At 36.6% G+C, this 70,254-nt stretch overlaps 2 protein-coding genes across 3 annotated transcripts; both read left to right on the top strand.

Annotated features, from left to right (window-relative positions):
* Positions 1 to 9,095: 9,095 nt before the first annotated feature.
* Positions 9,096 to 27,091, top strand: LOC129282494 (C-Jun-amino-terminal kinase-interacting protein 1-like). 2 transcript variants are annotated; one of them, XM_064113791.1, is made up of 11 exons: positions 9,096 to 9,235; positions 13,287 to 13,408; positions 14,126 to 14,409; positions 15,563 to 15,659; positions 16,747 to 16,884; positions 19,300 to 19,590; positions 20,049 to 20,303; positions 21,468 to 21,694; positions 23,312 to 23,430; positions 24,728 to 24,832; positions 25,225 to 27,091. In XM_064113791.1, the coding sequence occupies exons 1-11, from the start codon at positions 9,099 to 9,101 to the stop codon at positions 25,295 to 25,297; spliced, it is 1,848 nt and encodes a 615-aa protein (XP_063969861.1). In that variant the 5' UTR covers positions 9,096 to 9,098; the 3' UTR covers positions 25,298 to 27,091. The 2 variants fall into 2 exon arrangements, with proteins under 2 accessions (XP_063969861.1, XP_063969862.1); XM_064113792.1 differs by lacking the exon at positions 19,300 to 19,590 and having other exon boundaries at positions 25,225 to 25,396.
* Positions 27,092 to 35,513: 8,422 nt separating this feature from the next.
* On the top strand, positions 35,514 to 60,009 carry LOC129283107 (transportin-3-like). Its single transcript, XM_054918945.2, has 15 exons — positions 35,514 to 35,844; positions 38,270 to 38,359; positions 39,518 to 39,705; positions 39,982 to 40,141; positions 41,384 to 41,527; positions 42,446 to 42,621; positions 43,059 to 43,134; positions 43,589 to 43,798; positions 44,986 to 45,093; positions 46,872 to 46,966; positions 47,366 to 47,505; positions 48,202 to 48,393; positions 49,239 to 49,330; positions 52,254 to 52,336; positions 58,925 to 60,009. The coding sequence occupies exons 1-15, from the start codon at positions 35,728 to 35,730 to the stop codon at positions 59,139 to 59,141; spliced, it is 2,088 nt and encodes a 695-aa protein (XP_054774920.2). The 5' UTR covers positions 35,514 to 35,727; the 3' UTR covers positions 59,142 to 60,009.
* The last annotated feature ends 10,245 nt before the right edge of the window (positions 60,010 to 70,254 follow it).

The following is a 70,254-nucleotide window of genomic DNA, read 5'->3' on the forward strand; positions in this document are numbered from 1 at the left end:
TAAGAGTCATTAACATTATGTTCAAGATAAATATCTTGCCAAGATTCTTCAGCCAAATCTGCCTTCAATGACTCAATATTACGATGGGTTTCTTTCCTTCGCATTATAGTGTATGATTTGTCAGTAGCCTTGAGTTGGCGTTTATCGTTTGGATACATTGCAAAAATAGGCAGATGGTCTGAAATGTCATAGTAAATTATTCCATTATTGTTATTATCAAGTGCGTTAGAAAAAATATTATCAAGTATTGTATTGGATACGTTTGTAATTCTAGTAGGTTTATTTATAAGATGTTGAAGTCCAAAAGATGATAATAGATTTGTAAAATGTTGAGCGATTGCATTGTAGGGAAATGATAGATCAATGTTAAAGTCACCCATGATATAAATATCTTTGTTTTCACGCGAAATTGAATCAAGACTGGCTTCCAATTCATTTAAAAATGTTTCAGCTAAACTGATTGGGGGTCTATAAATAACACCGATTATTTTATTTTTATTTTTAGCATTAGTAATTTCTATGAATAAGGATTCTATATTTTTCAGCTCAATATCATGTCTTAATTTGAAATTCAAATCATTATGAATATAGAAAGCGACACCGCCCCCCTTACCAATTTTACGATCAATGTGGAGAAATTTGTAGTTATCGATATTGAGAATGGGAGGTGACGTTGAATGCAACCAAGTCTCTGTGAGACCAATGATAGAAAATGGAAATGTATCAAGAATGGATAAAAGTTCGCAAAGCGTATCAAAATTTTTCTGTAAGCTTCTTATATTTACGTGCATTAAACTAAAGTAATCTGGAATAGAATTTGGAACTGTTTTGTTGAAAGCATTATTGAATTCGTTAGCTGTATAATATTTACTTTGGGGTGAAAAGATTCCAGCATTCAGTAAATCTGTTGAGTCAAACATGAAAGAACAATGTATGGCATATGGCGAGTTAAAGAAGTAAGCGAAATAGTGCTCGGTGTGTGCAAGTGCAAGAGGTGTAGGCTAAAAGCAATGAATAAAGAGTCCGTATACATGTTCACCTTTGCGTGACGATCTGACAGACTCGGGGCCGGTGCATAAATTAATCATTGTCATAAAAAAAGGTTTTAAAAGTCTATGAATCTATTGATATAGTTTTAATTTCCTAATTTTCGTGTAAAACTATGAGGTTGAAAAGATAACTAAAAATATCTTTGAATTGATAGAAAACAGTAATTAGATTAGAAGTATACTTTTCTATCGTTTCATGACATCATTATACCTTGAATAACAGAAGATATATCATGGAGAAAAGGTAGTGTTAAAGCAAAATATACACACATATATTTATATACATATTACAGCTTACTGGAGCCTCGGAAGAACATTTTGGGAGGCAAAATAGATATATAAGGAATTATGTGGAAGAAATTTATAGACGCTGATGGAACTAATACTAGTACATAAAAAAAACCCATACAATAGATGCACATGATGTAATCAGATTCATGCTGACGAATAAGGGAATATAATAATCCTGTGCATTCGTAAACTGGCGTCAAACAGCATTTTGGAATGGAAAAAAAAAATCCTGCCCTCTTAGAAAAAAAAAGAAGAAAAAGATGTCATTGACAAATGAATGTGGTTGGAATGTAAAGCAATAGATGATAGAGAATGTCAAGAGCAATATAAGTTAACATTGATGTACAAAAAGTAGGGGCGAATGAACGGTAAAACAAGGTTTCTATTAAGCATAGTAGTGTATAGGTACGAGCATTAAAGATCCTCATTTGCATAGGAATTCGACATATTCACGTGCTGTAAATTGTAACCTATTCATAAAAAACAGAACCTATGATAATGTCATCTGAGTGCAATTAAGATTTTTTTGCAATACATCTGACAATAAACAATGCCAAAATGGTTTGATTTCAAATGGGAAGAAATAAAGAGAAAAATGCATAGCAAGCAGACGTGAGGAAACGTATCGGAGACGCAATTATATGAGATCCCTGTCATGCAGGAATTTATGTTAAAATAGGGCAAATAGAAATGGACCCTGTACCAAATGAGGAATTTTGACTCTGAAAAGGGCAAGTCGCTTTTGAAATGTAACAGCTGAATAATCTCATTCGCATTGGTATAATGTAGAAATGCGCATGTAAACCAATGATGATAGAAATATTTTCCTTTTACATAATAACAGCAGGGGAACAACGTATATAACAAGGTCTCCTTCGTGTTGGAATTCATAAGACATGTAAGATGGATCACATTTGCATAGGAATCCGACACATTCACGTGCTGTAATTGTAGCCTATTCGTCAAAAACTGAATATGTATTATAATGAGGTCGAAAAAAAAGGTATTAAGAATTTTGCAGTGCACTTGAACAACCAAAACATTACAAATGGTTTGATTTGGAATATAAGGAGATAAAAAGCAAAATGCATAGACGTGTTTTGTATCGAAGATACAATAATGAGATCCCTATTACACTGGGTTTTCTATTTACCAAATGAGATCCAACATTAGCTCTGAAAATGGCAAGGTGAAGTTAAAAATACAATCGTATTTATAAACTCATTTGCATTGACCATAATATTTATAGCGATATTTTTATAGAAATGTGTTTGTAAGGCAACCTGTTCTAGAAAAAAGAAGAAAAAAAAATCGTAGAAAATACAGTTTTAACTTCATAAAACTTCGAAGGAGAGTATGGAAAAGATTTCGGTTAATAACAAACAAACAGACAACGGAATTATAAAGGCATCGTGTACAAGATCAGGTCATATGCAATATTATCACGTTGAGCTTCATTTTAATGAATTACTTCATTTGCATATGAGAAAATTAATGCAAGACTTACGTAAACTCAGCATTATTTTTTGGAAAAATAAAGAAAATCACGCAGTGTATGTATGTATATGCGAGAAGTTACTTTTTCGCAGAATATAAAAAGTGGATGTGTCAAGTGACAATAAAATTTGCTCAATTTCTTTATTCAAGAAAATAAGATATAAGATATCCAAACATGTTCACATGGTATACGTTGACAATAACCACAGGCAAAATAATGCCTAGATTTAGAAATTCAAACTTTTTTTGTGTAATCAAAGTATAAAGAGTGTAGTGTTTGCATGTTTGGTCATTTTATTTTCGAGATACATTTTTTTTTTATATTCGAAGACAGTGAATTGAACTCATTCTTATATGTGTTTTTTTTTTCGAAAAAGAAAATCTCAAAAATGATATCAAAATCTGTTTGTTTTGTAGAGTCACGATGACTCCAATATAGTAGTAATCATTTCAACGGTGCATCGGTTTAAATATTACATGTTTTCATGCGCGTGATAATACACTTACTGAAGGATAAAAACAGAGTTTAACAATGCCAAGTTCCCATTTGATCAGACCTTTCAGTATCAAGTTCGCATGGTTGGTTCATAATACCTCTGCTATTGACATTGGACTTGGGTTTATTCATATTGAAGTAATGGCACAGAAAAATATATCAATCAATGAGGTCCCCTGCATGCAGAGGATAAGGTCTTAAATAGACCAACTTTGGTTGTTGCTTTCAATATCATATTCAATATCATTGTAAACGACTTATATGCGCATATATGTCGTATCGGTCAAACTCAGACATCGCTGATTCCCCAGGGAGGGGTGGGGGGGAGGGGTGGGCACAAGCACAATATTTTTTTTCTCAATAAACTGCAAAGGGAGCGAAGTGACCAAGCTTGTCATAGGAGACACTTTAATTTTGCACTTTCTCAAGTTAGATTAAAGGATTTTCGAGGATACTTCAGTGGTTAATTTTGTGAAATTTTTTCAACTGAAAGATAATTTTTTCTCTCCAAATTTCGGGGGGGGGGGGGGACAACTTCCCCTGCTTAAGGGACCGTTTCATGAAAGTTGTCTGCACTGAAAAAGGGGTTGTCATTCTCCAACTATTACCATAACAGTCAGACTCCTCGTGATTTTCAGCCAATCAAAACCAAAGGTATAGTTATTAATATGTTCAGATCTGACAATTTAAACGACATGCAGATTATGATGAAACGCCCGAAGTTAAGTGAATCAAGGAGAAATTACACCCCCATAAAAAGAGTAGGCCCATACTTATCATATGAAAAGAAATTAATAGCTAGGTAATAGTAATGAACTCTAATACCCTTCTATACGTGCCTATCTATTATCAACAAAACGTAAAAAAATACATTTAAGCCGTCAAATCCACTAACTCTTATAAGTCTACTATTAATCGCGTAAAATTCCGTTATTGTAATCCTTCTCCGGCATTTTGGTATTTTTATGCTATTTTTTACTTTGTATTTTCTTTGTCATATAATACCAGGGACGACCGACCCCTTTGATTTTTTTAAGTAGTAGTGAAAAGAAAGAAGAAAGAATGTGAAGAAAAAGGGAGGAACTAGGAAGAAGAGTAAAAACAAAAAAAAAACAAAAAAAAGCGGTCTTGGTCATCATTATACACACTAAGAAATATGGATTTTAATTTGAACCCTATAGGAGTTGATACAACAGCAGCATCCCAAGTGCAATTATGCTCATTTAAGTAATAAATAATAACAATTTTATATACCGCAAATTCGCAAATTGCCTCTAATTCTACATTAAGGGTGCAGTGAGCTATATTTAGCACCCTGTAGGGAGCAGAAATGAAACATATGTATACAGGAGCAAATTACAACTTTTTAAATGTAAAGTATTATGCACTTTAAACGGTTCAAATTTGCACCTATCAGGGTGCAAACAAGAATTTCTTTGTACAAATAATGATAAAAAGGTGCATTTTGCAATGGCACTTAGGGGCACTTAAGGTGCAAGATTATACCCCAAAGGTTGGTACAAGTTTTTCATTCAGGGTTCAAAAATTTCTTAGCCTGTATCAATTGAGAAAAAAAAATATGCCGCCATCTTTTGGTTGCCTTGCCGGCTACATCAAAATATCATGCCCGCGGCAACCCGTCCGTATCATGTAATTTATTATATTCATGCCATTTCTGCGTTGATTTGTTTTAGCGGTCTACTTTGTTCTGTGACGTCATAAACACTGGCGTGCAAATGGAGGGGGGGGGGGAGCTTGGGGTATGAACGGTCACCCCCAAAAAAAATTTACGACAAAGAAAGAGACAAAGAAAGACAAGGAAAGGAAATGTCAGTTTATCTTAATTGTGATATACGTCGTGTATATGATCCTAGCTGTACCAGCCACCTCCAAGGCACAAGGTAATTTGCCAAAATTTTATTGTATTTCATTTCATCCAACATCAAGCCGGGCTAAGAAGGAGAAGAAAAGCTAGAAGAAGAAGAAGAAGGGGAAGAAGGAGAAGAAGAAGAAGAAGAAGAGGAAGAGGAAGAAGGAGAAGAAGAAGAAGAGGAGGAAGAAGAAGAAGAGGAGGAGGAGGAGGAAGAAGAAGAAAAACAAAGAAGAAGAAGAGGAAGAAGAAGAAGAAGAAGAGGAGGAGGAAGAAGAAGAAGAAGAAGAAGAAGAAGAAGAGGAGGAGGAGGAAGAAGAAGAAAAAAAAACAAAGAAGAAGAAGAGGAGGAGGAGGAAGAAGAAAAACAAAGAAGAAGAAGAGGAAGAAGAAGAGGAAGAAGAAGAAGAAGGAGAAAAAGGAGAAGAAAAAGAAGAAGAAGAATGAGGGGGAGGAGGAGGAGGGGGAGAAGGAGGAGGGGGGGGGGGAGAAAATTGAAAACGGTAAGATGTGATATCATTTTCAGAACGTCATAATCAATCCAAAGAAAAAAAATCATCGTAAAGAAATCAAGTTTATGGACACACTCGCTTCGTTCGCTCGGGACTGTTACTTTTTTTTTAATCACCGACACCATAGTGTTCACTCGATATATATATATATATATATATATGTATATATATATATATATATATATATATATTTTTTTTTTTTTTTTTTTTTTTTGGGGGGGGTCATTTCGCCAACGCACTTATAAATTAATCGTGGAATACATTGTGTATGCTAAATGCCATCAACCTTATATAAGGGAAGAGCGACGGAGGGGGGGGGGGGAATCCCAAGAATTTATAGGCGTTTCGATTAACAGGCGTTTATTTATTTTCTTCACAATTATTGAAATACATTCGTTTTGTCCCCGCAAGACTAGTCTGGGTGTCCTAATGATCTGCCAACGAATGATCTGCACAGTGGCGTAACTACGGGGGGCATGGGGGGCACGTGCCCCCCCCCCAATCGGCTGGCCAAAAAGAAAACGGGGAAAAGGAGAAAAAAGGAGAAAGGAAAAGAAACGTAGTGGAAAAGAAGAAATTATTGTTCATTATAATGTTATATTATATTATGATCATGTTATGTTAATGTATATTACATAAAGAAACATTTTTTTCATAACTTTATGAAACATTTGCTCAGGGCCTATGTCTTCATTGTTCCTGGTGCTCGCATTGTCTGTTTAACTAGATATAATAGATCAAATAATTTTTTTTTGGAATACTATAGTTTTCAAGTATATTTGAGAGACGTGACGTTGTCAAATCAAATCAATATTCACCAAATATATTTCCTCGCACTTCGAGCTATTATTATTATTATTATTATATAGTGATATATGCTTCTTTTTCATGACTACTGAAAGTGATCGCCCCATTTTAAGGTCTTGATATAAAACATTTCCTGTCCGTGCTTACGTTCGCATTGAAGGATTTGTGAGATATGTCTGCTCTTCATGAATTCCTAAAATCAGTCCTTAAAATGTCCCTTTTCCTGATCTGAATATTAAAAAAATTTCAGCTCGCGCTTCGCGCTCGCATCATTTGGTTAGTGAAATACGTATGGTCTTAGCAAATTATGCCCCTCTTCAGGTCTGAATTTCCTATATTTTCAGCTCGCGCTTCGCGCTCGCAATATTTGATTAGTGAGATGTGTATGATTATCATGATTACAATGACTACAAAAAGTGCTTTATGTGTATATATGTAATTCTAACCAAATCAGCAAGCGCTTGGCACTCGCATTAGATGACTATGGTGTTGTATTCTCCTCATGGATTCCTAAATATAGCCCTTAAAATGTCCCTGTTTGGGGTCAATTTATACAAAAATTTCCATATGGAAAACTAGCGGACAGAAGGTCCTCGCTGCACGCGCGCACCCTTATAACACGCAGAATTCCCTTGCATTATACCCGTTTTTCACAAACAAATGTGTATCAAGGACAAGCGTTGATTCAGATAGAATTTCCGCCCCCCTGAAATGAATGGTAACAACTTCTTCTATCAGATGACCATAATTTTTTTTTACATTCAATTGGTGGGAAATATGGCACTTTATTACATTAAAATCACTAGAAACCATCCATAGTCAGGAATATGTATTGGGATATTGGGTTTGGGGGACATTTTTATAGTACCCGGGTGGATTATATCCGTCGTCACATCGGTGGGTGGTGGTATCATGAATTTCCGCCCAGATTTAATAAAGGGCACATTGTAAGGCAAATACTCATGAAAGAACCATGGAGATTTGTTAATAAGGAAATAGGGCACTTTTATCATCAAATCAGATGAGATTTTCTTTGTGATAGTGATGTCCGAAGAGCAAACCTACACTCGTGACGGGTCCATTATGTATACGAGGGGTGCATCCTAGCTTACCACTGCATAGCTAAATCTGAAAATTAAGTTTTGCTTATTTCTTTCATTTTATAATGATGTTTAAATGTTCAAACAACGATAATTCATGAAAATTGACTCAAAATATTGCGAATCAACGCTGAAACATTATTTGTGTATACATTTTATCCCTCTGTAATGCTATTTCCCCCATAAAGCCGCAATGGAACATTCCGCACCACTAGTCAAACGTCGTCTGCTATGTTTTTACATGTCCGGTACACTGCATACAAGTTTTCGATATGGCTTGCGCTTCGCGCTCGTATTGTTTATTTAGCGAGACCGGTACGTAACATGATAACAAGAAGTTGCTTATAATGTCGCTTTCTAGGTCTGAATATCAAAAATTTTCAGCTCGCGCTTCGCACTCCCATTATTTGATCAGTGAGATACATATCCGTTTTATGGCACTGTCGTTAAATTGTCTCTATTATGTCATTGTCAGTATAGCTGGCAAATGAGCGCGCTTCGCGCGGTCATTTAGTGACTCAAATGTTTGCTGGTGCCCCCCAATGCCGTGACCCACGGTACGCCACTGGATCTGCACGACTCACTATTTTTCACTGGCTGCACTAGATTTTATGTTCTTATTTATTTATTTATTCATTTATTTATTTATTTGTTTATTTATTTGTTTACTTATTAATTGATTATTTATTTATTTATTACTATGATTTTTTTGGGGGTATTACCTAATTATGACGTCATATTTTTTATAATTCTTGATAACATTATATAGGGTATTGTTATACGGTGGACCAGACCTCTATTTTTTTAGAAGGCCTATATACTTTTTGAAATTCATAATCATTCCTTTCAGTATAATTTTATACTCCTTTTACTCCCCCTCTGATAGTTTTCCTTTATTAATATGTACTTGAAAAAGGGGAAAATCATAAGGGGTGGTCGCCCTTCTATCTCTCAACAATAGTCCTTATAAGGCTTAGACGATGGCTGAAAAAAAAACCCATAAAAGTAGCGTGGAAAAGTGCCAAATTCCCGCCAAATTACCACATTAGTCCGGCCAACGGTGCTGCGTGTGTCATTCAATTTCCCGCCCCAAGGAGTAATTCAGGTTATTTGGGTTATATATGCATATAATTATACTATACTAAGTTATATATAAACAACTACAAAGAATATTATCATATCACCACTTTTATCATATTTTGTAATGTCTCCGTGTAAAATAGAAAATGAAGAGGCACTATCAAAATTTATCGTCTATGTTGAAATTGATTGGCTAAGAAACATAGATGTCTAAATGTTGCTATGCTAACTGCTAGATAAAACAGACTTTGTCGGATAAAATATCTGACGAGTCATTTCATGAGACGATTCCCAGATGATGCAGATCATAAAGATGAGATGATGTCATAAGAAATAATAAGATGCTTTTACGCACTCGCCATTTACCTCCTCATTACCGTATCTTTTATGACGTCAATGGGATGTATGGCAGGCCGTCGACGTCCGCTGCGAGAGACAACAGCCTGTGAGATGGGAGACCCGGATTTCGCCGATAATGACTGGGAAACTTCACAAAAATGTTCGGTTTTTCGATCGACAATGGATTCATATAGGTTTGTCCTACATTTTACCTTTTTATTTTGCAAATCATACTGCGTAATGCTGAATGAATATAACAATTGTATTGAAAATAATTACTGTAGTCCCGCCTGCTTACATCGATGTAGTGTAGTTGAGCGTCAATCATCTTGATTTGCATGCATTTACATGTAGGGCCTATGGTTAAAAAAAGAATAATAAAAATACACATCTATTTTAAATGTGTTTCGTTATCATAGTTATTTGTTGATTCAGCTAATCTGAGTTCCTGACATTCATCTGTTATTGGAATGAAAGTATGGCTCTCCCAAAATAAATCATAAAAATTTGGCTGCCTTAATTTAATTATTAAATTTGCAAAAAAGTAATCAATCATCATTCTCGTTCATTGTTTAACATTTTTTGTCTAGTTAGTGATGTTGACTATTTTTTCAGTTTTAAATCAATCGATAATGATACTATTGATAGCATTTATTGCATTGAAATTAGACCAAACAATAGTTAATTTCATCTGTAAAAGCAAGAAACTTGACTTATCATTTAATTGGTCTCACTCACACAACATGCGAGGTTAGTATACCGTACTAACCTCGCACAACACATGTGATTTCATAGTGCATTTTGACGTTTTCATTCATCACACGAATGTGAGGGACTAAACTACGCCAAACCTTTCAATATTTGTCCGCTATGTTAATCTTGATCGTATGATCAAGTTTATTTGAAAAAGCAATTATAAATTATTTATTAAAGTGTTTTTATCGCTTACCTCCAAATCTCAACCAGGATACTTCGCTCGGTCCGTCCTTAGTCATCCTTCGTACTGCGGTGGAAATTACGCAAACAACAATCGAAATGCGAAATTTTCCTATCGAACATTCTCGATTCAAGTCGTCGGCGCATAATAGGAAATTGTACCAAAAATCAACATAGTTCTCTATTTATTCAAACAATTTTTTCTGGGGTGCACTTGACCTTTAAGAGATTTTCCAATGAAAATATTACATGGAACTTGGAAATACAAATCATAATTTGGTTGAACAAAATGTTTTCTGTTAAAGTATAAAACAGAAGAGGAACATATCCTTCATGTATTTTTATATCCAAAATATGTTGCCTTAGTATGGAATAATCACAATGACATAAAATGAAAATGGGTAAAGTACCTTTCTAATGATCATTGAGATTTCGCCTGTGGAATCATTGTTTGATAATTTTCAAAGCTTTAAATAGATGAAAATGTTCATTGAGAAAATATACATATATATGTATGAACAAAATGATAATGTCCCGATTGTTTCGCATTACGTGTGTTAGATTGCGGGCGTTTGTGTGTGTGTGTAGGAAGCAAGATGTTCGTGTTAATGTTTGCACAAAAAAGGAGAGGGAAAGGGAAAGGAAAAGGGAGGGGGAAAGGTAGAGGAGAGAGAGGGAAAAGGAGACCATAAAATAGAAAGAAAACAAAGGAAAGGAAGAGGGGAAGGGAGAGGGAAAGAAAAATGGAAAGAGCGAGAAAAGAGTAGGGGAGGGAGAAAGGAAAGAAAAGAAGGGAAAGGAAAAGCGAAAAAGGGAAGGGAAAGGGAGAGAAGAAAAGAAGGGAGAACGAAAATGGGGAAAGGGAGAAGGAGAGGGGATAATGAAGGGGATAGGAAAATGTCAAGTTTGAAGATCTGAATATTAACACTAAAACAGAATTAGACTCCCATGTTTTATTTATAAAAATACCATCTTTTTCATGATTATAAAGGTTCAACGTCCCTGTTCTAGGTCTAAACTTCAACATAAATCTACTGGCGCTTCGCGCTTGAATTCTGGAGGTCATTCCTCTTTTAAAAGTATAGGTAATCTGTCGGACTTTTCAAATCCCAAATTTAAATCTTAAGCGCAAATGCCCTCGCATTATTTTTCATTTAGATACAGTCCTGTCATCAATATCAAAAACTCTAAGCGCGAGCTTCGCGCTGGCATCATTTTTGTAAGCGACATTTATGATGTTGTTCATATTTAAAAAATGTCCATTTGTTGAGGTTTAAATGTCCAAAAGTTCAGCGCTCGCATAATTTGTAAGGTAAATAGACCTACCCTTTTAATTGTTATACAAAGGCGCTTATACAACGTCCAGAATGCAGTTCGGAATATTGAAAATAACTATTGGTCCCGCTATTTCTGCCCGTGCGACAAGCATTTATCATTTTGAATCATGAGATTCACCTTTAAAATATGATGAAAAAGTATCGTTAAGACTGAATTAAGAAAAAAAGAAGCTCACGTTTCACGCTCGCATTTTAATTGATCCGTTAGCTTGTGATAATAATGGTGACTTCGTTAATATATCTTAGCGGACATGTCCACCTTTTGGTGCTTCAAGAAAAATAAACACAACACACAAATAATAATAGAAAACGAACAAGAATAGAATAGATAGTTACCTATCCCACTCATGAATTCTTATTTAACAGTCCCCAAAACGTATTTTTTTCGTGTTAGCTTATTTCATATACATATATATATATATAAATATATATATATATATATATATATAGGCGTAAATAAATCAAGCATTTTATATATATATATATATATATATATATATATATATATATATCTTTCACACAATATTTAAATAAAAGAGTTGCCAAAGCTGTAGTACATGTATAACTTCACACACATATATATATATATATATATATATATATATAGGTCTCCTCATCATGGTTATAAAAAGTGCTCAGAATGTTTTATTTTCAAGTCCTTGTATCAGAATTTTCAGCTCGGGCAGCTCTATCGCATTTTGATTACTATCCTGTTGATTTATTTACTTGAACAAAATATTTAAAATGTCCAGCTTTTAGAACAGATATCAAAAAAAGGTATTCACCTTTGATCATAGATGAGGAAGAAGAAAAAAGTGAGAAAAAAATAGGAAACAAACTAACGAATTAATGTGACATAATTTTTCTTCATTTCAAGGCGACTCTTTACATTTCATCATCGCTGATGGCGCTACAATAGAAAATACCGCTTGACAGCAAAAAAAAAAACAGAAAGAGGAAAATAATGCTGAGCGTCTAAAATGCAGCTAGCAGTACAAGCTGCAGAACCGTCGTAAACAAACATCTTGTGAATAATATCGCGCGCCCTCTTTAAGCAAAAGTTTACAACCACAATTACCCTGCGGTATCTACGTGAAGATCACGAGAAAATGCATTTTTTTTCTTAAAAACACACCAAAGAGAAGACAAGAAACGATCCATATGGTTCGGTAAGTGTCATAGCACAATTAGAAACATTATTTTAAAAGGAATGGCTTAGTTATTTTAGTAAAAAGGGTGTGAAAAATTCGCGTGCACCATGTGCATATGAATCCTTCGCACGCGAGATGCATTGATCCCATTTTTGGTCTGGCAGATTTAGCGACTTAGCGAGGCAGGGTACATGTAGCTCAGTCGGTTAGACTTAGAGCGCATGTTTCAGATAAGATCGAAGATCTCAATGTGAGGGGTTCGAGTCCCGCTAATGCCGAAACGCGTCTATCAAAAAGTCTGATGCTATAGCGTTGTGTGTTAGCGTGCCTCACCACTATATTCAGTGCAGGTGTGAATACAGTTTGGAAAACACTCCGTCCATCGGAAAGAACGCAAATGTTGGTCCCGTGTATAGAAGAGGTACAACCTATGCACGTTAAAACCAATACACTATTCGTCAAAGAGTAGGCTAGGGTGTTCACCCGGTGTATTGCACCTGCCGGTCCCGCCAAAATCCAGGTCAAGTACCCGATGCGTTTATGCCCAGGAGGGCCCTGCATCGTATACATCCAGATCCAGATTTAATACTTTTTAGCGGCTGAATCGATCAACACACAAATTTGGCCATGCTGTAATAAAGAAAAGTTTATGGCAGAAAAGAGACCTTAACTCTTTAAATAATGACTTAAGGTTTGCACGCGAGTGACGCAACTTACAAGTTAAGTAAATTTCATTTTACATTATGACAGATGGTATGGATGTTTTTATAAATATTTTATTATGAATCTCATAATTTTGATTGTGCTCCTTTTCTTTGCAGTTACAGACTGACACATGATCTTAGTCTGGACAGTTTTCAAAGTGAGGATATATTCAGTTACGAGAAATCAGCAAGGTCCCCTACTGGCTCAGTATTCAGTAACGACTCATTCACTTTATATAGTAAGTCCATCCCCTTCATACTGTACATGTACTCCAATTTCGCATTTAAAGCATTTAGATATCATCTTACATAAAGTATTATAATAGGATAAAATAGAAATTAAGCTTAGAGATATCCCAATCTTTATTAGACTGCATTTTATACAAAGTAAATTGGAGTCATGATAGGATTGGTTATTCCATTTGGTTGGGTCCATGTTTTTGACATACCAAAACTATAATCAGGTGTTTCATTTTAATATATACTAGGCAAATATTTTCCAATGATCATTTCAGCAAAAAATGGCGTCCAATAAGGTTTTCTAAGCAAACATGCTGTATTGCAATTGCGGGAATGACCGATGGAATGATTATCGGGGTTATAATAAATCTGTAAAACTTTTGCGTGTACACTGTACATGTAGGTATGGCAATTTATTATTTATTATCTTAATTACATAATAAATTTTTAACCAGATACTGGTAATGATAATAATGTTATTATTATTATTTGTATTATTATCTTTAGCATTATTATTTTAATTAATAATAATACTATTATTGTTATTATTATTATTGTTGTTGTTGTTTTTGTTGTTGCTGTTGTGGTTGTTCTTCATCATCATCATCACCATCATCGTCATCATCATCATCATCATCATCACCACCACGATCATCATCCTCATCATCATCATCATTGCTCAATATTGTTATTACCTGTTGTATTATCTGTTGTAGATACACCAAGGCGGATAGGTTCGACGTCCAGCTCCAAAGATGGCTCCCAAACGGAGAAGGTCCGGGAGGACATGATCGAGCTGGAGCTCTCCGAGGGAAGGAGACCGTACCATCCTGACGACGACCCGGGAGACGAGGCAAAAAAACTCCTCACTATACTGGACGATGAGAGGAAGGGGAGGACGAATGAGAAGGAGACGGGAGAGAGTAGAGATAGGGAGAAAGGAAGGGGATCACCCAGTAAGACGAAGGAAAGTTCTCGGAGAAGGAGGGCAAGTTCCAAGGTATGAAACTCATAATTGATGATGATATTTTCTATTTCTTTTAATAACTTGTAAACCTTTCTTTTTCAAATACACTTGTGATATAGGCCTACAGTTAAACCTGTTGATAGTTGATGATAGTGGCTGCTATTTGATCAAATGTAAAGTATGATGATTAGTAATCTGCTTTTATGAAGCTCTCGATAAATTTAAACATTTTTACTAAGTGTTTTATAGTTACATGTTATTATTCTACTTATCAGATTTTTTGCTTGCCCAAGCACAATCTCCATGTCCTGGGAAGTATAACAGCAATTTTGATTCCTAAATCAATATGGGTGGAGATTCCATATAGCTCTTATTGGGACAGTGTCACTACGTAATTTTCAGATATACATAATAAATCCTTATCATTTGATTCTTGCTTGCCCGCACACATTCTTCACTCCCTGGGGAGTATTAAAATAATTCAGGTCAATCCACTTCATAATCTAACATTGGTGGACATTGTGTAGAGATTCATATTATAAAGATAGTCATCAGATTCTCGCTTGTTCCCACACAATCCACTCCCTGAGGAGTATTATAGTAATTAAAGTCTAGTCATTACAAGTCCTAAGCAAGCATGGATTGAGGTATTTATGAATGACATTTCCCTTGCCTATAACAATATCCACTCCCTGGGGAGTATTTAGTAATTCAAGTCTAGTCACTCCAAGTGCTAAGCAAGCATGGATTGAGGTTTTTGTGAATTATATTTCCCTTGCCTACAATATCCACTCCCTGGGGTTTATTTTAATTCAAGTCTAGTCACCCCAAGTGCAAAGCAAGCTTGGATTGAGGTTTTTATGAATGACATTTTCCTTGCCTACACACAATATGCACTCACTGGGGAATATTATAGTAATTCAAGTCTAGCCACTCCAAGTGCTAAGCAAGCACAGATTTAGGTTTTTATGAATGACATTTTCCTTGCCTACAATATCCACTTCATGGGGAGTATTATAGTAATTCAAGTCTAGTCACTCCAAGTGCTAAGCAAGCACGGATTGAGGTTTTATGAATGACATTTTCCTTGCTTACACCAATATCCACTCCTTGGGGAGTCTTGCAGCAAGTGATTGGTAGTGAATGAACCTCTAAAAAGCTATTGTCTTTTCCTTTGCTTGGGCAGGAAAACGAACACAATTCAGGTCAAAGATCGGGAGAGCGAAGAAGAAAGTCAAGAAGAAAAGGACGGAAGCTACCACAGATGCCAACTCAAGTTCCAGGTTAGTTGATTAAAGTCTTGTAAATCACTGGATTTTTCTTTAAGTCAAGAGGCACTGGCATAAATTTGGGCTACCATATTTGATTTATGCATATTTGTGTTATTTATTGATACATTTGCAAGTATGGATGGTTCAAGTATGAAAGCATTGGTCGGGTTATTAAGCATCTTGCACTATATGTAGAGTGTTACTTATGTTATACATGTATTAATCAAGGTCATCATATTAAAAAAAAAAATTGTTGTTGTTGACTGTTTTAAAGTACATTTTTTTATTGAATACATTTTTTTATGTATATATATATATAAATCTATATTTATTTTGTAAATTGGAAAACATATTTTTTAATATTTGTATATGCATTTTTATGCGAATAAAGAAGACTTTGAATTGAATTGAATTGAATAATATTGATATTACACAATTAAGTTTAAAGGAAAGTCATCAATTGATACTAATGTTAATATTACACCACAAAGTTTGAAAGTATCATTATGTGGAATGACATCTTGGATTGATATTCATGTTGGTGTTGCAAAGTGAAGTGTACTAAGTTTTAGTTGTAAAGCAAATCATTGTATTGATAGTGATAGTACATAGCTAAATTTTAAATTATTAGTATAGAGAGAAAAATATTGGTGTGACTTCATTGAGATGTGTATTGATATCACACGATAGTGGAGCGTTGTGGCCCAGTGGATTAGTCTCCGGACTTTGAAACAAAGGGTCGTGGGTTCAAATCCCAGCCATGGCGTAATTTCCTTCAGCAAGGAATTCATCCACAGTGTGCTGCACTCGACCCAGGAGAGGTAAATGGGTACTGGCAGGAAGTGGTTCCTCACAAAGCTGTGTGCACCTGAATAGGTAGACTAGCTTAGCCGGGTAATAATAATAGCAGGGCCCGCTGGGAGAACATTTTTCGGAACTGAAGTGGTTACCCTGGGTAAATATACCATTATTATTAATGTTATTATGATAAGTTTTATAAAGTGTTATAAGGAAAGTCATCGATTTGATTTTAATATTGTCATTACACTGTGAGGTTTTACACTTAATATAATAATGAGCTGATATCGATATCACACAGCCAACCTCCAAGCCGAACTACTTGCCGCCGAACAGAGGCCTCTTGCCTCACCGACCGACGATTCTCAGTCACCAACGGACAACTGTCAACCCCAGTCATCGCCCTCACCAGTAACATCCCCAGACACACCAGGAAAAGGTAATCTATGCATTTGCAGCAAACAATTATTTCATGAGAAAGTCTTTGAAAATCAAGGTTAATTGTTTACCCTATTATCCTAGATCTAGGTCTTGTACATTATTCCATAAACTTATTGAAAATCCATATTTTATTGTTTGAAAGAAATCAGAAACAGAAATCTTCCAAAAATTGGTTTTGCCCAATTGATCGTGGACCTGGCAGCCACTGTGCAGCGCCAGATTGACGTAACTCTATCCCTTGTATTGTTGAATGCCAAACAGGGTAGCAGCAACTCCCATCTTTTAACGACTTTTGGTCTGACACGGCCTGGGTTTGAACTCCCAACCTCCCTGTTGTACGCTCTACCAATTGAGCCAACACACCGGTAAAAAAAAAATTATGAAATCTTCGTTCAAAACTGCCAGCACATGTGATCACTAACAAAAAAAAAGCATATGTGGGACTTTGTATTAAAATGTTGCTTGGAAAAATACCTAACATTTGATGAAATTACTTGTTTCATTTGCTCATTCCTCAGCAATTACACATTCTCTTCCAGAGCCATTTGTCACATTATGACATATACATAAAAAACACTTGGGTGGTCATTTTATTGGATTCTCTTGGAACTCATTTTGAGATTGTTACCAAAGCTGGCATTTCTCTATGCAATGCGATTCCACAAAGATCCAATTGCAACAAGTTGCCAATCGCAGCACGGTGCAGTCGCATCGCAGGCCAGCGCACACATTGCAACAGCTCTGCATCTCCATGGCTCCTCCTCTGAGGCATATGCTGTCTGCGCTGCAGCAGGAAAGCAAATTGGTTATGAAATCATTGTGTTAGACAAATCTGATCGTCTCAAATAAAAAAAAAGGTAAAAAAATGGCAGAAAGATTTGACATGTCAAATGTCTGAGATTTGGTCTGATTCTTCTGCATTATATCTGACCACAGTTGCTGTGCATTGCAGGTCAGCGCACACTCTGTGATTTTGTTGCAATCAGTAAAAACACTATAAATCCAGCTAATTTTATCATGATTATTGTCTCGCCTGCGTAGCGGAGCGAGACATAGGTATCACTATTTGTTTCCGGCGGCGTCGGCGTTGCCGTCGTCGTCAACAATTGTGTTGTACACCCAATTACTTTCTATAGCTTCGAGGTGGGATCACCAAATTCATACTAGAGGTCCATCTCTTGAAGGCACAGGTCAAGTTCGAATATGAGTCGAATGTGAATAAGGTCAAAGGTCAAAGGTCAATGAACTTTCCATGACTGGCACTGTGCTGTGTTGTACACACAATAACTTTCTATATCTTTGAGTTGGGATCACCAAATTCATACCAGAGGTCCATCTCCTGAAGGCACAGGTCAAGTTCGAATATGAGTCGAATGTGAATAAGGTCAAAGGTCAATGAACTTTCCATGACTGGCACTGTGCTGTGTTGTACACACAATAACTTTCTATAGCTTCGAGGTGAGATCGCCAAATTCATACAAGAGGTTCATCTCTTGAAGGTGCAGGTCAAGTTCGAATGTGAGTTGAATTTGATTAAGGTCAAAGGTCAATGAACTTTCCATGACTGGCACTGTGCTGTGTTGTACACACAATAACTTTCTATAGCTTCGAGGTGGGATCACCAAATTCATACGAGGGGTCCATCTCTTGAAGGCACAGGTCAAGTTTGAATATGAGTCAAATGTGAATAAGGTCAAAGGTCAATGAACTTTCCATGACTGGCACTGTGCTGTGTTGTACACACAATAACTTTCTATATCTTCGAGGTAGGAATGCCAAATTCATACAAGAGGTCCATCTTTTGAAGGTGCAGGTCAAGTTCGAATGTGAGTTGAATTTGATTAAGGTCAAAGGTCAATGAACTTTCCATGACTGGCACTGTACTGTGTTGTACACACAATAACTTTCTATAGCTTCGAGGTGGGATCGCCAAACGTGTATTGAAGGTGCAGGTCAGGTTGGTTCGAATGTGAGTTGAATTCAATTAAGGTCAAAGGTCAATGAACTTTCACACTACTTTGTTCATCTAATGACATGAACTTTATAATTTTATACTTTTTAACACTAACATTTTACTTCAGAACTCAGTACTCTCTATACCTGAACCAGATTTTGTATTTTACTTGTTTATTCTTTAAAAACTGTTGTTATTTATTTAATGAGCTATAGTTCTTGGCACCATTTATAATATTCACACAAAATTGCCAATTGTACAATAGAAAAGCTGTCAAAGTTTCTTAAATGTTACCCTTCAGATTTGACATGCAGTCTCTTCATGACTGCAATATGCAGGTGAGACAACGCTTGGCGTTTGCCTTGTAATTATTTGTGAGAGCGACGTAAAGTGTAACGAGTTTGATGAAAATAAAGTCTGGACTTACATGTACATGTACCTTCATATCTATGCTTACAGTACCACAGGCCTCGTCTCAGCCCACCCGGCCAAACCAACTACCCCTCCCAGCCGCCACCCTCCCCCACACCTCTGCCCCCGTCCCGGACCCTGTCCTTCCCCCAGAGGAGGTGCCACGCCCGATTGTAGAATCAATCACGCCCCACTTCACCCCCTTCCTCTCTAACACCAACCTCCTCCTACAAGAGGACTCCAGTCCGGAGAGCCTCCGGAAGAAGAAGACGTTCTCCATCAAACGGGCTGCGCCTCAATTCCGGAGACCACCGCCTCCAAAGGAGAACGACCCTTCAGGTGAAATATCAGTGTTAAAGATTTTAACCGAGTGAAAACAGTTGCAGTAAACAATAATTTTACAAGAAAATTTGTCATTTATAACCAAGTTTGATTGTCACTATATCATAATGGGTCTAGATCTGGTACAGTTGCATAAACTAAACTTTGCAAAACCATGAAATATAAGCTGAAATCTGATCACACTTTACTGTAGATCGCCAACACAGGTAAGCACATGTGGGACAGTGTATTATTATTGCTTGGAAAAATACCCAACATTTGACTTTGAATAAACCCATGCTTATTTGATTTATCAGCAATTGCACAATATTTTCCAGAATCCACTGGCACTTAATTTGTTATTCATACATACAGACACTTGTGTGGTTATTTTACATGATTCTGTATATTTCTCATTTTGGAATTGTTACCACAACTGGCATTTATCTTTAATCTTTATATTATCATCATTTCAGATGATGAACAACCGTGCTTCCAGCCCGTAACCTTGGTGATCGACGGAGAACTCAAGGTGCAATCCCACAAGGCCCTCTACCGCTTCTTCCCTCGCCACGACGACGAGATACTCCTGGACAAGGATGACCCCGTTTATGTAGAGGTCAAAGGTGATGACCTCTGGTACGAGGGTATCAACCTGAGGACCGGAGATGAGGGCTGTTTCCCAAGCAGATATGTGAGAGATTATACTATGGAAGTCGATGGTCAGCCTGGTATGTCAAAGCTTAATCAATTTAGTTCAATCCAATTCAATTCAATTTTATTCAACCATAAAAATATGTATATACAAATCATACAGTGTACATAATTATGTAATAAATGGTACAAAATATGGCTAGGACCATAAAAAAGCAAACTGCTTGTAGAGAATGGCCCCCAAAACAATAACATTGACAAAATTTACAATTAGAAACATAAAACTAACAAAACTAAAAAAACACAAACTTAATTCAATTCCATTCCGTTCAATTCTATTCAATTCAGTACAATTCAATATCACTTTGTAAGTCTATGATCGGTGTATCTCATTACCAGCTTTTGCTTTCAGGGAACTACGACTTCTTCTGTTACTTAACAAATTTGTTATATATTCAGATTTTTATGACAAATGGTCTCTGCATAATTCGTATTAAAAATGATGTTTTATTGAATATGGAAGAAAATGAATTTTTATTAGAAATTAGCATAAAAATGAACATATAACTTTTTAGTAAATTATCAACATTGCACCTGTCAATATGATAAATAGTAAGGGGTTATGACCATTATGTACATATGACTAAAGCAAAGATTGCATAAATACATAGTGCGGAAGAGGCCTATGACACCGTGTGGTCAATCCCGAAAAGAGATGCTGGATGGCGGAATGACAAGAGACGGAAACCAAAGGCAAGAATAAAACGATAATGAGAAGCATCCCCTATGATGCAATGTGAAGTCTCTAAAAGGGACAGTAAGCACTCAGGGACCCCACCCCACATCAGTATTACCCCTCATCCCCATCTCCTTTACATTCATAATCAATCAGTCACCCTTGAGATTGTATTTATTTTTATAACACATACCTGTATATTATCCATATCTGTGCGTTTTTTTTCTTTAAGCTTCCGGTGTAGGGGTAAAATGCCACTTTGAGAATTGAAAGTAGATAAATTCCCTTTTCCCCTTCAATTTTATCATAGAAGTGCCAATTGAAGACTGGAAGCAGATTTGATAATCAACAATTTTTATTCCGTTTGTTTTATTTTGTGAAAGTGGCTAATTTGAGAATTGAAACAAGATGAATCAATTCATCTTCCCTTTTGTTTCATTGATGCCAATTTTAGGAATAAAATCAGTTTGATTAATTCTTATTTTTCATTTATTTCATCATGCAGGTGCGCCGATCAAGAGGGTTCATATAAGCAGATTCCGACTGCAATTTCTTGGTTCAGTGGAAACTCCCTTTCACAGAGGCAATGAAGTTTTATGCAGGGCCATGCAGAAGGTCGTTATGGCCAGGAGGATGACCCCTGACCTTCGACCCCCGACAAAGTGCATTCTAGAAATCAGCGACAACGGGGTCAGAATGATTGACCAGTCGAAATCTCCAAAACCGGAGGAGGTACGTCATAGATTTTTGTTAGAGGGGAAGTTAACCCTGTGTAAAATGCAAATAGACCATTTCATAGTTACATGTGTACTTCATGGGCAATTTTGGTCAGATGACCGTTCATTTCTTTCATTATGAAAGGCAGATTTCAGAGCAAGATATTACGTAAGCATGCCTTACATAGCAGGATGAAGAAATTGAATAGACCAGGTGACTAGAATAGCACACTAATGAACACTCTGCGAAGTTATTTATTGCATTTCTACTTTGAATGCATTAGCATGTTATAGCAATGTATTTGGCCAACTGTGAAATACCAGTCGCTAGTGGACGTATTGTTGTTTTTTGCGGATCTAATGAAAACCACAATTCAAAAGAATATATGAATAATCAAGACATCAAAGTTGGTGCTTATCTCGCCTATGTCACTTTAGTACCAATAACCTTTTTCTGATCATGCACAGAATCTTCTGATCATGCGCAGAATGGAACTACGAAATGGCTTATTGGCATGGGATAATTGGTGAAGGTCTGGTAGAAATCCGTGAAAGCATGAAAGATTTGTGATTTGAAAAAAAAAATATTGTGACGTCACCTGCCCCATGTGGCATTTTATTAAAATTGGCATAAATCCTGATTTTTCAATGGTTCATGATGACTGAAGCAGACCTGCCAACCAGTACGATTTAGCCAGATTTAGTACGTTTTTTGCAAACAAAATACGGCATTACGTTTTTTCTTTAAAAAATACGTTTTTTTTTACAAAATCGTTATTTATTGAGAAAAATCATCTCTATATGTCTCTATTTCATAAAACGTACACAAATATGGTTATTAGATCAATGTAATTTCAGGTAACTTGTTTTTTTTTTTCAATCATTTTGTAAAAACCAGGGTGAGATATACACAAGTTTCAATGGTTTTTTTTTTCATCTGCAAGAGCAGTGCGCATTTTAGCTTGCATGCAGCTTGAGCACCGTGATGGGCGAGTGCGCCAAGCATTTTATTATGAAATACACTTTTTTGGGGAAAAATACAAAATATTTATCTCACATGGTAAAAGTACTGATTTTTTTGTCAAAATAGTGATTTTGGGGGATAAGAATACTGAAAATGGAAAAACAACTTGGCAGCTCTGCTGAAGATATTTTTCTCTGAGAAGCAGGTATGAAATGATTGGATGGGATTGATCTATTATTTCTATATTATATTTCTACTTAATAGTGGTAATGATGTTTTGACTTCCACATTTTGTTGTTGTTGAATTCCATTATCCTGTAATTATTTCTTTATTATATTTCTAATTAATTTCTGTAAAGATGTTTGGAATTCCGTATTCTCTTTTTGTTCATATCCCTAAATATCTGGTATATTCTTACTTCCATACTTTTCTTTTCTTGGTGCTTTGAAATATCTGTTTAATAACGTTCTTTTAAAATTTTGTGTATTATTATTGTTATAGTTAAGTACTAATATGACTTGGGTTTAGTTTCCATGTTTGATAATTATGACAAACAGAAGTGGAATTTTGGACACATGAAATGAGAAAAAAAAGATCACAATGATATTGTCAGCATAATATACAGCAAATAATTTTATATGATTATGATCCATTTTATTTATTTACAGCAAAAGGATTCGGTAAGGAAGAAGGTGGAGAAATTCCTGAGCGGGAAACCAAAAGGACACAACTACTACTTTTCCCTCAAGAATATATCATACTGTGGCTTCCATCCACAAAGCTCAAAGTGAGTCTAATGTACATGTGCGCGCTCATCGGAATCAAACCGTTCCTTGCGTGTGCTCTCTCTTCCCCAGTGGTGCCTCACTGGGGCCTTACCGATAGCTCACGGCTAGCTTACAGTTGGCGGATCGCGATCTTGCCTGAAAAAGAAAAACCTAGGTGAAGGATCGCGATTACACCCCAAAGGCCGTACCGATGTGCCAAAACATTTGAGCAGTAGTGTATCTCACAAAGGAGTGTGATCGATCCAATCAGTCGCAACTATGGAAAACAAGTGGCACCATAAGTTTAGAATGGATTATACCTTTTCAAATTGAGTCATCTACATGTATATATTGATTGATTGATTTGCCCATAAAGCCTTTTATTTGCATCCTAGATAAAAACATACATGTAGCATGATAAAACAATATTAATTTTGAAAATATTACAAAGAGGCATTGGATAAAAAAAGCAAAATACAATTTAAAAGATAACAATTTATTACAAATATTCATACAATGTCTCTGTTTGGGTTCATAAACGTGATCCTTCTTTTATTTACAAAATGCCATGTCCTTATGGAGAAGAGTTTATGGTACATTCATTCTCCTGAAGACGACACGAACACACTTGTTGAAACGTTGAGATTGGGTGGTCCTTTCCAGGGGTCCGTTGCAGAAAGAGTTGCGTTTAAACGCAAGTCAAAAAATCAATCGCAAGTCCAAAATGCGCGCTGTTGATTGGTAGAAAATCAAGTTACGCCTGACTTTTGGAGTTGCAATTGATTACAACCCTTTCTGCAACGGGCCCCTGGACCAACAATTGCCCAAGAAAGATACATGGTGTACCATGAGACCTACAACACTTATGGTACAGCTTTCCATAGTTGTGAATGATCCACAAAGCTCTAAGTGAGTCCATCTCTTATTTGTATCCACGTTTCTGGCAAGCAGGGGGTTTTCATTCTCAGATTGTCTAACAGTAACATCATCATGGCTAAATGAATCTGGGGAACATTCCATAAAAAAAAAATGTGTATAGCGCTTTAACATTCAAAGGTTCTAAGCAACACAAACTAGTTGTTACACTGTCTAAATTGGCAACACAAAAAAAAAATGATTGTTTAAAAATGCACCTTTTTGTCAAAATGTTGCTATTATGATGCATTTTAACTGAAGTTTTATCGTGTTGAACTTTTCTGAGTAAGATAATTAGAAAAAAAATGATTTGCCAATTATGACTAATTTTCTCTCCTCAAGTATTGTATTTGTATGTTTTTTCTGTAATTCTAAAGATATTTATACAATTTTTGCAATCAGATACTTTGGATTCATCACCAAACATCCCAACGATAGACGATTTGCTTGCCATGTATTCATAACAGAAAATGCCCAGAGTGGAAAACCGCTTGCAGAAGCCATGGGGTAAGTAGTTATCTAGCACCATCTCTTGGTAATTATTGTTTTCAATTCATCACTTAACATCCAAATGATAGACGATTTGAATGCCATGTATTCATAACAGAAAATGCTCAGGGTGGACTAGTATCTGCTTGCAGAAGCCATTGGGTAAGTAGTTATCTAGTGCCCTCTCTTGTTAAGAATGGTATTATCTTAAGTTCATCACTAGACAACCCAACGATAGATGATTTGCTTGCCATGTTATTATTACCAATTATTGTTATTACAGCAATAGCTGCAAGATATAGAGAGAAAAAAAGAATGTTTTGATTCTGAATGAAGTTGAACAATACATTTTTAAGTCTATTGCTCAATCACACTGCTATATTAAATATTTCTGTCTGTTTTATTCACAGTGCTGCTTTTAAACGCTTCTATGCTGAGTTCCTAGACTACACCAATCCTACAGAAGACATCTATTTAGAATGATAATAGGCACTCTTAGTTCTTACCCTTCCTAGCATAGACTTCACCAAGTTACAGACTGTAGTTGGGCTGCTTCCAGTGCTGTGTATACCAAGTTCCTAGACTACAAAAGTTCCAAAGAAGACAGTTCCAAGGCTGCTTGCAGTGCTGTGTTCCAAGACTACACAAGTTCCAAAGAAGACAGTTCCAAGGCTGCTTGCAGTGCTGCATAAATAAAAAGGCAGTTCTAGTCAAAGTTCTTAGACTAGACCTTTTTTTACAGGCGACACCAGGCTTTGCTGAGTTCCAGACTAGGCTGCTTCCAGTTCAGGCCTAGCTCTAGTTCCTAGACCAACCAATCCTACAGTCGACATCTATCCTATCGTAGCTTTCACAAATTTCCAGGCACTGTGCTATTACCACAGCCTTGCCGTAGTAATGTAAGTACATGTGCAGTGTGTATTCTCAAATACTGTGGTTAACAAATCTTTGCTGTGTTTTACAGAGATTCATACCATATAGAAATCTAATTATACTTTTCTTTATAGAGCATGTAACTTGTATCAGAAGTTTTTAAGCGCTCTACAATAAATGCAGTATTTATTTCACCTGGGTTGAGCGCAGCACTATGTTGATGAATTTCTTGCTGAAGGATATTACTGCCTGGGTTAGGATTTGAATCCTTGACCCTGTGATTACGACACGGGAGTCAGAACCACTTCACCATGATGACACAGTCTTTCTAGAAATATTGTCTTCTGAGGCTCACATTCATCATTTGAATTGCTCCGGCATTACGAAGAGCTTCATTTTCCGGCGCTCATTGCATTCAGGAAATTAATTCTCCTGGGTACTCATTCACCTCACCTGGGTTGAGTGCAGCATGGTGTGGATCGATGTCTTACTGAAGGATATTATCACCATAACTGGGATTTGAACCCACAACCCTCTGACTGGAAGACGAGGAGTCAGAATCATAATACCTGGGCACCATCTTAAAAAGAGTTACGATTGATCCAATCAATCTCAAGTATATGGAAATTTTTTTTAGGCTAATGTTGAACTATCTAGTACCGGTATACTGTAATATTGATTTGAAACAAAGTTATGACAAAACAGGGTCAGTGTGGAATTCATTTACATAATGTATTTTTTCATTTGTCTGAACATAGAGGCTGCTTAAATGCACATTAACACATAGTTTTGTAGGTTCATTCACACAGTAATAAGCTTTCAAACTTTTGAAAATACTATTTCTGAACAGAGAGACTTGCTCAAAGACACACCTGTACACAGTTATTGTAGCTTCATTTACACATTGTAATAAATTGCTTAATTTGTCGTATAGCTTCCTACTGATAAAAATGGTTGAGCATTGCTGTATAATAATATGCATGAAGGACCCAGGGCAGTGGGATTAAAGTACAGAAATTGACCTTTTTATGCATCTTGATAAATTCTTCCCCAAAATTATCAAATTGCTTCAATACAAGCAACCTTTTCTTCAGAGTTTAAATTACGTGCGACAATAAGGGCAGTAATTATGAAAGAGTAATAATGCAATATGACTGAACACAGTTTATCATGAGTGTTTTATTCGAGTTCATGTATTGATGTGTCTATCTAGATGGTATGCTGAACATTTAGAATTTTACCTTTCAAACTACAGTGTACATCTACATTTCCATGCGAATACATACAAATATTTATTATGACACCTTGTTTACAACTCGTAACACTTAAAAAGTGACCCAATGTACACGTAGTATGCACATGTAAATGTATGGTATATAAAATGTATCCATGTTTTTTCATCACAAAATGAAAAGAAAAATGATCTGTTGACAGTGAATTTTTTCTTCCTGTTTCTTTACTAGTGCTACAGTATGATTTGCTTAATCTAAAGGCCACCGCACACCTTACGACCCGACTGGTCTGCAACTGGCTTGCGACTGAGTGAGGGGAGATGTGACGTCACAGCTCTTGTCAGCTTGAGAGTCGCAGACCGGTCAGAGACCAGTCGCAAGGAAAATCGTAAGGATTTGACAAGTTGAATCCTTATGACTGGATTGCAAGCTCAATCCAACTTCCAGCCAATCAGACAGCAGAGTTGCACGACGCGTATATGATAAACAACGCGCATACGCAGTAGTAAGAGCATTCTCTCAGTTGCTATGGCAAAAAGCAAAAAGCGCATGCGTGAGTCGCAGACAGCATGGTAGTCGGATCGCAAGGTGTGAGGTGTCGAGGCTTATGACCACCTTGCGATTCATCTCCCCTCACTCAGTCGCAAGCCAGTCGCAGACCAGTCGGGTTGTAAGGTGTGCGGTGGCCTTTAGGCATTACTTTGATTTTTTAAATTCATGGATGTGGAGAAATAATCCACATCATCCTCACAACTCTTGCTTGAAATACTGGTGCTTTCTTGTGATATTAATTTATAAAAAATATGTTCTGTACATTTGTTGTGACTCATGGTCTTTACATTTATGTTTGCTGTGTCATTCTGCAGTGTTAATAGATATCTATTTATAAAATACATTTATTTAGCCTTTATATTCATTTGGTGCTGTCTGCTCTATGCCTGATATGTGTTTTGAGTTATATTGCAAAAGCCTCCATTTATTTGTCATTTTGCCAATAAGTATTAAATACCTGGTAACATCTTATCAAATCCTTGGCCCGTTAACACAAGATTTCTTGTTCCTACTGTATGTAAGTTAAAAAAATGTGAGATTTCATAAAGTAGCTGCTTAATTATCATTCCATGTTTTGAGGAATCATTCTTTCTTTCATAATGAATCTAAATGACAATCGACTGCTTGTTGTAGGTGTCTCTAAAGTCAACCTTCCTATTTTTACCTTGATTTATTTCAAATTTTTGTCAAAGATGACAGCTTCAGAAATGCAATTTAGAAATTGTACATATTTGTCACTTGTCAGTCAAGAGGATTGAGTTGTTTTCATCACATGAAGCGATAGACTAATAATTTGCTTTTCTATCTCAGTATTTCAATGCTGATATTAGCCGAATTTCTCTCAGTAATTTTTTTTCTTGGCAATTTGACAAGTCACGTCATGGCATTAATTTTCGTTGACAGTTTATTGCTTCATTGGAAGTAAAATTTCTCAATTTGCTGATAAAATGAAGGGAATTTAATAAAATTTTCTTGCTTTCATTAACAGTAATACTGTTCTTCGACCCACAATGTAATGTATCAGCTTTATTATTTATTTTTATTTTACTGTTTTGTCTTTGCAACTCAAGCTATTTTATCAAGTGATGTTTATTATCAAAGTACATGTATTTTTCACCTGATTTTAATGAAATTCTATTCTTGAAAAATAAAGCTACTATGTCAAAGGGAAGGTCTACATGATCATCAACTCTTAAAATTGAAAGATTTTGCAGAAAAAAATATAGTTATTTGATATCACCTTGGTTTATCTCCAGTGCAATAAATTTTGACACAAGACATCTCAGATTATTTTCAATTCATTTGAAACAATTATGGTAACAATAATATATTGGTGCTCTCGGTACTTCAAAGCATATTAATGACTATAAATACACGTACATTGCAAGTTCAAAAGTTCAACAATGAATCCACACAATGTCTGTCCAAAATTGCTCTGGACAGGTATAAAATGAACATTTCTTGTCATCCAATTTTAACGTGTTAAACTTCGAATTTGGAGAAATCATGTGAACAGGGAAAAAATTGTATAACTATATTCACAATACTTGGAAGAAAGCATATAACATGGTGGCCTGTTACAGCATATGCCATTGTACACAAGTTCAGGATACCACATTGAAAGGGAGCAGAACATTTTCTCACGTCTCAAAAAGGGCTAAAAGCTGCTTGGAATAATTTGTGAAAAATTTGCACTGTTCTGCAACATTTTAAATCTTGAAAACTGTAGATTACTTTTAGATAGATTTTTTTTGCCTTCTGTGTATCTCATAAATGAATTTATTGTGTGTGCGACTTTTAAATTCATTGTACTTATATTTTTAGTTCTTTCCACCTTTCCGTCCAATATATTTTATTTTCATTTCAAGATATAGAGAATATTGTTTTATGTGGCAGGCTATGTAATTTCAAAATAGCCTGGGCTACGTAAGTTCAATGTTTCATTAAATGGTGAAGTTTATTGTCATCAACATGTATTTGTTTACCATGCATTAAAACAGTAAGTTTAGTAAAATTAGTTTTATAGCATGAACTTACAAGATCTGGGGCCTGTTGCAGAAAGAGTTGCGTTTAAACGCAAGTCAAAATATCAAGCGCAAGTCCCGAATACGGGTGCTTCATTGGCTGAAAATCAAGTTGCGCAAGATATTTTGAGTTGCGTTTGATCGCAACTCTTTCTGCAACGGGCCCCTGAACGTTTAAAGTATTTATTACATGTATAAACATATTAATTCTTTATTGTAAATCAACATTCACATTCACATATTCAGATAGGATTAGGAAGCGTAAGTCTTACTTAGTCATCTGTTATGTAATTTATGGAGCAAGCCTAGCCTATCTTTGAATTTTCTCAAATTCTACTCGACACTGCCTATGTGTACTTGTGACAGAAGAAAAAAGTCTTTCTTGTGCTATTTTTGTGCCATCGTTGTAATTCACTGACTACTTAATTGTCATTAAAAAAATCAAATCCTTTATATCAAGAATCACCTTTTGTTAAAGACATTAAAAAATATAAAAATGTTTGTATCTAGAATATAAAGAAACACCTTTTGTTGAAATTATTAAGAAATCAAATCCTTTATATTAAGAATATTAACAATCACCTTTTGTTGAAATTATTAAGAAATCAAATCCTTTATATTAAGAATATTAACAATCACCTTTTGTTGAAATTATTAAGAAATCAAATCCTTTATATTAAGAATATTAACAATCACCTTTTGTTGAAATTATTAAGAAATCAAATCCTTTATATCAAGAATATTAAGAATTACCTTTTGTTGAAATTATTATGAAATCAAATCCTTCATATGAAGAATATAAAAACATTGATCACCTTTTGTTGAAATTACTAAGAAATCAAATCATTTATATTAAGAATATAAAGCATCACCTTTTGTTATTAAAATTATCAAAAATAAAATTATTTATATCAGGAAATTTGTGTTTAGAAAAAAGGCATATTTTGGTATATAAGAAATAGACAAAATGGATTGCCATACTTTATACAATGTATGTATACGTTGGCATTTGCTAGCTAAACAACCCTTAACTTTCTGAATAATGACAAATTACTATTACTAAAAAGTGAATATGAATAAATGTAAAGATTATATTTATGTACCGGTATATGTTTGTAAGTTAATAAATGTATGAGCCTGTAAAATATACATCTTTTAAATCACTTACAATTTGTAAATTTTGGTAACTAAATTCAAATCATAGATCATTCATAATAAGTATCATGCATTTTATTTCATAGTATCTTAACTCGATAATCGCATCCATTGTAGGTTACTGTGTAAACATGTAATTATATATAATCTGTATTAAAATGAAATGGATGAATTTTCTTAATTTATCATGGAATAATGTTATTAATAATATTGTAGGAATATGTGATTGATTGATGTATTTCAAAGATAATTGAAGTAGTAGGAAAACAGTGATGATTTTCTTTAAATATATTTTGATTATTAATATGCATTGACAATCTTATTCATTTCTGAAAAAACCATAGTTAAGTTGGAAGAATACATGTAGTTTTATTTGCATTAAGAAATTATTCACCACAAATCATTTTCTCTGACACAAGAATTAAAAAGATAAGTGGTATATATATATATCATTTATAGTGTCATGTATTTTTACATTCCATTGTACATGTGCTTTAGACAAGCATGTTTGAAATGGCGTTTAGTCTCTCTTTGTAAATTCTGTGATGGGTTCTCCACAAACTGTTTAATCTATAGCAAATGTTGCCTAACTTGAATCGTAAAATTTAATGGCAAGTTAATGTGGTAGAAAATATGTTAAATTATCCGTGAAGATTTTTAATCAAATTTATGTGGAAACCGGGGCCCCGCCTTACGAAGAGTCACAATTGATCCGATCAACCTCAAATGTATGGAAATCCATCAGTGCCATATTTTTGTCTGCAGGAAATTTGCACAATGTCCTGTGTAAACAAGAGAAGCGCCTTCACTTTTCAAGAAAGCAATTAATGTAGGTGTCACACGCGTAAAACATTCCCCATAGACTTGTGTGTTAAAATGGCACTTTTGAAAAATTCATGAAAAATAAACTTGAAATTTGAGGGTCGAATGTTTGCTACCATTGGATAGGATATAATTATGATATTCCATATCTGACCAGAGAAGGGTATCGTAGCCAGCTCATTTTAAAAATAAATCGCCATTTATGAAGATAACTATGATGGGATCAAATTGATAAACTCAAACAGTGAAATAGCCCTAATTCTTCCGCCAGTCAAAAATAGTTCCAAAGTCATTGATCAATATCTTCCCAATTTGGGCAAAGGAAGTTCAGTAGTTACCATTTCTAGAATCAGTGTTAGATTTTCAATTATATTCATACACTTTTGTTAATCAGCAATATCAAATTGATAAAAATTTGAATGGGTTGGGTTGAACGAATATCTTTAGCCGTCCTGATGTAATTAGGCTCGTGGCACCGGTACATGTATCAATTAACAGCATATCTAGAAATTATTTTGAACAAACATGCATTTTAGATTCTGATGTTGCTGGATTTCCATAGTTGTGATTGATCAGATCAATCGCAACTCTTTGTAAGACGGGCTCAGATATTATTTCACACCTTTTGCACTGTAAAGCTTTCGCTTACCATGCCTAACATAGCAGAAAGCAATGTAGACTGATGGGATTCCAAATGTTCAATATAATCAATTTTTAACACTGTGATAATTTGAAACATGTGCTTTTGTTTAAATCCATTTTACTCGTGCCCATATTTTATCATGTCTTGTTTTTTTAATGCAACTCATACATAGTGTAATAAAATATAATAATATATACAATATTTTATGAAGGACAATCTGATAGGAAAAAACTTTCATTTAAGAAAATGTTTCATATACCTCTAGGTCCTACCTATAGGTAATACCATAAGTAAACCTTGGTTACTTCAATTAGAAATTAGACAGAAAGTTAGTCCAGACTTCTATGGAATGCTAGGCTTTTTTATATGTTAATTAGATTTTCTTGACAATCGTACTATTCCAAGGAAATAATTGAAAACACATTCCTACTCTTATTTTCTTGTTTCATTCCATTGGAAAAGTTCTGGAACATTTCATTTTCAGATTGAAAGGAACTATATTTGAGTTGTTAAATAGCATTCCGCCTTAGTTTGGTCTTTAGAAGTTAAGAGCTGATTCTTCCCCAACATCAATTGATTTTAATAAAAGGACAACCAAATATAAATAACAATGAGTGATTTTACTACATCATAATCAGATGTTCATTTTGTTCTTTAAAAGTGCTTGGCTGTTACAATTGTTCTGGGAAATTGGGCAAAATGTTAAAATGACATAATTATCTTATTCTTCATGGGATTTTGATGACAATTTTCAGAGATATACTTACAAGTTTTTGTGAGTCACCCATATCAAATTGCTGCTGGGATAGAGTTATCCTTTTCTGCTATAAGAAACTTTCATTTTAATTGTGTAAAATATAGATATATATATATATGGTTAGTCGTGTTCTCATCTATGTATTCATCTTAAGATGCTCTTATCCTGAATGTGTTGCCTGTGTGTGCATTATATATAACTAAAAAGCTACTGACAGCATTATTTATTTTTGTGGTATTAAATGAACTATTTTAATCTTTGTATATGTGTATCAAACGTTGTGTAAAAAACAAGTATCAGATATCGATTGGGGTTTGGAAAACTCACGAAAGATATTGTGTCTTAGGTAGTTAAAAAGTTGTAAATTTCTGAAGATGATTATTTCAATGCATTGACAATCAACAGTGTATGGACCTTATGCAATGACATCATGATATCATAGCGCCCTCCCTCAGAGGATATAGGAATATGTATGAAAGGAGTTGTCAGAGATGTGCCAGCTGCAGATCACTGACGCATGCAAAGCAATGGCCTCAGCCTCTAAGATGGCGGCGTGATGATGTCAGAGCAAAAGGTCCATTTCTTGGCCAGTATTCAAATTTGGGCTTGGATTAAGTTAAACTTCGTATTACCATAAGTTATGATATTTTGATACTATGATTTAGAAGCAATGTGTTGCAAAGTCCTCACTGATTTAAGAAATGCATGAAAATTGAAATGTGAAAATGTAAATTTCTGCATAGCTTAATTGTATTAACTGCTGTCCTGCCTGCTAAGCAATTCCTTCATGATATTGGGGAATGTACTGTTAACATTAAATTTTCACATTGAATTTCCCATGAGATGCTGAGAATCATATCTGAGCATAAAAACCTAAGTAGAGTTCCTTCTGACTTAACTATTTAATTGTGCGCCAGACGAGGAGTGTACATAATATTATTAACATATTTGTTTGGAATATAATAATCATGTATCAAAATTAAATCAAAGAATCAGTGCTAAATTGTGTTTCCTTTTGTTATGTTAATGTCTTTGAATGCCTCATAGCCAGAAAATTGGAATAGTGAACAATACCTCGACTCAACCAAGCAAGATGATGGTGGTGGTGATAATGATGGTCACTGGCGGATCTAGGGGTGGGGGCAAAGCCAGCCCGTGCCCCCCCCCTTTTGAGAGGCACAATTGAAATGTTTGTAATGTAAAAATGCCGTAAAACAGAAGTGTGCCCCCCCCTCACCGCGCTTTGAAAGTGAAGACCTTTCCTTTTTTTGCTTATTATTATTTTTTTGTTGAAAACTTTTTTTTTTCCTTGTCAAATTTATTTTTGGGAAAATGTGCCCCCCCTTTTGGAAAAATCCTGGATCTGCCCCTGATGATAGTGATGATGATGATGAAATGTTGAAGGTGGTGGTAATAATGATTAAAATGATGTTATGATGACGATGGTGGTGATGATGATATGATTTGGATGATGATATGATGATATGATATGATGAAGATGATTGATGATGATGATATGATGATGATATGATGACGATGATGGTCATAATGATGATATGATGATGATGATGATGGTGATGATGATGATGATAATGGTGGTAGTGTTAATTATAAATTATGATGATGGTTATGATTGTGGTGGTGGTGATGGTGGTGATCATGGTGATGATGATGGTGGTAAAGGTATGTTAAAGGTGCATCATAATGATGATTATAGTGATATAGTGATGGTGATGATTATAAATATGATGATGGTGGTGATGGTAATAATATAGTGATGATTTTTGTGATGGTAATGATGATAATGGTGATGGTGATTTATTGGTATATGCACATTATATTGACCAGCAGCAAGGCTGAATGGGTCAATTTACAAGTATAATAAAAAAAAACCAAACATAACAAGTACAGTAAATACAATATTCAGCTTAATGATAGAATGGCATCAATAATCATGGAAATCAATTTGCATGCTGGAGATCTATATGTATATCATGAATATAAAAAGATGGATAAGAGAAAGCCGTGAAGGAGCAAAAATAAAGATGATGATGATTGTGATAATGAGGATGACTATAATGATTTTGATGATGATGGGAGTGGTGATATGATGTAATAATCATGAACAGAATGCATATGTCAGAAAATATTGTAAATTCAAATTGAAATTGGAAGTTTTTCTTATTTTCCTATTAATATTCCCCCCCCCCCGTATTTATTCATTTTTTCTCCTCTTATCTTTCTCCTCTCCTTTCATTTTTCTTTTACTTTTTTCCCTTTCATTCTTCCTCATTTTTCTTTTACTGAGACCACAGTGTCGTATGCAGGGGATGGTTACAGGGGTTCAAACCCCTTAAATTTGTTTGATACTCTCCCCCCCCCAAAAAAAAAAAAAAAAAAAAAAAAAAAAAAATGAAGACCTTTTTATTTATTTTTTAAAAACTTATTTATTTATTTTTTTGCTTGTAAATTTTTTTTCAGGGTAGGAAACGACCTAAAATCGGTGGTGAAGACCTTTTTTTCTTTTTATTTTGGGTTGTCAACATTTCATTCAGCTTGAACCTCCCCCCTTTAAAAAAATCCTGCGTACGCTACTGCGTGAGACCCCCACCCCTCAGCCCCCTGCCCTCCACGGCGTACCATAACAAGCAGCGCAGAAATCTGGATCCGAACGATCCGAGCAAGCCAAGCCTCTGCCCTTTGACGTGTGTGTGCATGCATGTACGTTATATATGATAACCGGAATACTGCACGTGAACATATATCCGACTGTGAAAAGTTTGAAAACCCAAATCGGAAGGTCGAGTGTCTTGACTGTTTTGCGCTGTATCCTGATGATATAAACTCCTAAAATCATGGATTCTGCACCGCCAGTAGATACAGTGGCAGCTGCCATCCATGCATTGTATCACAATCCAGATGCAGCAGAAAAAGAGAGAGCCTCAATGTGGTTGCAAGAATTTCAGAGATCGGTAAATTTATATTGTTCCCTTTTTTTTAACCCCCACTCAATTCAATGAATTATGAAGGTGATTGTGGGATGTGAGGACTGAGGACTGTGTCTGTGTGAGAGTGATTGTGCGTGCATATCTCATCAGTCATGAATATGGTAATTCATTGGTATTTGACTGTTGTCATGTTTGATGGTCTGATGACGGCATAAAACAGAATAGATCTATCCTAACGTTAGATAATTAACTAACTGATGTGATGTGATGGCAGTGATGTGGAATTTGTGCAAAATTTTCAGTGTTTACTTTTCAAAATTCGACAAAAAAACCCGAAAAATATAATTCGTTCACTCACAAACAAAAACAGTTCACTTCATAGTCATATATTTTAATACAAATAAACCAAAATCATAAATTTCAAACAAAATTAAGGCAAGATCCTAAAGTCAATATTGCGCATCGGAATCATAATGATAAACTTTAAAGTTTAGTTGGTCAACATGATCAAGGCCAGGGTTTCGTTGCGCTGGTATCGTGATCTAAAAATTCTAACTTTATGGCGATCGGCTAAAGCCTTGAGACTTAAGAAGTGCGATCAGCTGAACTGAGAAAGTGAAATAAAAATAATTTATGCACAATACTTGTTTTGCAAAGGCAAGCGTTATAAAAGAAGTCAAGCAAACAAGGTAATTTGAACATCAGGGGGGCGTTTCATGAAAGGACTTGTCGGACGTTTTATCCGACAAGTCCCATTTTATCCGACAGTTACCATAGGAACAGTGCCTCTCTGCCAATCAAAATCATGGAAAGATGTCAGATCTGACAACTTGTCGGATGAAAATATTGATGAAACGCTCCCCTGATGAAGGTCAATAATCCAAATATTGGTTGCTTTCACATTTTACTTGTTTGAAGACTTCCACCTGCTTAATTTCGAGTTTGCATTCATGTTGAGAAGTTCAGGTTTTTCTCGAACTGACACACACCGTCACAAGGTAACAAAATTTGCAGAAGTTTTGATAGTTTTTTTGTAAATCAAGGAAACCTTTAACTTACTAGAAACCTTACATGTATCTTAAAGAAAGTTACTCCACCAGGTAATTTTGAGGTTGCTTTATCAGTTGTTGTAATCAGAGTTTGATTATGAAGGGTGGGGGGGGGGGGCATGTATGCACACCAACAAGTTTAACTTAAAGGACAAGTCCACCCCAACAAAAAGTGGATTTGAATAAAAAGAGAAAAATCCAACAAGCAAAACTAGCATCAAACTCAGATGTAAAATAAGAAAGTTAGGACATTTTAAAGTTTCGCTTAATTTCGCTAAACAGTTATGCACATCTTGGTTGGTATGCAAATGAGAAAACTGATGACGTCATCCACTCTATTTCTTTTGTATTTTTATGAAATATGAAATATTCTCATTTTCTCCTCATTGTCAAGTGAAAAAACTATTATTTCCTCCCTGAACATGTGGAATTAGCATTGTTTAATATATAGTTCAGTCAAGTTGGTCGTTATTGTCAAATCTGTAAAAAATGAAATATTGTATAATTCAAACAGTGAAAAACAAAAGAAACAGTGAGTGAGGGACATCATCGACTGTCTCTTTTGCATGTCACTGAGTTGTGCATATCACTGTTTTATGAAAAATAAGGGAAACTTTAAAATGTCATAACTTTCTTATTTTACATCCGATTTTAATGAATTTTCAGCGTTATGCTAGTTTGATTTTTCTCTATTGATTCAAATCAACATTTTTCTAGGGTGGACTTGACCGTTAAGATTAAGATTTTTGATGGGGGTGATTATCAGATTATGGTATTGGTTCCAAAGATGATAAGAACAGCCCTGGGTGACTTTAAATTAACTAGATCTATGGTTAATTGTTTGATAATGACAACTTCAAATGGAGAAAATGCACGAGGGTGATTTTGCCCTTTTCAATATAGCCCTTTTCACAGCCCAAATCACCCCTGAAATCCTACAAATGAGATGCTTTGGAGCTTTTTAAGATTTTTGCAAAGATCTGCCACAAAAATTATTTCAATTTCAAGAATAAAGAAAATCAATATTCTACATTGGAAGGAATAATGATATTTGCATTAAATTGCATTTTAAATGCTTGCACAAACAAATTAGCCCTTCAAATTCAGGAAATATCATACAAAATTCAGCGATTGCTCTAAAGCAAGTACAAAATTAGCCCCCCCCCCAAAAAAAAAAGAAAATGATTTCTAACCTAAAAACATGTCAGTGCTGACTTTGGTCTCTTGAAGATCCACTATTGAATTATTTTCCTTTCCTTGTAGACCTATGTTTTTTGTTCTTATAACTATTTCTTGTCTTTTTGAAATTTATGAGACTCTCACTGCTCAATAATACATATTAGCTTCTTTTCCTTATAGACCTGACCTGTCCATTTTTATTCTTTCTATAAACCTTTCAGTTGTTTTCATGGGAGATCTCAGATCAGTTATTGCAGCTGAAGAGGGACGTTGAAACCTGCTACTTTGCTGCCCAGACTATGAGAACCAAGGTGAGTCTGAAGACAAGGGGCCGTTAACACAAAGCTTTGGGATTGATCCTACTGTTTACCTATGATTGATTGCACATAGTGATCAATATAATCAGTCGTAAGAATCAGCACTAAAATCGGTTGCTAAGCTTTGTGTAACATTACCAGGAGGGTGTTTCATAAAGCTGTTCGTAAACAGCGGCTTTAAGAACGATTGGTGATCCTTTCTTACGTGCTAAATAATCACCAATGAACATTTATTGGTGAATATCATTTACCACAAGGAAGGATCACCAGTTGTTCTTAAAGTCGCTCTTAACTTAAATATGAAATACCCACCAGGGCCCTAACATTTAATTGCAGTTGATCAGGGTGGTGTTTCACAAAGATTTAATTATGACTTAGAGTCGTAATTAAACGCCTAGTTGCATGCGTTATACAAGGCATGACCACATTGGTCAGATCATGCCAACAGGATGCGCACTACTGCGTATTAATAAGATTGCGCATTGCATATCATGTACGCGTCAGCATTTAAGTGCGATTGTTAGTCATACTTAAATCTTTGTGAAACACCCCCCAGTTATGATGAATGTATTTTTTTTAACAGCTGCTGCTCATGTTTTTTATTTTTTCATTCTTTTTTTTAATAAATATGTTCAAACACATAAATACATGTAAATAAAATGAATGAATGAATAAAAAAATGAAATTAATGCTACTCCATTTACATACTACACATAATTTCTATAAAAGGTAGCATGATAAATGCATTTTACTAAATGATAATCAAACAATTTTATGCTTTTGAAATCTGAATTCTTTTCACAGGATATCAACTCAAGGGAAACTCAAAGAGAATTTGAGAAAGTTTTTTGACTAGGATATCATCATACAAAAACAAATGACTAAAAATTTAAGTTCCCATACCTTGTGTAAAAGAGATAATGAGAAAAATTCTTGCCCCCAACTTACAGATCCAGTATTCCTTTTCACAAGTTAAAATCTTGTGTAAATTTGAGAGATCTGTTGATATCATTACCAGACAATACCCAAACTACTCCACTGTTCAATTCTGTAGGCCTACACCTCATCAAGAATATAAAATAGTAGAATATGGAAGGTATGTAAAATGTATAATTGCTCCTTTTTATCAAAAAATATTTATATCCATTTCAGATCCAGTATTCATTTCACGAGTTGCCGATGGAATCTCACGAGAATTTGAGAGACTCGTTGATTAATCATCTTCAGATGATGAGTGACCCGAAGTTTCACGTGATCACAACGCAGCTTTGTCTTGCCCTGGCTGACCTGGCCTTACAGATGACGCAGTGGAAGAACTCAGCGTCTTTTCTCATTCACAGGTACATGTACATTTAATTCCCCCCAAGTGCCTAATGAAGACATGCGGGCTTTGAATTTCTTTAAAATTTTTTTTATGTGTTTCTTGATTTTCCAAGCACATACAATCACAATATTTGATATTCATACCTATTGGATAGGGTTACAAACAAAACAATGCAAACAATTGTTGGAATAAAGTCGACAAATAAACAAGGATTTGGTGGTAATAACTTCATTTGCTGGCTACAGCAAATAAAGTTTCTTTTTCTGTTGCCTTTTGAACCAACACTCTGCAGGTTCTACAGCTCCAACGCTTTACACATCCCTCTACTGATTGAGCTTCTGACGGTGTTACCCGAAGAAGTGGACAGCCATTCACTAAGACTGGGCCTCAACAGAAGAGAAGAGTTCAGGGGAGAGCTTGGCGAGGCTGCCGGCACTGTCATTGATCTGCTGGTAAGTTGCCAAGGCCCGAACCAAGGCAAAGACACGTGCATCCCGTGCTGGTCTTCAGGTCCCAGTGGGACGTGTGCACCGATTTCTTCGCAGTGGACAAATTTGTTTTGTTAAGCAATCTTGAAATGTTTATCATATTCCAGAATGCTTTTTTCGAACAACGAAGTATAATTAAGATAATTCAGGCTTGCCAGAAATAATATTAATTTACTTACCAATTTTTTTTTTTCCTGGTTTAGTTAACACAGGAAACAACATGTGGGATTACAATTCAAACAGATGGGCTTTTTTCAGTGATTTTTCTGATCATCATTTGTTAATTCTCTGTTATTTGTACATTTTCCTGAAAATTGTTTGGCAAAATCATTTATTTATAGTTTTTATATGTTCAGTTTTTGTGATCATTTTTATTTTCTGTTACCAGTATGAGAGTTAATCTTTAAAGTTAAAGCTAAATGAACGTAGTTGCAGTAAAACACTGATTTCGTGAGAAAGTCTGTAAAACCAAGGTAAAGTATTGATATATCATCGTGGATCTAGATCTGGTACAGTTACATAAAGTTAACTTTGTGAAATCATAATATCTAGCTAAAAATCGATCAAACTGAAGATCGCCAACACAGATAGGCACACGTGGGACAGTGTATTGTTATTGCTGGAATAAAGACGCGACGGAAGTGACCAAATCTGCGCTTATTTTGCTTATTTCTCAGCAATTACACAATTTCTTCCAGAATCCTTTGGCACATATTTTTTATTCATACAAACAGACACTTTGGTGATCATTATATTAAATTCTGTAAAAAGTCATTTTGAGATCGTTCCCACAACTGGAATTTACCTTCAAGGATCTCAAAATGAGTTCGAACAGAATCCAATAAAATGACCATCCAAGTTTTTGTGTAGATCTATAAATAAAAAATATGTGCCAAATGGCTCTGGAAAAAAAGGGTAATTGCTGAGAAATAAGCATGAAATTCCATAAAATGTCAGGTATGTTTCGAAGCAATATTAATACACTGTCCCACATATGCCTTTTTGTGTTAGTTATCATCAGAATGATTGATTTTCAGCTAAGATTTCATCATTTCCACAAAGATGAGTTGATTTCAATGCACCAGATCTAGATCTATGATAATATTGTGGTATTCAACCTTTATTTTAAAAGCTTTCTCATGAAATGATTGTTTTCTACAATTCCTTTTTTTTTACCCTTAACATCATTTTGTTTCTTAATTGCAGACTGCATGTTCAGAGAATTACCTCAACGACCAGAGATTACTTGGGAAGATCTTCAAGTGTCTAGCGAGCTGGTTCTACATCCGCGTGTGTCCTAGTGAAGAGATGTCCCAGAGCAAGATAATAACACTACTCTTTGAAATACTGGTAAGATCAATTATGAATTGCCAGTTTGTCTACTGCCAACTCGTCCACTCACCTCATGGTCTACCTTCATTTAATCTAATGCCATTCCATCCATCAACATTTCGTCCACAACCATTTGGTCCAATAACCATTCGGTCCAATCATCACTTCGTCTAATCACCATTTCGCCTCATAGCCAGTTGGTCTAATATCCATTTCATTTTCATTCATTTTGTACAATGAACACTTGGTCCAATTAGACCAACTGGTATATGGACTATTGGACCAACTGGATATTAGACAAAATGGTGAGTGGACGAATCGGCAATTAGACCATGTGGATAGTGGATGAACTGATGATATACCACTTAATAGACGAGTTGGCAATAGGACGAAGTGGCATTAGATGAATTGAAAAGAAATCAGATCAATTATAATTTCCCACCTTTACATAACAATAATAAGGCCTAAAGAAATTATGCTGCCCTTATCTGACTAACCATATACATGTAATACAAAAAATCAAAGTCACTTATTGTGCTTTATAAATGTATTAGTTACATATAATCTAACAAGTTTTCTTTTGGGGTTTTCATTTTTTCTAGCAATCTGCTTACGATAATAGTCCTGCAAATTGTAAATTGTTATTTGGCAGTAGATAATTTTTGTCTGTAATCATATCTCTTGTATACTTAATCTCTTATACATATGCCAATAAAATCATTACCATATCAATTCAATTCAATTCTTTATTCCATTTCCATTCAAAACATAATACAAAGTAATATAAATCAGATACAATTTTACTGATGAACATTCTTACTGTGTTTGTTATGTTATGAATAACTTATTACAGGAATTATATGAATGCAGAAGAAAGCAATAAAATAAAGAACCAGTACAGTTAAATGTTAAAAATTCTGAATGTCTTGTCAATAGAAAAAGCCAGACACGCCATCGATGCTTCACGAGGCAACAAGCGACTGTCTATGTGCCGCCCTCTATAGTATGGAGGATGTAGAGGAGCATCTGCCGCTAGCAAAGGTCCTCTATCAAGGGATCAACCTACTTCCTGAGGCATACACAATGGCGGTTGCAGAAGACGATGTCGACAAGTAGGTTCTAGCTCAGGCGTTCTCAATAAGCGGCTCATGCAACTTGCGGCGCAACCGGCCTTGTGAAGTGGTGCATTCATGCTGCTATGAAAAATAGATAAATGAATATAGATATTTCAATTTTTGTTCATAAATTCTCTTGAATTAATATTTATCTTGTTATTTTGGTCATTTGAAATGCCTCATACATAATAGCAGGGGGGGGGGGCTGTTTAACCCTTTAAACCCTCCTGTGAGATCTTTGTTGCTTTCTACAGAATTGTCTTTCCAAATCTTGATTACCTGCTGAATCCTGTTACCATGTTAGTTTAATACCATAATGGACATATTTCCCATAATTGTATGTCTTCAAGAAATGGAGCCTCAAACTCTTTTCTATATCTGTGAAATTTGTTCGTGCAAGGACTTAGTTTGTTTTGTTTTGTCTGTTTTTGTAGGTGCATCAATTACTGTAGAATATTCACTGAGCTAGCAGAAGCTTTCATGGAAATGATGGTCGAGAGTCCAAACCAGGTATAAACGAATCTGTTTACTTTCATTTAGTCTCCAGAAGGTGGTCTACATGTTCTTCTCGGATAGTTCCATTATTGCTTTTGTCTAATTTCCAGTGGGTCCAAACTACATTTGGTTTTACATTACACTTGGAGTTCACTACACTTGTTTTACACTACACTTTGTGGAAACTACACTTGGTGTTCACTACACTTGGTGTAACACCCACTAAATCTAATAATCATTTATTATCATGCTCAGATGGTGTAGTTTCCACTTTTCCTACACATTATTTTGCTTTTTGAAAATTGTGATACCACGACCATGTTGTCATTTCTAATTCTACTGTGTACTTCAACAAACCATTTTTAAATTGAATTGAAATGGTTTTCAGCCTGGAGTATTTGGTAAAAATTGTTATACTTCATGGTCGTTTCTAACTTTTTTGATTTACTGATACTTCTTTCTCTCCCAGGGATTCGGTGACCTACGCACCCTTGATGCCGTGTTGACCTGCGTCGGCCACCCGCAGAGTGAGGTCGCGGAGATCACGTTTAATTTCTGGTACCGCCTCTCGGAGATTATCTACAAGAGAGATAGCAGGGAGCTTACCGAGATGTACAGACCTCACATAGAAAGGCTTATACACTCGCTAAGTGTGCATTGTCAAATAGACTCAGATCATGTAAGTTGGATCAATATTATAATGAGATTGTTTTTATGCAGATCTTGGCCTTTTTACGAAGAATAACGACTGATCCAATCAACCACAGCTATGGAAAGCCAGCAATGTCAACATCCAAAATACATGTTTGTTCAAAATATTTTATAGATATGATGTATATTCATACATTCACTGTTTTCTTGACAATTCAGTATGCTTCTTTTTTGTTTTCAAAGGACATTGTGCAAATTTCCTTAAGAAAAAATTATGTCATTGATGGATGTCCATATACTTGAGGTTGATCGGATCGATCGTAATTCTTTGTAAGACTGGGCCCTGACATTCAAAGGCAATTTACACTTACTCAGTGTGCATTGTCAAATAGTATACAAATAATGAATGTTTGTGAGTGCAATGGACAGAATACTTCATAAGGTACTTCATCTTTCACCGAATGAAGTATTCTGTCCATTGCACGAATGAAAAAACATTATTGTTTTATATGACACCTAAAAAATGATTTTTTTTTCATATGAAATTCATGAATTTCGATGCAAAACATGCTCATGCAGTGCGAGTTCGGTCTGTTGATTGTAACGTCATCGCAACATGCGCACTGCTGGTGCATGAGCTGCAGTCTCGGTGCGCGAGTTCAATGGACAAAATCGTATGGATCCAACGTTGCACGATGAATGGATTAAAAATTGCACGGTTGATGACGTCATTGCAAAATGGGCTGAATGAACGATATCAAATCACAAGGATCTATCTAGGTGTTATGTAAATCTAGATCATGTAAGTTGGATCAATATCATAACAGGGGCCCGTTGCAGAAAGAGTTGCGATTAAACGCAAGCCAAAAAATGAATTGCAAGTCCCAAATGCGCGCTGTTGATTGGTTGAAAATCAAGTTAGGCATGATTTTTAGAGTTGCGATTGATTGCAACTCTTTCTGCAACGGGCCCCAAGGAGTTTACAAATGGGAGTGTTTCCTGTAGAAATTTGTCGGTGAATTTTCACTGACTGCCGAATTCCGAGCCAATCAGATGCAAGGATTTCAGTAGCTTATAACAGTGAAAAATCATTCCTGAAAGGCTCCCCTTAAAACCTAACGGGTGCTCCGAGCTCAGAAGACAATGAATCTCTTACCATATACCCTAATTGGCAGGTATTTGTATTTAATTGCCATTATTCTGATCTCTTTACAGGAAGGAATTCCCGACGAATCTGACGACTTTGGTGACTTCAGAGTAAGGGTTTCAGAACTAATCAAAGATGTCATCTTCATCGTTGGTTCTTCCTCCTGTTTTGCACAAGTAAGTACTCGGCCTTAGCAGGTTGAAAAGAAGTTGAAGGCCATATAATTTCCCCCAAAACAAAAGCTGAATTGAAACCACGGTTCAGACGTATGCAGATTTCATCCATTGATTAAGATATAGGGTTAGGGTTCCAATAGGGTTTTATTTTAGGGTTAGGTTCAGGATATGGTATAGTGTTGAACCAAGAAGAAGCTTATTCCTTTAGTGTGTTGAATTTACTGCTTATTCTTTGATTTTTATGTTTCCACACAAGTCCACATGTTCCAAAGGCATTCCCCTTTAAAGCTTATCCAACATTGCAGATTCAGGAAGTACATGTAAGAGCTGTGAAATGAAGCCCACGAAAATTGAAAATTAATTATTTGCCTGTAATGATGTAATGTTACCTCAGAAGCAAGCACCTATTTTTGAAGGGACTGTGATAAAAGCACGCATTCATTAATGAGCATTACTACAAGCAGAATGTTGGAGGAAAAACAATAATAACCTGTGCATCAAAGCTTGCTCCGGCGACAATTGCTCTGCAGTAAATTCAACACACTAAAGGACTAAGCTTCTTTTTTGGTTTAACACTATACCCTATCCTGAACCTTACCTCTGAACCTAACCCTAAAAAATCAAAGAATATTTGAGAAAAATCAGACAAATAATGAGAAAGTTATGAGCATTTGAATATTGCAATCACTAATGCTATGGATATCCTCACATTGGCAATGCGTCATGTGAACAACTTTCCCTTTGGTGGATTATAAAATACCCGCAAAATATCTCTATTTTCTCATGGTGATACAAAATCTTTATCCATAATGTATTCTTTAAAAATTTGTATTGCATGCCCTCGTACAGAAAGAATACATTAATATTGATAGATGTGATGAAAGAGGCAGTTTATGTGAAATATATACAAAAGTACTGGGAGAGTTGTTCACAAGTGACATCACACATCTTTGTCGCATTGCCAATAGGAGGATCTCCATAGCATAAGTGATCGCAATATTCAAATGCTCATAACTTTCTCATTATTTGTCCGATTTTTTTCAAACTTTCGTTGATCTGTTTCTTTGATTTTTCTGTTTTCACACAAGCTATCTTGTTCCCAAGGTTTTATTTTCCTTTAACATTGCAACAAATGGGGGTGATTTTTTTCCAGGGCTCCCTCTTTGAGTTTCCAGGGGATAAATCACCCCAGCCCCAGTGTAATTTTTCCCGGTATCATTATCAGACCTGCCAACCAGTACGTTTTAGCCGTATTTAGTACGTTTTTGCAACCAAAATACGGCAGTACGTTTTTTTTTTTATTTTATTTTTTTACTAAATCGTAATTTATTGAGAAAAATAATCTCTATATGTCTCTGTTTCATAAAACGTACACAAATATGGTTAATAGATCAATGTAATTTCAGGTAACTTTTTTTGCCAATCATTTTGTTAAAACCATTTTGTTAAAACCAGTGTGAAGATATACATGTTTTAATGTTTTTTTTTTCATCTGCAAGAGCAGTGCACATTTTAGCTTGCATGCAGCTTGAACGCCGCGATGAGCGAGTGCGCCAAGCATTTTATTATGAAATACACTTTTTTTGGGAAAAATACACTTTTTTAAATCACAGAATACAGTTTTTCATTCCTAGAGGTTGGCAGGTCTGCATTGTAGTCTGTTATCATTGATGTACTCTTAATAAGCTATAGTCACAGAGTGATGTCGATTTTAGAATGTGCCTAAACAGGAATTTAATGGGCATTTTCTATATTGCACATGTTGTGTTTCTCCCCAGATGTTTCACAATCTGGCCAGCCAGCAAGGTGCATCATGGGAAGTGACGGAGGCTGCCCTCTTCATCATGAGTTCGGTTGCGAAGAACGTCCTCCCGTAAGTAAATTGCATTGTTGCGTTAAAAGTTACAAATTTTGCAGAAATATAATGAATATTGTTACTGCCACCAAAGTAAAGTATCAGCTCTAAAATTGATATTGATGAATTTCAAACGAAGTAGACATTTATTCACCAAGAGTGTCGTGAAACTGTAAACGGACAATGCACAGAATACAAGAAATTGCTGATTGTCCAGGTAGAGAAATAACCTTTTTCACATGATGAGGAAAAAATGTCTTAATACTTTCACATATCACATGATAAAATGAAAAATAATGCCTTGATTTATTTGTCTGTTTCACAGCAGTTTCACATTTCCTCCAAAAATCACTTGTCACATCTTTTTTATTTAACTCTCATACATTTTACTACAATTGGTATTTATCTTGGATACAGAGATGAAACAGCAGTAGTCCCTCAAGTAATGCAAGCCATCATCAGCCTTCCAGAAGGAACACATAAAGCAGTCAGGTACACGAGCACAAGGATTCTAGGAGAGCTTGCGGAATGGATCGAGAAACATCCTGACTATCTTGGTGAGTACATATGCATAACCGTATATTTACCCAGGGTAGCCACTTCAGTTCCGAAAACTGTTCTCCCAGCGGGCCCTGCTATTATTATTACCCGGCTAAGCTAGGCTACCTATTCAGATGCACACAGCTTCTTGAGGAATTACATCCTGCCGATACCCATTTACCTCACCTGGGTCGAGTGCAGCACACTGGATGAATTCCTTGCTGAAGGAAATTACGCCATGGCTGGGATTTGAACCGACGGCCCTCTGTTTCAAAGTCTTGAGACTAATCCACCGGGCCACGACGTTCCACTTTAAAACGGTTCTTTGGACAAATACCAAGGCCAACTGTTAACATTATCAAAATAAAAGTCCAAGGGCTTGTTTCATAAAGAGTTACAACTGTTGTAACTTTGCCATTATGGCAACTACTACAGTAACCTGGATTTCGATTGACTGCTGAGCCCCGTTGCCGTAGCCTGAAAAATGAGAATACTGATGGTTTGAAGCGAAATACTGATTTCTAAATTTTCAGTCATACATATGTGTGTGTTGTGCCAAGTGCCAACTTGCGGCTTAAAGAATACTCAAATGTTCCTGTTTAACGTTAGCAGCTCTGCAAATGAGTTCAGCACTTCTGGTGTTAGACTAGCTTCTTAGAGACCGAGCAACTATAAACTTTTTTTTCATCTGCTCTCTCTCCTACTTCATATAGATCCTGTGCTGAACTTTCTTATGACTGGTCTTCGGGATGAGGATCTAGCTTCAGTTTCCGGCCAGTCGATACAGAGTATCTGCTCACAGTGCCAAGACCACTTACAGGGGCATTTAGAGTGTCTCCTGAATATAGCCCAGGCCGTCGATGCCTTCAATCTGACGGGAGACTCGGCGTTAGGAATCATAAAGGGTAGGCTGGCAGTACGTGTTGATAATCTGTCGGGTGGTGGTGATTGAGAAAAAATAAACTGAGAGATTCAGCGTAAGGAATTATTAAGGGTGACTGGCAGTATGTGTAGATAATCTGCGGGGGGGGGGGCGATTGAGAAAAAACACAGAGAGAGTGCCTCCTAAATATAGCCAAGGACGTCGATGCCTTCAATCTGTCGGGACACTTGACATTAGGAATTATAAAGGGTAGGCTGGCAGTATGTGTTGATAATCTGCGGGGGGGGGGGGCAATTGAGAAAAAAAAACTGAGAGAGCAGAAAGAGAGAGTGTCTTCTAAATACAGCCCAGGCTGTTGATGCCTTCAATCTGTCGGGACACTAAGCATCAGGAATCATTAAGGGTAGCTGGGCTGCATGGGGGAGGGGTGATTTGAGAGTAAAGACAAGGAGGCAAGAGAAAAAGAAAAGAGAGATAGTGTCTTCTAGATAAAGCCCTTGATGTCGATGCCTTCAAATCGACGGGAGATTCGGCATTTGGAATATCAGAAAGGGTAGGCCGGTCTTATTAGCATGTGTGATGTGTGGGGGGGTAGGTTAATATAGATTGAGAGAAGAAAAAACAAGGGGAAAACAAGCGAAAAAGAAAGAAAGAGTGTCTCCTAAACAAGCAAAAGTTGTAAATGGTGATTTCTTGCTTGATAAAAAAGTGAGAATGCAAATGAGAGAGAGAAGACTTTTTAGGATAACCCAGGCTGTCAAATGCAAGGGATACAACAAACATGAAATGAAAGAAGTAAGTACATTCACAAAATTACAATTTAAGATATATATCAATTATCTTTTTTTTTCTTTCATGTAAATGTAGGTACAGCCTTGGTGCTGACTAGGATGCCCTTAGACAAGGTTCAAGATGGTCTGAAAAGATTAGTCCTGGTCCAAGTCACGTCACTGTCACAGGTGGGTGGGTTAGGAACCCCAAATCTTGTTCTGAAAAGAAAAAAAAAATAATGACAACTTTCTGCTCAACCCATCAATAGCCTGAAGTTACCATTGATATCGGGTTTATGAAACATGGGTCCCGTAATAACAAGGTTAGCGATTAATCGTACACTCTATTTTCACGATTGATTGTACATCGTGGTCAATGGAAAACGTTCTACAATCATTGCTAAGCTTTTTGTTGCGGGCCCATGGTCCCTGTTTGCTATTATTTTTATGTGCTAGAAGTTGATGACAAATTTTCTCTCAACCAATCAGATCGCCTCATTTCAGTAGCTTATAATGGTAGCTAGAAACCTTTTTTTTTCTTTATCAAATAATTTTATTTCAAAATATCTTACGACCATATAAAACATAACATAAAACTAATTATATCCATAACATATAAGTAATAATACAAGCTGGAAACTTACCACTGATAATAACTTGATCACTCTTTCAGTAAAGCTATCATTTAAACATACACTAGAAATGACAAACTCGTTCCAAACTAATCTAAATTTCAAAATTCAAACCTTGTTTTCGAGTTATTTTGTGAAGCTCTCTCTGAATTTCTTCTGCATTAAATCTAGTACCTGTGAGGGTTATTGTTGCTGAAATTTGACAAGTTATGTATCATTTTAAACCCAATCCAATCCAATAGACATTTGATTTAGCGCCTTTTCATTTTGCTTAAAAAGCGATGGACACACACTTAAAGCTTAGGATATACTTTTTAAAGCTCAACGAAAATCTCAAAATTCATTTTGGTTTTCATAGTTCCATTTGATTGCAATGCTTTCTGCAACGGCCCCTGGTAGGGGTTTCATAGAGCAGTTTGTGAAGTTATGAACAACTTGATAATGCAGAGCTAGAACATGTTCTCGGATGTCAAGTCAGCTACATACGCATACATCATTTAGTGCAAGAAATGGTCACCAGTCATGCATAAAGTCATTCATAACTTACAAACAGCTTTATGAATACACCCACCGGGGGATGTCTCAAAAAGAGATAAGGGTGAATAAGAGAGTCATGCTTAACCCTAAAAAAGAGGGGGGGGGGCTGATTCAGCCCCCCCTTAACATTTTTCACGATAAATCCGCTGCGCAAAATTTCTTGAGCGCGTCTCCCGCTGACTTTTTACTTGCAAGTCTTGCGCAACTTTTGAGACCAAAGTTGCGACCCCCAGGTACGCGGTTCCGAAATTACGCAACATTTTGTAAGTGGATTTCAGACCCAAAACTGCTAAAAAACATGAATTCTCATACAAATCCAATGCAAATTGTGTATTTCGCCAAAAGTCATGAATGTACCATTATTTATACTTTTACTTATTAAACTTGATTAATTTTGTCTTGTTTATGATCAGAATTAAGTCTGCATCAATTTCCATGGAAAACACATTCAAAAACGAAAAGTCGAAAAACAAAGAAATACAATGTACATAAGAAAAAACAAAAAACAAAGTACATTGGAAAAAATTGCGATACCAAATTTTTTTTGAAGTACGTTTGCTCGGTATCCCCCCGGCTGTGTCAGCTACATGTACATGTGGATATATCATTTAGTGCAAGAAATGGTCACCCAGTCATGCACAAAGTCATTCATAACTTACAAACAGCTTTATGAAAACACCCACCAGGGGGATGTTTCATAAAGAGATAAGGGTGACTTAGGATGTGTTCAATGTTGATCTTTGAATTTAAACAGCAACATAAATCATGATTGAAAACTCAATTCCCAAACACCGATCTCCAATACGATCGGCGATGCACCGTTCAGTGTTGAAAATATAAAGCCGTTTATATGTTGATCGTGTTTAAATTTCCTGCTTTTGTTAGCGCAGCTTTATTGCTCCGTTTGACCAATCACAAGAAAGGTCAATTCTGGCACCTGCTTGTGTAGGCTTCCACTGCGAGAGCAAATTCAAAGACGCTTCAAAACGCAATTGTGTTTAATGTTGCATTCGCGATGCTCAAGGTCGTAAATTTGAGCTGATCGCGTTTACAAACGCATCTTTTTTTACGTTTAAGTTTTCCTCCGAATCGTGATTTGAAAGAAGTTTACTTTTACGACCGGGAATAGTGGATGTTGAACACACCCTTTGTTTCTCAGTATATCTGCGATTCGTAATCACATTTTCAATCGTGATCCATGTTGCCGTTTAAATTTGGAAACGGACATTGAACACACCCTTAGAGAGTCCTGGTTAAACGCCAACGCATACATGATGTTAAACATGTAATGATTGATGGATATGCGGTAGTGCGTGTCCCTTGTGCATGATCTGACCAAAGCGGTGATGAGTTATGTACCTCAAACAACTGAAATTGAAGTACGACTCTAACTGCCCTTTCACATGGTAAAAAAATTTGTAACTTGAATTTTGATTCCAGTGAAAAATAAGGTTAATGCCGATTTTTAGCACGTGTGAAACCAAACTAGCACATGATTAGAATCATGAACGTTAATCACAATCACAAATTCAGATTCTACTCTGGAGGTGAATTCCAGTTAAGTTTCACTCACTGTGAAAGGCTTGACCTCCAAAACATCTTTTTGGGCGCAGAGCTTACATGTACGTGACCATTCAAGCACTTCCATAGATAATACAATTGTCATGCGGTCATCGTAGTTTGTATTTGTGATGCCGTGCTTTGATTGACAAGTCACCAAGGACACATACCGCCTTCGCTCGGGAATTCGAATTCAAATCACAGTTTTCGAGTGAGCGTGTGAAAGGTCCGATGATTCTATAGATGAATTGCAATCATCATTACAATGATGATTCAAGATTCACGTATGAAAAGACCCTAAGTCATACTTAAATCTTTGTGAAACACCCCCTCCCCTGTATAGTAATTCATTTATTTAGGGATTTTAATCTTTTCTTGTTCAGATCGTGAAAGGTGAGACATCAACCAAACAAGGCTCATCAACCGACCCCGTGATCTGGCTTGATAGGCTAGCAACTATATTCAGGTAAGTAGTCATTGAGAGATCAGGTTTATTTTCAATCGGTCTAATACCGATTCGTCCAATTATCACCTCGACTGCTATCATTTGGTCTACCATCAGTTTGTCTACCTATCTACTTGGTCTAATTGCCATTTCGTCTAATAATGAGTTGGTCCAATAGCCATTTAGTCCATATACTATTTGGTCTAATTGGACTTAGTGTTAATTGGGGGAATAAAAGACAAGAAAATGGGTATTAGACCAACTGGTTATGAGACGAAATGGTCATAGACGAATTGGTGATTAGATGAAGCGATGATTGGACCAAATGGTCATTGGACCAAATGGTTGTTAGACGAAATGTTGATGGACGGAATGGCATTAGACTTAATGAAGGTAGACCATGCGGTAGGTGGACAAGTTAGCAATAGACGAACTGGCAATTTACCAAGAATGCACCCCGGTGGACACCACCTGAAAAAGAATTGTGACTGCTCAGGGCCCTGTTTCATAAACACTTGTTATAATAAGAAATGCACATTTTCTATAACAAGTTTACTACTAGCCAATCAAATCAAATGGTTTCAGTAGCTTTAAACTGTTATTGCAGATTTGTTATTATAAAAAAGTTCAATGAAATGGTCCCCAGATCATTATAACAAAAAATGTATGGCAAGCCAGTGACTCCAACATCTTGAAAGCCTATATTCATTCAAAGTGTTTTATACATGTAGATATGGGGGGCACCCATACATCCTTGTCTTGAAACCCCCCCCCCCCCTAGTTTTATCTTGCCTGTGTAGCGGAAGCGAGATGTAAGTGCCGCTTTTCCGACAATGAAAATGGCGGCGATGGATCATTGTATTGTAAATACAAAGGGTAAATGAAAAACAAAAAGAAATAGTTGATCTTCAAATGTCACAAAGTCAACACTGCTGCTGTATTGCATTGAGCATTCTGACATACGATCATTGCTTAGCTTCAGAACCAGGTTCCTGGGAACTGTGTATTCGGTCAGCAACAGTGTTGCTCAAGACTTATAACAAAAAAAGTCTTGATACGTCTTGTTGTGAGCTTACATACTAATTCTGCTTCTTTCCTGTTACTAGTGACTATTTTCATTGTACTTTCAACGATAATAAGTGAATGCTTTTAAGACATGTTGAATGAGAAATCACTAGAACCTGAAAAGGGATACTGGATTGGTTTGCCAAAATATTTTTTTTTTTCCAGAAAATTCCCATAACCTGAAAATGAGGCATGTAAATATAATGACAACACTTTCAAACACAGGAAATTTTGCAAGTTCTTGTTCTTATCTGCCCTATAAAAAAAAAAAAAATTCTGATTGCATAATCTGTGTGGGGTGTCGTGGTCTAGTGGTTATGACTCTCGTTTTTCAATCTGAGGGATGCGGGTTCAATATCCAGCCATGACATATTTTCCTTCAGCGAGAAATCTACCCACATTGTGCTGCACTCAAACCAGGTGAGGTAAATGAGTAATGTTGTAACCCGCAAGTGAACACCCGAACCGTACCGTCCCGTATAATCCAATAATTTGCAAGCGGGACCCGCTGACCCGTCAGGTTTTAACCCGCAAGTCAATTTATCTTTGAAAAATGAAAAATATTATTTCTGCAATCCCCACACTATACAGGCTCAAATCAGGAAAATATATGCCAACTACTAACCTAGCCTAGAGTGAATTTACTTACAATTTGCATTTGACCTTTTATTTCGGAGAGAAAATATTTTTTGGGGTGACTTTGTACCACGAAATGGGTCCGCTCTGATCTCGAAATTGAAAGCATTACGCAATTAACTCCTCTGATTGGAGCCGCAGCTCAGCGTGCGCTAGCTAGCCCAGGCTGCCCAGCAAAGATCGGCTATGTTGTTTTTCATTCCAGGTCGGTCGACACGGCGACTCACAACAATCATAATTACAATATTAAATTCTATGGGACCTCGTCTATAAAGTAATCAAAATTGAAATAAATACCAGGATAATGATACAGTCAATTTTGTCTGTATATCTCCATAATATTTCCTTCTGTTTTTGTATTTCTTCCAATTCTTTGTAAACTAATACAAACGTGCATGAGGGCGCCCATGAACTTACGTAAACAGCTCGTGTTACTAGTGCTTAGCTAGCTTAGCTAGGCTTTTATTTATTTTTTATCTCTCTCGATCGATCGGTCAAGAGAGAGGTATTTGAAAGAAACTTGCAATCCATTGCAATCCAAATTTACATCTTCAGAAATCTTAAAGACTTTCAATCAATTGTACATCGGAAAATTAAGAGATCTGGGCATTCAGGGTGCGGGGGCTTCAGTTTTCATCAGAAAATATATGAAATAACGAAAAGGAGGGTTAGGTAGCCACTAGACTAGACCAGCTTAGCATGTCTTCAAAAATGGGCAGCTAACACTCTGACCTGACGGCACGCTCTATCAGGTCATGACCTAATTTGGTAATCCAATAAGCAAACAACTGTCTCACTGCCGTGCACCGCAAATCCCTCGAGCTCAAACAGCGAGCGTTGCCGTGGAAACAGGCTAGACTCGCCCCACTCCAAGTCATAAAGCATTTCTTTCTCTGCCACGTGGCCTATCAGCTCCTTGCCAGACATGATTACGCAATGTATTCTGGCTTCTGTTTACATTCTCCGAACACATCCCCTCCCCTCTCTCTCTCTCTCTCCCCCTCTCCCAGTCGTAAAACATTCCTTTCTCTGACTGCGCTGCACTGGCGCTCCTTTGAAAGAGCAACTCGGATGTATTATGTCGAACTGTCTCAGTCCTGTTCACTGTTCACAAGACAAAAATACGCCGGCATTTTTTAAAAGGAAATATCTACGTCTCTAAAAGAATCCGGCACGTAAGAAGCACATGATTCTAACTCAATTTTCATTGTTAATGTTTGTATTATGCAGCGTTACTTCTCCCTTTTTTTCGTATGACGGTCTGCGGGTTTGAGAATAAACTCGGCCCGGCACGCAACCCGCGATCAGGGGCATACCGGCAGGTTAACCCATACCGCAACGGGTGCGGGTTACAACATTATAAATGAGTACCCTGCAGGAAGAAATTCCTTGAATGCCAGAGCGCCTCTAGGCAGCACGGCTATAGCTGGGGTAATAATTGCGCAGTTGAGTATATACATGTACATATAGAAATTGCGCAGTATAAATGTACAATTTTTATTATTACCATATTCCTGTGAAAGTCAAACTTTAAAAACTTAGCATGAATGATTTTAATACCAAAAACTTGGCATGTCACACCTTTCCATTTAGGGAATTTGTAGAATTGATGTCCTAACACGTCGGCAATTATTAATGACGTACGTATTACCCAGGAAGTTACGTAGGTCCCAACGTAAAACATTTCCTTATCAACGTAAGAGAATACACGTAAACCATTTTTATGTTTTGTTCGTTTTTCAAAAATGAAAATGATTCAACAACAAAAAAATAATCCTCTTTTATGACTCCCATGAATTCTTGAGAAATGAAATTTTTCCTTCTTTATATAAGGTGGATTATTTTTTGCTTTTAATGTGTCTAGAGCGGCTTGATTTTATGGATTTGTTTGTTGGAGAAAGATATACTGACATATTGAATTGTTAATGTTAATTTCTATGTTTGTCTTGCCTGCATGGCAGAGTGAGACGATGGCGGTGGCGTCGTTAAAAACTTTGAAATCTTAACTAGGTTTAAGTTTTTTAAATTACTTGAAATAACTTGAAAAGTTTATGGACCTTTTTCATATTTATTAACTTAGACATAAGGGTATTCAAGTATCACTTGAATACCCTATGGGTTGGCCTATCACAATGTGTTTTCCTTTTGGCCATTTCCCTCCTCATTTTCTTTAATTTGTTTGATGAGCAATTATTATTTATGCAATGTTATTCTCTGTCTAATTTGATTATTTTATTATTTTTATCTGATATCTTGAGGAAATATTAAATGAAATCTTGCAAGAGTTTCAGATCACATGACCAAGGTCAAAGGTCATTTAGGATCAATGAACTTAGTAGAACATGCAGGGGGAATCAACATCAAAATCTTAATCAAGGTTAAATTGTTTTTGATATGTTATAACTTGAAAAGTACATGTATCTGACCTTTTTTCATTAAACGAGGACACAGGGGTATTCAAGGATCACTGATCATCTCGTATTGAGAGGTTCAGGCCACATGACCAAGTTCAAAGGTCATTTAGGGTCGATGTACGGCGACTATTTTGGGGGTATCAGCATCAAAATCTTAACGAAGGCTAATTTTTTTAAATGTCATCATACATAAACTAACAAAGTTTATGGATCTATTTCATGAAACCTGGACACAAGTGTCACTGGTCATCTGGCATGATTTGCAGGTCAAAAGTCAAGGTCAAAGTTCATTTAGGGTCAGTGAACTTTGACCATTTTGTATCAACATTGAAATCTTTATCAAGGTTAAGTTTTTGAAATGCTTTCATAACATTGAAAGTAAATAGATCTATTTCATGAAACTTGGACTTCTCATCGTGTGTTGGTTCTAGTCCTGCCCATGCTGAAGCAAGTCCAACAAAACAAGCGTTACTAGCTTTGTGTGTTAGTGTGCTTCACCTCCGTATTCAGTGCAGGTGTCAATGCAGTTGGAAAACACTCAGTCCATCAGGAAGGAAGCAAATGTCATTCCTGTGTGTAGGAGAGTCACAACCTTTGCACGTTAAAACCAATACACTATTCGTCAAAGAGTAGGGTGTTCATCCACTATATCGCAACTGCCAGCTCCTGGCAACGGGATGGTGCTTCAGCTGTTTGTAAAGTTACTCATGACTTTACGCACAACTGGAATGTTTTCTTGGGTTCTTTGATAAAGGACAAGTCCACCCCAACAAAATGTTGATTTTAATAAAAAGAGAAAAATCCAACGAGCATAACACTGAAAATTTAATCAAAATCGAATGTAAAATAAGAAAGTAATGACATTTTAAAGTATCGCTTAATTTCACAAAACAGTTATACATGTATGCACATCCTGGTCTGTATGCAAATGAGGAGACTGATGACGTAATCCACTCACTATTTCTTTTGTATTTTATTATATGAAATATTCTAATTTTCTATTCATTGTCAAGGGAAACGACAATTAATTTCTCCCTGAACATGTGGAATTAGCATTGTTTACTACTATATGGTTCAGTCAAGTTGGTCCTTATTGTATAAGGTTACATACTGATTATCATATCGTGCAAGAAAGGGTCACTGGCCATGCGCGAAGTTGTTCATAACTGACCAACATCTTCATGAAATACCCTCGTGAGCCCCGTTGCATGAAAGTTTAAAGGGATGGTCCGGGCTGAAACAATGTATAGCTTAATAAATAGAGTAGAATTCACTGAGCAAAATGCCGGAAATTTCATCAAAATCGGATAATAAATAACAAAGTTATTGAATTTTAAAGTTTAGCAATATTTGGTAAAAACAGTCGTCATGAATATTCATTAGGTGGGCTGATGATGTCACATCTCCACTTGTTCTTTTGTATTGTATTATATGAAATAAGGTTTATTCAATTTTTTTCCTTTAAGAACTAGAAAAATTGGATTGACAACTGATTTAGTGCATTAGATATTTATTGCTGCAATTTATTTCATTATAAGGGAGACATATTATTCACACAAGTATGAAATAATGAAAAAAAAATGATTTTATGTCATAACATAAGAAAACGGAAAGTGGAGATGTGACATCATCAGCCCACCTAATGAATATTCATGACGACTGTTTTCACAAAATATTGCTAAACTTTAAACCTCCATAACTTTATTATTTGTTATCCAATTTTCATGAAATTTTCAGCATTTTGCTCAGTGAATTCTACTCTATATATTAAGATATAAATACTTTCAGCCCGGACCATCCCTTTAACTATTATAGTAACTTTGCAATCCCAAGGTAACTTCCCTGAAATCCTTGATTCTGATAGCTGTTTAAAGATAAATGCCAGTTGTGGTAACGATATCAAAATGAGTTCGTACAGAATCCAATGAAATGACCACCAATGTGTCTGTTTGTATAAATAAAAAATATGTGCCAAAGGATTCCGGAAGAAATTGTGTAATTGCTGAGAAATTAGCAAATAAGCACAGGATTCGGGTCAAGCGTCGGGCCGACATTCAAAGCAATAATAATACACTGTCCCACGTGCGCTTATCTGTGTTGGTGATCTTCAGTGTGAAAATTTTTCAGCGTGAAAATTTTTCAGCGTATATTTCAAGATATCACAAAGTTCAGTTTATGTAACTGTACCAGATCTAGATCCTCGATGATATACTGACAATTAAGCCTGGTTTTACAGACTTTCTCATGAAATCAGTGTTTACTGCAACTACTGGCATTTCTCTTTAACATTGTGGAAGTTGCCATTTAATGGCAAAGTAGCTATGATAGTAACTTTCATGCAACGGGGCCCAGGCGGTGGCCAGAAGGTGGTCTGTACTCAGAGAGGAAGACAGTGAGAATTATTGAAACAGTCAGTGCTCACGTATGATTGTCAGTTTCCTTGTTTAACTTCTCTTTCTCTGTCCTTTTTTCGTTCTCTTCTCTTCCCTCCCAGACACACCAACCCCCGCATCACCAACGGTCAGGTCCACCCTTGCCTCGTCGTCCTCCAAGAGATCTGGCCCGTCTTGTCCGAGACGTGCACCAAGTACCAGGCGGACATCAGGGTCATCGAGAGATACTGCAGGTGCCTTCGGTTTGCCATCCGCTGCATAGGCAAATCGGCCGCTGCGTTACTTACGCCGTTGGTCACACAGGTAAGGACAATGTAATGTAGGGTCCAAGACGAGGGCCCCGTCTTTCAAAGAGTTTGGATTGATGCGATCAACCACATCTATGGAAAGTCAGCAACATCATCAACATCTAACGTGCATGTTTGTACAATTATTTTCGAGATACAATGTATACTCGTACGTTCATTCATCATTTTCGTGACAATTCATAATCTATGCTACTATTTGTTTACAAAAGCACAGGATGAAAATATCCTGGAGGCAAAACTATGACGTTGATGGATTTTCCATGTAGTTGAGGTTGATTGGATCAGTCGCTACTCTTTGTAAACATAGCAGTTCACGAAAGGACTTGTTGAATGTTTTATCAAAGTATATTTTTTCCAACGGTTACCATGGGACCTGTGTCACACATAAACAACTACCCTATTTTCGTGCATTTTCTACTTGCATTGTCTCATTAAGTTTATTTGTGGATTATTTTCTTTTTATTTGGGATCATGTAATACAGTTTCTACTCAATATCTCATGCACAAAGCGTTTGCCCAAGCATGATAATGTGCAAAATGAGATGTTTTGGGGTTATCTTTGGTGTCAAAAGGGGAAAGGGGGAGGGTGTTGTTCATGTGTGACACAACAAATTTTGGTTCCATTGCCAATGAAAGGCACTCCGTAGCGGCACTCCATATAAGTCAGCATTCTCAACACGATTCACATGCCCATTAACTTCTTCTTTGTCAAATAATTCTCAAACTTCCATTGAGCATTTTGCTCTTTATTTTTCAGTTTTCACACCAACGAACTTGTTTCCAATGGTTTCAGTCTTCCCCTAGCCTTTAAACAAGGCCCTGTGTCTGTTGTGATATTTATATCACGTACCTACCGACTGGAAAAAAAGACTATTCGCAAAAAGCCGAGTGAGGGCCGGGATTTCAAGTTCAGTCACAGGGCCTTAAGGAACCTGATTTGGATTTCTTATGTTAACCATTGTTTCCGAATCTGAATCGCTACCCTAGAGATGGTGACAGCCCGCGAGGCCAAAAGGCCCGCGAGACCGAAGGCCCGCGAGACCGACTTTTTTCCCCCATCATCGGGTGCCGCGGTCGAGTGGTTTAAGGCGCCTTGTTGCAGCGGTGTAACAGGTGCCTGCTATCAGAGGGGGAGGGGGCAGAGCCAAATATTTCCCAGTAATTCCGTCTAGAATTAGTGGCATAACTAGGATTTCAGTTTAGGGGGCAGTAGTGAGCACGGGAAGGGCGTTCGGGGGGGGGGGGGGTGCAGGGAGGGGAGTGTACCCCCCCTCCCCCGCGAGAAGGGCGGAAGGTCCGACGTAACTTTTGATTGTTCCTTATCTGCTATCGCTCATCTTAATACGTCGTACGTCCTCTGCCTGTTATGGAGGGGGGGGGGGGCAGAGCAAAAAAATTCCCGGTAACTAAGTCCAGAATCAGTGGCTTTGCTAGGATTTCATTTTAGGGGGTGGTAGTGAGCACGCGAAGTGTGCGAAAAACTTAATAATGAGCGCGCGAAAGGCACTCCATATTTTAAGGGGAGTTTTCCCCCTCCTGCAAAGCACGTTGGCTCCGACGTTTTCTTCGAATCGTTCCTTGCCTGCTCCTACTCTTACGTTCTCTGCCTGTTAACGGAGAGGGGGGGAGAGAAAAATTTTGAATAGCGGAAGCTCCGACGTTTCTTTGAATCGTTCCTTGTCTGCATCCGCTCTTTTGCTTTCTGCCTGAAATGGGAAAGGGCACAGTAAAAAATTTCCTGTTAACTAAGTGTAACATCAGTGGCGAAGCTAGGATTTAATTCAAGGGGCCGGTAGTCAGCACGCAAAGCGTGTGAAACACTTACTGAGCGTGCAAAACGCATTTCAAGGGGGGATGCATGAAGGGAGAAGCTGTGATGATCCCTTGAACTATTCCTTGTCTGCTCTCGCTCGTCTTACGTTCTCCTATACCTTTTTATTTTCTCGCTCATGTTTCCCCCTTCTTTTTTTTTCTGGGGGGTGGCGTTTTTTAAATTTTTTTTGGTACGAGGGTGTAATCAATTGATAAATATAATTGTTCATTTATTTATTTATTTATTCATTCATTCAACTATTCATCAATATATTCCTTTTTTAATATCAATTTTTTTTTGATAACATTTCAGCTTCTGCCGGAGTATTATTACGCTGGGAATAGTTTGCAAAAATGCTTTTCATAATACTACGAAATTGAAATTGGACACCTCATCCCCTCTCTCACTTCATCGTCTAACGAAATCATACCATAGTCTCTAAAGAAATCTACACAACCGAGGTGAAACCAAAAAATGTTACAACAATTAGACTGATAAACCAAATACAGTGGTCCGCATCCGATGTGGGCTGATGCAAATTTCAAGAATTTTATTCAAAAATATCCTAACCATATTTTGCATAGAAATGCACACACTCATCCCACACATTGATAGACACAGAGCACATTCAAATAAATTGGATATTCTTTCAAGTTCTTTTCCTCTGTACTTTTCTCACAGCTCTTTTTACTTTCAATTTCTCCTATCGTTTTTCTTGACCCCCCTCTCTCTCCTCTGTTCTCTTTAATTATGTTAACATCTTATTCCTAAATAATCTCGCTTCTTTTTTCTACGTGATTTTTGTCTGCGTCTTTTCTCTGTGCTCTAGGTGAACTCGTCGCTTTTATCAATTTATTTACCTCCCATTTTACGGCTATTTTTATTATCATTTACCTCATCTACCATTTTTTCTTCATCTGGATTTCTCTTTGCCTCTTTCCTCTCTATCTTACACCATTAAAAAACCCTGATTTTAAAGAAAAAAAGAAGATTTTGCAGAAAGCAATAACAGAATCATTCTGTAAATTCATAAAGCAGGAATTTTTCTGCCACTTAACAGAACAGGTCTGTTTAAAAAGGGGTAAAGGGTGTTTTATTTAAGGAAATTTGTAAGGTTCCATACAAATACCAATTTCCTGTAATTTTACATGATATAATGTAAGATTACACAATCTGGTAAGATTACAGGTGTTCTCGAGACTCTGCTGCAGGAACTTCTTTTATTTTAAGGATAAATTTTCTAACAGTGTATGCATGTCCTTCCTCTTTCACACTTCCTCTACATTGATAATATCAATAAAAATATCAATAATCGTATGATGATAATGATAATATTGGTGAATAATAACGACAATAGAAACAAAATATTAGGTTTATCACTACTACTACTGCTGCTACTACTACTACTACTACTACTACTACTACTACTACTACTACTACTACTACTACTACTACTACTACTACTACTACTACTACTACTACTACTACTACTACAACGACGACGAGTACGACTCCGACTACTACGACTTCTAATTCTACTGCTGCTGCTGCTGATATCATGATAACACACATAATAACAACGACAATAAAAACAACAATAAAAAATGGGTTTTAGGACAATTCCTCGAGAGGACTACTCCTCCGGAGGGCGACTCCCCCGGAGGACGACTCCCCCATGAAAACTCCCCCGTTGGACCATTCCCCCCGAGGACTGGCTTCCCGGAGGAAAACTGATTTAACCCTAAATCTCCCGGGGTATTTTGATTCTTGTCATTTCGGGGGGGGGGGGGGGCCATTATGGCCCCCCCCTTAAGATCTCAGCCGCGGATTGTGCGATCACAACGAAAATTTGCATGATGGTAGAGAATGACGTAATCTACGCAGTTGCATTGGTAAATTTCACTGAATTCATATATTTTTGTCTCGCCTGCATAGCAGAGCGAGACTATAGGCGCCGCTTTTCCGACGGCGACGGCGACGGTGGCCGCGGCGGCGGCGGCGTCAACATCAAATCTTAACCTAAGGTTAAGTTTTTGAAATTACATCATAACTTAGAAAGTATATGGACCTAGTTCATGAAACTTGGACATAAGCTTAATCAAGTATTACTGAATATCTTGCCTGAGTTTCAGGTCACATGACCAAGGTCAAAGGTCATTTAGGGTCAATGAACTTAGACCATGTTGGGAGAATTATTTTCAAAATCTTAACCGAAGGTTAAGTTTTTGAAATGACATCATAACTTAGAAAGTATATGGACCTAGTTCATGAAACTTGGGCATAAGGTTAATCAAGTATTAGTGAACATCCTGCCTGAGTTTCAGGTCACGTGACCAAGGTCAAAGGTCATTTAGGGTCAATGAACTTTGGCTAAGTTGGGGGTATTTGTTGAATTACCATCATAACTTTGAAAATTTATGGATCTAGTTCATGAAACTTAGACATTAGGTTAATCAAGTACCACTGAATATCCTGTGCGAGTTTCAGGTCACATGACCATGGTCAATGGTCATTTAAGGTCAATGAACTTTGGCCGTGTTGAGGATATTTGTTAAATTACCATCCTAACTCTGAAAGTTTATGGATCTAGTTCATAAAACTTGGACATAAGAGTAATCAAGTATCACTGAGCATCCTGTACGAGTTTTAGGTCACATGACCATGGTCAAAGGTCATTAAAGGTCAATGAACTTTGGCTGTGTTAGGGGTATTTGTTGAATTACCATCCTACATGTAACTCTGAAAGTTTATGGATCTAGTTCATACAACTTGGGATATAAGAGTAATCAAGTATCACTGAACATCCCCTGTGAGTTTCAGGTCACAAAACCAAGGTCAAAGGTCAGTTAAGGTCAATAAACTTTGGCCATGTTGGGGTAATTGTTGAATTGCCATCATAACTTTGAAAGTTTATGGATAGAGTGAATGAAATGTGGACATGGGTGTAGTTGACAAGTCTTAAGTCACCGTTCAAATGTCATTTATGGTCAATGAACGTGATATTATGTCATTATATGAATGGTGTTTTTGTGAATGATTATTTAATAGTAGTTTTCAAAGTTAGCACTGCTGCTATATTAAATCGCGTAATGCAGGCGAGACTGCCAGAGGCGTTCCACTTGTTATTTTTTATATGAATTAATTATGCTAATTGATTCATGAAATCATACTTTTTGCTCTGATTCACTAAATAAAGCTCCTAGAATGCTATTTTGTGGTGAAAATATTCTTTATAGCATTCCTAACAATTGTGAATGATAAAAAATTCTGGTACCAAGACCGATTTCTTATGTATTTTATTGTTGTTTTTTTTCTTATGTATTTCTTTGTTTTTTTATTGTTTTTTTCGATGGAAATCGTTCCAGACTTAATTTTGATCATAAACAAGGCAAAATTAATTAAGTTTAATCAGTAAACGTAGAAATAATGATACATTTATGAATTTGGGCTAAATACACAATTTGCATTGGATTTGTACATGAAATCACGTTTATGAGCAATTTTGGGTCTGGCATGCACTTACATAATGTTGCGTAATGTCGTAACCGGTACCCGGGCGTCACAAATTTGGTCAAAAAATTTGCGTGAGACTTGAAAGTAAGAAGTCAGTGAGCGGCGAGGTCAAAAAATTTGCGCAGCAGATATATCGCGAAAATTGTCGAGGGGGGGGGCCATTATGGCCCCCCCCCCGGGAGAATTAGGGTTAAACCGGCACTTCTATTTGAGTGACAAATTAATGTACGTTCTTTTCTTTAGAACTTTCACCTTCTTGTTCTTCTTATTTTTCTGTTTGAAAGAGAAAAAAAATGTGATAGGATTGCCCATAATGAAGGTTCAATGTTCCAGGTGTATGTATTTCCATAATATTTCCAGTTTTCTTGTTAAAAATTAAATGCACAAGATCATGAAGCAGAATTAACATAAAAATTAACGTTAAATGAGTATAGTTAATGATTAAGTAGTGTCAGTGAAATTAGGCAACATAAGTTTATACTGTAAGTAGTGGAAACACCCCCTCCCTGCACCCTCCCCCCTTAGCTGTTTCATGCACGTTGTAAGTGTTTCGCACGATTCGCGTGCTCACCGAAATCCTAGCAACGCCACTGATTCTAAATTTAATTATCAGGAATTATTTGGGCCCCCCCCCCCCCGATAACAGGCAGAGAATGTAAGAGGAGCGGGAGCAAACAAGGAACAATTCAAAGAAAACGTCGGAGCTTCCGTGCTTTGCGTGGGAGGGGGAAAACTCCCCCTTAAGGGTGTGCCTTTCGCGCCTCAGTATTAAGTGTTTCGCCACTTTGCGTGCTCACTGCCGCCCCCTAAAATGAAATGCTTCTGGACTTAGTTACCAGGAAATATTTTGGCTCTACCCCCCCCCCCCCTGAAAACAGGCAGAGGACGTATTAAGATGAGCTGGAGCTTCTCGCGGGGGACACTCCCACTCCCTGCACCCCCCCAGGAGCGCGCTTCCCGTGCTCGTGCTCACTCCCGCCCCTAAACTAAAATCCTAGCTATGTCACTAATTCTAGACGGAGTTAACGGGAAATATTTGGCTCTGCCCCCTCCCCCTTTGAAAACAGGCATACGCCGCTGCAACGAGGCGCCTTAAACCACTCGGCACCTGATAAATGAAAAAAAAAAAAATCAGTCTCGCGGGCATTCGGTCAAGTCGTCGGAACCCCTAGAGATAGCGGCCAAACAGCTAGCATATTGCTCGCATCAGTGAACCCCCTATGACCCTGTGCCACAGAAGCAAACAGACCCATGATGTCATAGACACTGACGGTGCAGTTTGGTGCATCGGCCTTATCAGCATGCTCATGAATAATTCATATATTCACGTCTTCACCAGATTCCAAAAGGCCTCGCAACTAAAGTTACTCGCTCTTACGCTCACTCGGGTATCGCCAGTTCTCTTCGTCGGCCGCTGGTCTCGTCTCAGCCACCGCTTGACGAGGAATAGAGCCAAGTCGCGAGGCCTTGTCAAAAGGCTAGTCTTCCCCCAGTTGCTTTCAGATTCTGTCACAATTAAAGCTCATGCCCAGGCTTTAACTTTATCTTTCATTATACGATCTGAAGTTCCAATGAGCCCTGCCCCTACCTTTTTCATTAATTTCTCTGATCCAGACGAATTTTATTCTGGTATTAAAAAGTTCCTCTCAGATTCTGTCACAATAAAAATCATGCCCAGACTTTAACTTTATCTTTCATAATACGATCTGAAGTTTAAATGAAGCCCCGTCCCTAACTTTTTTATTACTTTCTCTGATCCAGAAGAATATTATTCCGGTATTAAAACAAAAATTAAAAATGTATATGCTAAATCATGATTTTGAATAGAATATATTTTAATGGACTAAATGAGACATAGAGAAAGAAAACAAAAATGGAGTATTTCAAATTGCATGTTCAAATGAAAAATCTCAATTTTCTCATCAATACGTGCTGTATCCATGGTTACCTGCATCAAATACACCTATTTTGTCTTTTGATATTGTGTTGTGAAGATTGTATTGATGACTGTTATTGATATTCTATGAGTGTCATTTGTTTTTCTGGAAATAATATGAAATATAACATGAAAATAAGCTACTATCTTTTATAACTTAAATGTCAGTTCTATTATAAATGTCGTTTCAGATGATGGATGGGATAATTATCAGTTTTCCTCCTTCAAATATCAGACATTATTGCCATTTTTATTAACTTTTTTTAATCTCTTGTCTTGCTTGGAATAAAACTTTTTTTTTTGGCTACAACATACATGTATCTTTGACACCTAGACACAGGGAAGGAATCGGAGACGAATTGATCATAATGCCCACTATACAGTGCGTATCAAAAAAAAGTTTACACTTTGAAAAAACCCTGGGAATTAAAAAATATACAACATGTGGGTAATTTTTTAACGTATAATCTTGGGTTTGGGTCTCATCTATCCAAAGAAAGTAAAAGTCTTCACAGAATGTTACACTTGAGTGAGCACTGTCCATTTTTGTAAAGCTCGCGGAAATCTGTTTGCGCAGAAATGCTTGTTTTCACGCTGTGTCAAGGGGAAAGGGCGAAATCAAACTTACCCTGCGAAACATTTCTCATACGTTTCCCTTGCACTTTTAGTCAATTGAAATAAAACGGATACATTCAAGCATTTTGTAACAATTTTGCCACCCAAATTGAAATTTCAACACTTAGTAAGCACAACCTTTACCCTTTTTGTGCCAGCTGGATCTGAGGACATAACTGAATCTGAACAAAAGTTTATATCAGACATCTCCAGCATTTTTTCACTAAGTTTTTATCATTTAAAGTGGGTTTACATTTCATTTTTCATTTAATACTTGTTTCTCCACACTTTTCCCAAGCTTGACAATGATTAACAAAATGAAAATCAAGCCTAAGCCATTTCATGTAAATCACAGCTTGGTGTAAAGCAAATATCGTCACGATGGCCTCGGTGTTGGGGAGTGGGGTGGGGCGCAATGCACTCTTTGAAGTGTTTTTGGCAAGGAAACAAGTTAAAAAAGGTCAAACTTATCTTCAAATCAATTTTACTAGCTAAATTCCATGTGTTTTTCATGATTAAGGTCTACTTTTATTCGCATAACTATTTCAAAGTTCTGTGCAAATCATTTTTCACTAACTTTTCAAAAGTAAGAGGTGCTCACTCACGCGGAAATATTCTTTGACAGTTATATCGTCATTTGCTTAAATGGATCTGTACCAATGTTAAAATTAGGAAAAATCTTCAGGATATTACAAATATATAATTTTACAGGAGTTTTTCTAAGTGTAAACTTTTTTGATACGCACTGTATAGTGTCTGTTTGCACTGAGGTGACAAACTTTGTGGGTACCCCGCAAGAAGTTTTGTGAAAAGTTTGCCTTAGTCTGGCAGAGAGAGAGAAAGGAAAGGGAGAGATATGAGGAGGGGTAAGCGCAATTGATTTTCTACAAATATTTTGTTTTTTGTCAGAACTAATTTTTGTCTCGCCTGCAGAGCAGAGCGAAATTGTCACTGCTGCTTTTGCAACGGCGACAGCAGCAGCATCGCGAACATTGATATCTAAACGAAGGTTGAGTTTTGAACTGTCATCAGAATTTCGAAATGGTGTGGACCTATTTAATAAAACCTTGGTTAGAATGGTAAAGCCTGGCTCACACCTTTGCGCTTTGGGCTGCGTACCGTTGCGTAAGCCGAACGCAGTCTATCGCAGCAATAGGCAACATTGTGGTATTGATATATCTTAACCAGGGTTTTTGAAATGTTATACCTTTAACTGATCTATCCCTGAAACTAGGACATATTGGTAATTGAGTATCAACGATATCTTGCATGAGTTGCAGGTCACATGATTAAGCTCAAAGGTCATTTTAGGTTAATAAACTTTATATTTTATAATCAAATGGATGGTGTTTTTGGTGAAATTGTAATATTTTAAATCTTAATATTTTTTTCAAAATCAGCACTGCTGCTTCATTTGATCGTGCAATGCAGACGAGACTGCCAGAAGCATTCCATTTGTTGTTTAATCATATGCGGTCGAAATGCAATCATATTTCAGGATGTGATTAAGTACTAGTAGTGCTTTAACCTGCAAGTGAATCCCGACCCGTACCGTCCCGTATAATCCGAAGATTTGCAGCCAGGACCCGCTGACCCGACGGGCTTGAACCTGGGCTTTGAATCATGTACAGTAATCTAGGTCTACCATGTGTAAGGACAGTGATTTTCTGCGATCGCGGAAAACGGACGGAAATCAAGGAAAGGGCATTTTGAAACGGAAAGTTGCATTTCAAACTGAAAATCACGGAAAACATATTTTTCCTCAAAATACACAGAACAGCAACAGAAATTACTCAAAATCTCAACAAAATATGAATATTAAATGGCCACAAAACCCCAGAAAACACGATCTCACTTCGCTACAATCATGACAATTCACACATCATGACTGCACTCGACTTCATCACACCCAGGCGCGCGCGGGGTTGTATTGGGCTTATCGAAAACATTCACATGCATACGTTTGATTTTAACAACACGGTCGTGTGTTGCTGCCCTCTACGTTCGAAGATGTAACAGGACGATATCGGGTTTTTGAAATCCAAAATGGCGGATAGGCGAAACTCGTTGACTGCTGAAAACCATGTCCAAAAAAACCCAAAAATTATCAATGAAATTTCATTTAACCGTAAAATAATGCTAATAATTCGAAAGGTGAGGATGTATTTATGTTAAATGTGTTTTGTCAAAATATTTTGTGTACCCGCATAGATCCGATTAGAACGGATTCTATTGCGTTGCTGGTACAGTGGCAAATACAAATTTTGACCAGCGCGAGTGTTATGATATTGCTATTCAATGGGTAAACAGAATTCTCTTTTTTTTATGTACACAAAGTCTATGGGGAAACGGAATTTCCGTTTTCTGACATGCTGAAACGGCATTTGAGATTTTCTGAAACGGAAAAGGCAATTTTTTGAAACGGAAAATCACTGTCCCTACATGTACATGTGCACTCATTCAAATGTTTTTACCTTGATGCGAGTGATATCCCCACACTCACATCAGGGAATATTCCAACTAATCTAGGGTGAATTTACTTCAGAAATTGCAGATTTAATCCACTTTCATTCCCGAGTTTTGGGGCCTGGGGTTACATTGTAGGTCTGCACCGACCTCGAAATCATTGCGCAATAACTCCCGGTACCAATTAAAGAATCACCGATTGCAACAGTGATCATTACTATTTACATGTTATACACTGGTACACATGTGCTGCAAAAACAAGGTCCTCAAATTGACAATAAAATTAATGAAAATCGGCCGATAACTTCAGCGGCAGATCTCCACACGCGCAGGAGGCGGTATTTCCCGAACTGTCTCAGGGCCCCGCACAATGCTCACAAGACAAAAATACGCCAGAATTTTTTAAAGGAGATATCAGCATCTTTAACTCGTATCTAACTGGGGAATGGGTCAATTTGACCCCCCCCCCCCGACAAATTCCATCGCTATGCCGTCACGCGAATTTTTTTTACCGCGCCGCTTGCTGACTTTTTACTTTCAAGTCTTCCGCATCTTTTCAGACCAAGTTTGCAACCCCTGGGTACGCAGTTTCAAAATTACGCTGCAACATTTTATATCAATATAAAGTGCATGTCAGAACCAAAATTGCTCAAAAACGTGATTCCGTGTACAAAGTCAATGCAAATTGGATTTTTCAACCAAAAATAATAAATATTAGATTATTTTTACTTTTGTTGGTTTAAGTGGATTTATTTTATGCTATTTATGATCGCAAAAGGG

Source organism: Lytechinus pictus, chromosome 19, assembly GCF_037042905.1.
Source record: "Lytechinus pictus isolate F3 Inbred chromosome 19, Lp3.0, whole genome shotgun sequence".
Lineage (NCBI taxonomy): Eukaryota > Metazoa > Echinodermata > Echinoidea > Temnopleuroida > Toxopneustidae > Lytechinus > Lytechinus pictus.

Bases quoted from the DNA above. Each gene is read 5' to 3' on its own strand.
- LOC129282494 (XM_064113791.1), top strand. From the start codon at position 9,099: ATGGGATGTATGGCAGGCCGTCGACGTCCGCTGCGAGAGACAACAGCC. The intron at 13,409-14,125 runs GTAAGTCCATCC...TATCTGTTGTAG, and splicing joins CGACTCATTCACTTTATATA to ATACACCAAGGCGGATAGGT. The intron at 14,410-15,562 runs GTATGAAACTCA...TTGCTTGGGCAG, and splicing joins GAAGGAGGGCAAGTTCCAAG to GAAAACGAACACAATTCAGG.
- LOC129283107 (XM_054918945.2), top strand. From the start codon at position 35,728: ATGGATTCTGCACCGCCAGTAGATACAGTGGCAGCTGCCATCCATGCA. The intron at 43,135-43,588 runs GTATAAACGAAT...TTTCTCTCCCAG, and splicing joins TGGTCGAGAGTCCAAACCAG to GGATTCGGTGACCTACGCAC. The intron at 46,967-47,365 runs GTAAGTAAATTG...TCTTGGATACAG, and splicing joins GTTGCGAAGAACGTCCTCCC to AGATGAAACAGCAGTAGTCC.